Below are 72,089 nucleotides of genomic sequence, written 5' to 3' on the forward strand. Positions count from 1 at the left end.
TCATTGCATAGAAGGTACCTCAGCCTCTCCACCTCCATGGGCTAATCCACAAGCGTGGCCTAAGCAAACCCACTTCCCCAAATCTCTTCCAGTCACCCGGGAACGAAGAAAGCGAAAGCGAGTAAGGCCAACCAAGAACAAAGAAGATGTCGAGAGCCAGCGCATGACCCACATTGCTGTGGAACGCAACCGGAGACGCCAAATGAATGACCATCTCAACGTCCTCAGGTCCCTCATGCCCACATCCTATATTCAAAGGGTAATACGACAATAGCTATAAGCCTTTCTGAGTTACTTTCTTTAAAATTGTTATCTTCCTTAGTTGCATATACGTTGAAGTGCTTTTTCGGAAGATTAAATACTTATTCGTTTTAATTAAAGGGTGACCAAGCGTCCATTATTGGAGGTGCAATAGACTTTCTGAAGGAATTGGAGCAGTTACTTCAGTCGCTCGAGGCAAAAAAGAGAGTGAGAAAAACCCAACAAGGCGCCGAGGCTTTTACACCCAGCGGGTTGCTTACATCGCCGCAAAGTGTTATTGGGTCGGAGGAGGGCCACTGTGGTGAAGAGCTGAAGGAGGAGAACAAGTCTGACGTGGCCGAGATAAAGGTGACTGTGATTCAAACCCATGTGAACTTGAAAATTCAAGGCCAAAAGAGGCCGGGGCAGTTGCTGAAAACCATTGTTGCATTGGAGGATCTTAGGCTAACTGTATTGCACCTTAACATCACTTCCTCAGAGGACTCAGTTTTTTACTCATACAATCTCAAGGTATTATTCTGTCTTGATTTGTCATCTTTTTCTGACTTTCGAACATCAACCAAACTAGCACTCGCCCACTTTCTGCTACATCTTTTTTAATTGTTGGAGTATTTTACATTATTTCTTTGTTGGGAGTGCAGATAGAGGAAGAGTGTAAGTTGGGATCTGCTGAGGAGATTGCATCGGCAGTGCATGGGATACTGAGCTTCATCAACGGTAGCTGATTGTTCAAAGATTCAACGCAAAAACTAAAGGCAGCTGACTACATTACTTGAAAAGTAGTTGAGTAGGACTTTAGGGGGAAAGAAAAAAGAGAGATTAGAAACGAACAGAAGATTTGAATGTGAGAAACTGTTTGAGGGGTTTGTGGAGATGGATTGTATAGGAACAGAGGGATATGCCTCTTTATCCCATTGTCCCCATTCTACTAGGCTGTGAGTTGTACCGCAGAGAGAGAGAGAGAGAGCGCTCGAGAGAGTCTATAGAACAGAACAAATTATGTTTATTGCCTAACTGAAAAACTTCTACTGATTAGTGTTTGATTTCCTGTGGAGCATGGGAGATGGGAAGGAGGAATTAATGGGGACCCAGCTAGCATGCCTCGGGCGCAGAGAAGGCTGAGTTTGAATATTATCCAAATGCTCATCATTACATATTTCGAATGATGTTTCCTTTTTTATATTGACTTTATTTTAGCCAAGCCGTACGCACCCTTTTTTGTGGTAAAAGTACGTTACAGATTTTTCATTTCATCATTATATATGCATGCCCTTCTGGCAAAAAGTATTAACACGTTTAAAGGGATTTACCCTGCTGCGGCTCATCTCTATCCTACTCCTTCCTTAAGTTCCGATCTATAAAAACTATCTTGTGAATAGATAAATAATTTTAAAGGATAGTAAAGGAAAAATGGAGTAAAAAAAAAAAAGACATAAAACAAAAAACAAAGGGGGAGAGATTACACAGTTTTTAAAAAAATTGAATTATTTATTATATTTTATATAAAATTAAAAAAATTATAATAATAAAATGAGATAAAATTATTTATAAAAATAAATGTAATTTTAAGTTTCGTTTAGATGTTGAGTTAAATTTAGTTCTTTATAAATAATATTGAGTTGAGATGTTAGAGTGAGTTTTGTAGGATTAATTTAAAATAAATTTAGATGTATTTAAATGTTAAGATGAGTCTAAATATATTTATAAGAAATTGAAAAAAAGTTCTGATTTTGCATATAAAAAGATATTAAGTTGAAAAAAATTTCGTATTTCACATATAAAGAGGATTTAAATTGAAATGAATTTAATAATTTGAGAGTTGGTTGTTTGGATGTTAGACTCAGTTTAAAATTAGATTAAATTGAATTAATTTTAGTTTAATTTAAGGCGTTAATCAACTAAAATGCCATTTTTTCATTTTTAGCTAACTATTCAAAAGTTAAATTCCATGTTGAATTAGCTATCTTACTCTTTATAATAATAAAGACAAATTATTTAAACTTTCTTTTTATTCTATAATAATTATAAAATTGTTAATGGGTTGTTACACAAAGCAAAACCACAACCTTCGTAATTTTTGCATTCAAATTGTACGCAATAGCAACCAAAGTCATGTTACACATATACTCTCCAAAAACCTAAAATATAATGAAGTTATTTAAAATAAAATTTTTGACAATGCACTTTAAAGGAAATTAAAGTTATTAAAGTGCAACAAGGTTATTTAAAATATAATTTTTATAATGCACTAGCAAGTCATTTTAATTATAATAATGTTATTTTGAAGGAATGGCTAAGCAATACTATCATTGTATAAATGAAAATTCTAAACATAAGACTATGCACCATACTTTTTATTATTATTATTATTATTATTTTCTTTTACTAAATGCTTGGTATATGGATAATGAATAGAAGAATTCAATTAATTTAAAAAGAATAAATTAAAAAGAAATTAAAAATAAAAACAAATATGGTATATGGTATGTATGCTTATATGTATCAAAGCTCTTGTGTAAAAGTGGGACTTCTCATTTTGGAGGATTTAGCCAAATGCCATTGTTAAGGACTTTTTTCGTAATGCTGACCACGCTTTCTTATGCTTGAAACCGAATAGTGGAGTGGATTGGGAGTCTCTCGAGTACTTTCGATAATTAAGTTAGTATAACTCTTAGGGAGAATTAGAAAAAGAATGTATGAGCTAGAGCTTGTAGTTTTACGTGTGTTATAGCCTTATATTCCCCTCTCGAGGTCTTCTCTCATGTTCTTAGGGTGTCTGTCTCCAGTACAAGGGACCATATTTTTGTATTTAATTCAGTTGCTCCTGCCAATACCTCGGGCTGTATTTCCAGGGACAGGTAATGAGGTGTGGCCTCCCTTTGGGATCCCTACCAAGGACAAGGTCTTTGGCTGGGTTGCCTTGCCTATGATCATGTATTAGATCATTTAATGTGGTGTGATCATTTAATGTTGGTGCTCTATCTCTTTCTATTACAATATGAATCTCTGACCTATCTGTCTTGTTGAGGTCAAATAGTTTCTATTGAGCTTCTTCTTTTTTCTTTTTTTTTTTATTGGGCGGGTTCATGGACCCATTTAACGCCTCAAATCACCTTGGCCTCCTCGATTCATAACCTTGAGCTTTTTCCCTTCAATTCAAAGGTTACCATGGGTATGAGCTCGGCTTGCTTGGGCAAGAGTCAATTCCTCCCTCCACCAAAAAAGAGAGACGTGTGATATAACATGATATAATATGAATAATATTATCTAGAGTTTGTAACGAACGGTGTGTTAAAAAGATAGTCTTCCTCGTAAAAACTTTCTAAAACAATGCATAGGTATAAATATATTTTTATAATTAAACTAATGCTCCAATTAAAGCATTGATATTATATTTACCAAATGCATAAATTGCTTGTAGAACGTTACAAACAATTTTTATAATAATTGCTTCATGACTAATAAAATAAATCTTGGTCCGATCAAGTAAATGTCGCATGAATGTTATATCAATCAATCGTTCTATCTATTAAAAATAATATCTCAATGAATCTTAAACAGAAAATTTGATTATAGTTTTGTATCTTATAGAGTCGTAAATGCTGATTTTAAATAATTTCTAAATATATTATATATATTTAACCTGATCTATATTATATTATTATAAATATAGGAATCGTCTCATTCTTTTGCGATGACACCATTTATATTGAACCGTCCTTGTGGCCGTGAGAGACACGCATCAGACCCTCTGGCACAAGTGCACGCAGGGTTTTAGAACTTTTGGTCATAGCCCAAGCTGCTTGGTCAGCCTCAGATAATTATGGCAAGGGCAGATGAGTGACGCGGTACAAAAGAGTTGTTGAGGTGCCAGAGATTTGACGGTAATGGCAAAAGTCAAAATGGTGAGCAAAGGGAAGCAGCGCTGCTGCCAGCCACGTTCCAGAGAGAGAGAGAGAGAGAGAGGGAGAGAGTAGAGTCTCGGAAAGAGAGAGATCGATACAAAAGAGTGCAGGGAGAAGAGCTCATATCCCCATGCATGTGCAAAAGTATCAGAGACGAATCACCCTCCTAGTCATATTTTTGGTTCTTCGCGTTTGCCCTTTTACAGCTTTCTTTTGCTTTCTTTTATTTTTTTCCTTCTTAATTTTTTTTTTGTCTCAAGGGTCAGTCCCAATCGAACATATATAATACACCTTTTTCCCACTCCACAGTTCCACGATAAAGACCTCTTTTTTTCTTTTTTCTTTTTTTTTTTTTTATTATTTTTTGTTATTATTATCTGTGAGCTGATAACAACCTCCGTTGTTTCTACTGCTGGAGGGAACCTTTCTTTAACTTTTTGCTCAATTAGCTCATATAAGTGTCAGCTGGCTGTCAAAACAGATATTTCAATTGAGAGAATTGGTCCATTTAAGTTAGGAAAAATCTATTTGTCATCCTCACACTTCACACACTATATTTATTTTAATTTTTTTTTATTTTTTCTATAATAAATATGTAGTGTGTAGATGATAAATAAAATAATTTAATTAGTTTAATAAGAATAAAATAAAATAAAAAATAAAAATAATAAAAAATAATATTTTAATATATAAAGTGTGTGGTGTAGGATTATGTGTAGCATTTCTCTTTAAGTTATGATCTCTTGTCCTCAATAAAAATTAGGGCTGCCCACTGAGTAGCCGGCGGGGCTCTAACTCGAAATCCTAATGGTTTAAGAAATTTAAAATTTCAGTCTTACCCACATTTTATATGAAGAAAATGCACTTTCGATCACAATTTTTAAGCAGAATGGCAGCACCCTTTATACAAACCCAACTTCAGAAACGAGTGACTTGTCTGTCCGTTTCCCCTGTAGATAGCAGTTTACATAGCTTTCTTAATTTTTATTAAAGGTAGACGTGTTTTGAATCTGACCTTAATCCAAAGTCCTAATCTATTTGCGATTTCTAATTAAAATAATAATTAATTTTGAGTTTCAAATTATTTTATGGTTTAGGTTGTAACTTTGTACTGTGTTTGAATATAGAGTAATACTACTTATCATCTTAATTCTTATCATCTTTATATCATTTTATGATATATTTTAGATAATTGAATATTATTTATTATATTTTACTTATAAATTTGTAATCTAATATCATACATGCGATGATAAAAAATTAGATAATGAATAGATTTTTTTTAAAAATAAAAGTAATTATTAGTTTTTTGTGATGCACTTCTAGACGTGATCCCACTACAACTATTGTCATAGAGGATGGATGTGCCTCACAATCGGCCAAGTCACTGCCCCAAATCCCCCAACTATCATCCTTTCACCTGCTACTACCACCACCTTACTCCTACAGTTGCCCCAACCTCTACCCTGAATACATCATCTCTCCCAAGTCAATTTAAGAAAATAACTGCCTCCATGTGTCACGAAAGTGGAGACTTGTGACCTTTAAAAATGAAAACAGTAGACTTTGTGGGAGAAAAATGAAAGGTAAATATTTGTGAATAATTATCTCATAATTATTAGATATTTTTTTACCCCAATATTTCAAGTATCGTATAATTCTATTTATGGATTTTGATAACATCAAACAAGTTCAAACATAAATGAGTGTCAAGTTGATCGCATGATGAGGAGCTGAAGATAAAAGACATTAACAAAATCAAGCATGAACAATAAATGTACGAGTGTGCTAATTAAACTCTAAGAATATATTTCTTACTAATTTGTAAGAGTTTAAGGCTTAACAATATTTCTTATTAACTCATGAAAAATCAATTTGCATTCTTTTTGTCACATGTGCATGTATGTTTGAAAATTTGAAAAATGATTGATGTCATTTTTTTTCAAAAGTGCGTGATATGTTTGAAATCTTGAAAAATGATCGATGTCTTTTTTCACATGTGTATGATATATTAAAAAATTTTAAAAATGAATGGTTTTATTTTTTAAATATGTATGATATGTTTGAAAATTATAAAAAATGAATATAATATTATTTTTGACATTTGTTAGAAAGAAAAAAGTTTTTAAATTTGAATAGGAAGTATCTCACATGTATGTAAATAGTTAAGGTAAGATCTTCTAAAGATATACAACAATTATATGTTTTCCAACACCCATCCATCAAAAGCTCTTATTCTCTCTAGTTTAATATTGCGTCTTAATACTTGCACATTTTGAAAGAGATAAATTACATTGTATTATTCCATTTAAGTCATTAATGAGTCTATTTTGATAACCTTTTTACTATCAGATTTCATGCAAGTACAAAAGTGTGTGTATTATACTTATGAGTATGGTAGGCATGCTGCACGTGGAAACAGCTGAGTCACTACCCCCAAAGTGATTGTAAGCATATAAGGTGTTTTACATGAATGATTGGAAGCATTATTGCTCAAATACGTAATATGTTTTTGTGACACCTCCAAATTTTGTTTGGGATCGGACGGATATTTGAAGTGTCGAGACATGCAACACAAGGTTACTTGCCCTCGTTCACGACATATAAGATGCAATGTTCCTAACATGTATCTAACATTATGTAATATTCGCAGCGGATAATTTTTTTTTTAGAAATACTATGCACCAAATTGAAAATATCTCAAATGCTTAAAACATATTTCATACATAAAAACCCATTGAACAACTAAGATCACAACACTAGTCCAAAATGGTTATGATCCAAAAAGTATTAGAGATGCAACTCCATCGTACAAGTAGTAATTTATGTTAACTACTATATTAACATTGACGTCGCACCGTCGCTTAGTCAACTGTGTCTAGTTGATCAGCTCCTGATTTTCCTTCAGGTCCTGTAACAAGATCTACCATTCGGGGGAATGATAGTTGGGACTACCAAAATGAGATTTGATTACAAATCTCAGTAAGTTAACAAAAAACTTCCACAGAAGCTAATGATGCATGGATGACAGTAAAAACATAAATGCATAATCAAATTCATAAGTAATTAAAGCATAACTTGACGTACAACATAGCATAATTGACATAACTTAAATTGAAACATGAACTGAACTTGACTTGACATGAACTTAATCTGAAACTTGACTTAGTATGAACTTGCTCTGAAACTTGAATTAACATGAACATGATATGAAACTTAACTTATCATGAACTTGTTCTGAAACTTGACTTAACATGAACGTGATATGAAACTTGACTTATCCTGAACTTGTTCTGAAACTTGACTCAACATGAAAAATACATACTCCACAGTTGTTGTGGCCCCATGTATTCTACGTGTAAATACATACTCCACAGTTGTTGTGGCCCCATGTATTCTACACATCATAATGCAGTTAAATACATACTCCACAGTTGTTGTGACCCCATGTATTCTACACGTCACAATTGCTGTGTCTCACGCAGTGTATGCGTCACAATTGCTGTGACCCCATACTTCGCGTGCCACAGATGTTGTGGACTCCACGAAACTGAATGTACTCAAGATGAAACGTGACTGGAATACGAAAGGACTGAAGTCCTGACGTAACATAACGTGACTTGAACATAACTTAAAATACATGACCAACTTGAGATAGAAACATTTCGTAACATGGCATAACATATAATAGACAACATATTTAACATACATACTTGCAATGTACAGTAATACATGACAGAATATATTATGTAACAGGTAAAAATTGATGATAGAATAAATTCTGTATAATAGACAATTAAGTGATAACTTGGCATGGCATGACATATATGATAACATACATACATACATTGTAGTTCCTTTACTTAGCACACATACACAGTAGACTGCTAGTAAGTTAAAAGCTAACTTACCTCGATCTCCTCGTTTCTTATAAAACTTTAAGCGCGATCATGAGGAACTATAATTAGTGATTCTAAAAGTTAGCACTAAATCACTAATAAATTGAAATATGGAAAATACTAACTTAAAGAGTAAAATTTCCATTTTACTCTCTGCATGTAAGAAAATGATCGTTTTACCCATAACTTAAGGATTTTGCATACTAACTCCAAAAGTTACATGATGCACTTAAGGATTTTGCATACTAACTCCAAAAGTCACCAAAATTTACATGCATCATGTAAATTTTATTCTCAATTCAAATATCAATTTAGAAAAATTTAAAACCAATCACAACTATTAAAACTCCATAGGGCCGAAATTTCCATATGCTATTTCTATTGATTTTTGTTTCCAACTTGTTTTGATCAACCTTTTGATCTATGACTTATAAATATGTGATCTTCAAACCAAACCATCACATAGTTTAAAAAGATATCCTAAAACATATATAAGCTTCTAATTCAAGATCACATGGTTAAAAATTAACCAAAACATAAATTTAGCCAATAACATCCATACTTTGGCTTATCTGAATATCTCTTTACATAAAATTTCATATATTTGAAACTAGTATCAAATATCTTCAAAATAATAATATAACATGTATATAAGATGTTTAGGATGCTCCAATAAAATTATCAAAGTTATTGGAATAGGTTTAGACCACCAAAGAGTTAAACTTTCTCAAAACAGAAACTGTTTTTCTTTTTCTAGTTTCTAAGTTTCTAAATCTAAGAAAATCTTTCATCAAAACCTTTAATCATGCAAAAATCCTCAAGCAATAGTTATATATACATGTTAACAATACTCCATAAAAATTTATCCATATCTATCCATTAGCTTGGTCAAAAACTCCAAACTATAACATATTCTCCAGTTTATCTCCCAGAATGACATTTTTATAGTTTACATAATATTTTACTGATCAAATGATCTTCAAATGGGACAAATAAGATATCCACATAAACTAGACTAAAAAAGGAACAACTTATATGAAGGAGACTTTATGATAAAACACTTATAAAAGCTTCGAAATGGGCGTGCAAAAGAACTCCTAAAAGCTATCCGAGAGAGAGTGTTTGATATTCTTTTAATGGAAAGTGTAAATGAAGATAATTTCGTGGGGAGGGGTGGCTGGAGATACTGATGGATGAGATATGGAAGAGATGAGGCTGGAGTGAGAGTTAAGTGTATGACTCTCTTATTCAGAGTGAGAGTTAAGTGTGAGACTCTCTTACCCGAAGTAAGAGTTAAGTGTAGGACTCTCTTATCCAATAATATCCACGAAATTAGTTTAAAATATTTTTATCCAATAATATCCACAAAATTAGTTTAAAATATTTTTATCCAATAATATCTACAAAAATTAGGTCAAGATATTTTTATCCAATAATATCTACAGTTTTGAGCAGACGTTTCGTCCGAAAATATGAAAAAGTGTTATTGCGCCATAAGACCTTAAATAACCCTCCGAGTCTAATGGCACAAACCATAATACATTTTGACACTTCTAACTATCTCCAATAATCAAAAATACACTTCAAATACCATAGTAAATAATAACACTAACTATGTACTTAGACTAAAACTTATACAATTAATGGATTCGTGAAAACTTATAGGGTCTTCACGAGGTTCTTAAAACTAATAGAAATTTCACAATTAAATTTCTATCGGGCTGTTACAGTTTTTATCTTCACCTCAAAGAAATTTAATGGTAAATTGGAGAATTCTCAAAGTGTAGCTTGAGGTGAGGAAGTAAGCGGTGAGACCTAGCCTTATTAAAAAATTGAGTTTACATCTCTCTTACCCTTATTCCTTATATTTATTATTAATTAGTATCTTGTGTTCACATTTTTTTTTCATATTAAGCATTTGCCTTATATTTTTGAAATTTTTTAAACATACCGATTCACATACTCTCTTGGGTTAGTCATGGGTAGAAAGGTGATCTCAGATATTTTATGAGTAGTAGTAAAAAAATAATGAAAAAGTAATCATAAAATATTAAATAGTAGTGAATAGAAGTAAAAAGTAATGATAAAATAATGAATAGTAGTGTAGTACTCTCAGCAGACTTTGATACCCAAACTATTGAAGTATGGTCCATATTATAATACTCATTGTCATTCTCATTATTTTCTTTATTAATTCAGTGAATCTTGATTTTCTTTGAAAAATTTTTTAACTTTGAGTTTTGCAGTCTTGACCCATGGTGTTAAATATTGTACTTTGTAGAATGTATATATTTGTTATCTCTATTTTATTATATAGAGTATTAACATTGTGTTTTATAAGCCTTTGGGTCGGGCCTTTAACAGATCGAATCTTTAGTCTTGAACCTACAGACATAAAGAAAACATTGCGAGATGGTAGCCGTAGTGGTGGTCGAGAAAATTCCAATGCTAGAGTCAATATCATCTTAGAGAAGTGTGTAAGTGAGTAGAGAGAGCTTAGATAGTCTAGAGAGAATCCTGATACTTGGGGATCGTCTTATATACTTGACTTTTGGTGTCAGATGCCCACTCTTGTGTCAGAGGTACATGCTGCCTCCTTTGCGCCTTTGGTCAGGTGTCATAAATGTGGTGTAGTCCTCTGCCCCGTCTTCTTGTGGCAGGTGCGATACATCAACCTGCCCATTCAAACCTTACGAGACTAGGCGTCACAACGGAAGAACTTAAGTACTCCTGGTTCTTTTTTCTTTAGGGCCTGGAGGCCTCGGATCGAGAGGGTTATTTGGTTAGTTTAAACCTCTTGCGCTTGGTTGCATTCCTGGACTTTAGGGCCAGAGGACCCCTTTACAGATAATGTTTGTGGAGAAAAAAAAAAAAACATAAAAGCAAGCATGGCTAAGAGCATTGGCAATGGGTTATTTATCTTTGTCTTCATCTTTGAATTTGAAGAATATGCCCTTAAAATTATCTGTATTAATTTATTCATATGTAAAATTATAAATAACTATGTACAGTTCTTATTCAAAGATGAAGACCTCCTTTTCATTCTTCAAATAATAATTTTATTATTTTTTCTCTCTCCTCCCCGAACGGCTCTCTCTTTTCTATATTTTTCTATCTTTTTTTTTCTCTTCTCTATCTCTTTTATCTTCATCTTCTCTTCTCTTTTCTTTTCTGTCTTATTTGGCCTGATTTCGTGTTATTTTTTTCTGTGTTATTTTAGTTATTTTTTTCTGTGTTTATGAATTTTAGGAAAAAATAATATTTTATCATTATTTGATCAAAAAATACATAATTTAATGTAGAAATTTTTCTTCTTATTCAAAATTAATCTTTAAAAGATGTAATTTTACATATAAAGATAAAAAATCTATTTTCAATACTTTAAAAATTTCTACAGTGTTTAGCTGAAAATCATGGACGGTGACAGAATAAAAAAAAAAGAAAGAAAAAAAAAAAGAAGGCTTGGTTCCCTCGGTGGGAATTGTATCTTATCGAAATGGTAAAAACTAGATTATAGCAATGGGAACGCAAAGCCATGATTGCCAAATATAATTAATTAATTATGTGGAGCCGCGACCTTTGGAAACTCCCAACCTTGATGGTAATGGACCCAAAAGGAACATTGGTCTCAGATTTTCGAAAGAAGTGTAAATTTTATTGGGGATGGGGAAAGCAAGCCACCAATTAAGACGCCGGCATATATATCGTCTTGCATTTTCATACTTTGTCGTCAACATTGACTTATTCTAATATTGTATTTCCATGCTACTTTATCTCTAGAATTAGGTTATTTCCTTGAAGAACACGAGTTCAGTTTTATATTACTTTTACGACTGGGTAAGTGGAAACATGAAAGTCCCAACGTCTCTGTCTGCTTTGGCTTTTCATGTGTTAATATATGCAAAACATGTTAAAGTATCACATATCTCTTTATGGTATAGATGTAGTGCATAAGTATGCCCTAGGAACAGTGTATATAGAATTGACCGAACTGAGAATTATCTGCTATTCATATTTAAAAAACACTCATTGTTTCAGTATTTCTAATTCCGTTTAAATGATCTTGTTCTTCTCTTCTAGCTATAGTCTTTTAAAATATCATTCGGTGCGCTCTTTCATTAATCTTTTTAACTTCATTTCCATTGAAAAGTCACCATCAGTCAAATAACTCCACACCACTTAATTAACTACGCCAATTAATTTACTCTCACTGCTAATTAACTTCTTAATTAACATTTCTATCAAGAGACACTTAAAAAGAGAGTCTTACATACGTTAGTTTTAAGAGCACTGAAACAGACAGAGAGTAATCATCTGTACTCTTGATCAGAGTAATCATCTGTACTCTTGATCAGAGAAATTGTATTTCTCTGTACAATTTCTTAAGAGTAATCATCTTAGACTCTTGATCAGAGGTGTAAAATTATATGAGAGGTTCTAATAGCCTCACAGGTGGCATAGAGGTGCAATCACAATAATTTAATATGGGTTATAAGACAAGTAAAGTTCCTGCCTGTGAGATGAGATTAAAAGCATATCACATGGTCTCTTACGTAGAGTCTTTGCGTATCCAAATGGGCGGTTGTTTTCATGTTATTTCAGCCAATCTCATATGTGACATATCATATTGGTTCTGACATCTACCCGTTTGCCTCTATCTCCACGCTCATCTGCCCGTCTACGTACCTACCTCCATTGTCTTTTCCAATTGGGCATGTTGTAATTTTGACAATTGTGATATTTTTATTGAAATAAATAATCATTTCCAATATTTAATTTTGAATTGGAGTGGTGCTTTGAATATTGGTAATTCATAAATTTGTGAAATTTGAATTACATAAATTTTGAATAAGTTAATGTTTCCTAATCTTAACATCTAATATTTTCAATCAAAATTGTAATATCTTATATTACCAAGCTTGGACATGTATGTAATTTTTTTTATACAAACAATAATAAAGAGAAAAAAATAATAAGCGATAACTTTTCGTCGTTGTAATACGAATAGAATGCTCGAATATTTGGTGGGACACAATCCAAATTTATAACATTTGAATGAAATAAAGCTAGAAAAAAATAATGTACTGAATTTTGTAAGCTTTAATTGATAATTAGAATGATGTATATTATAATAAAAATTGAGATTTTTGGAAATTATTGAATAATCTAAATTCTGGAAAAAATAATCGTATTAACTTTGTGGTTTAAAAATGCTTATGGGTATTTGATTTATGAATTAGTACTATTAGTTAATAGAAAATATATTTATAAACAATACGCATTTATAACAATCACTTTCCAATAATTGGTGGGACTCACCACTTTATCAAATTCAAAAATAAAAAAATAAAAAATATATTGCATGTCTCATTTTTACGCCCAAATACAAATTTTTATGAATCAACTCATCTCATCTTATTTCAATATCTAAACGAGATCTTAAGAGATGCTTGGGGAATGAGATGTTATTAATTTGATATTTAGGAATGAGTTTAAAGCATGGAATTGATTATATGTCATAATTGATTGAGTTTTGGATTTTTTACTAGAGGCTATGTTAGGACACGTTTAAAACCAAATTTTCTATATGAAATCATTCCTTATAATGTCATAAACATGCTCCTTAAACTTGGAGAAGTTTTGCTACATTTAGAGAAATCCAAAATCCTAAGTTTAAGGTTTATATTTGGACTGACACTTTTAGCCTAGGGGTTGAAATTATGTTAGGAACACGCGGTGGCTTTCCGGGGCCATTTGTATTTGGCAGTTTTGGCATGTGTGATCGAGGTTGAGTTTGTTTATTGAACTCAGACATGATTGTTTAGCTTGAGTCCTGAAAATATTTTTGATAAATTAGATTTTATAAAAGTCTTAAAAAATGATGATAATAAAAATTATTTTTGGAACGTGTGGCGTACTTCCACAAGTCCAGTTATTACGAGGTACATGAATATTTATTTCTATAAAATCTTTGGTTTTTATTAAATATATGGAGGCATGTATCGAATTATTACTGTTAAATGCATGTACATATTAAATATGTGTCCTAAAGTTTGATAACATATTAAACCATTTCATATTAGTTGAGAATGTGGGCTCTCTATCTATTGAACCATCTTACATGCTGCTATGATGGATGATTGGATTCATTGGTATTTTGAAATTAAAAGAATTGACATTGGTAATTTGTTGTGTTCATGTGCAATGTATGCATTTATTATCATTTGGATGGGTAGGGGTAGCTTATATGTATATTGATGACATGACATCCATATTTATTTATTTGTTTTCCTATAAGAATTTCTTTGAAAATATTGAGAATGCAATATTATTATTGACACCATATAAAAGGAATTGGTTTAACCGATTCTATTAGGTCTGATTTTGCACATTTTTTAGAACCGAACAGGTGTATACCAATTTTAAAAATTTAAGAACCAATACCGAACTAATTCACTACTGAAACTTAAACTTCTGGTTTTTATGGTTTCGGTCTAATCTGGTCTGTTTTTATGGCTTTACGGATTATCTATGTTAGTAATAATATGATATTTACATATACTAAACTATTAGTCTATTTATATTATAGTATAAGTACATTATTTTATAATAACTAACACATACTAGTATAATATTGAATTTAACTATAGTCTATATAAGTTCTAGACATTTTATATGAGTGTATATGATCAAATGTGTAAAAATATATTTACAAAAAGAATATATATTTATATTATAATTTATTATGCAAAAAATGTATTTATCCTTATATATATATCAAAAGTAAGTTTATATTAATATTTATGTTTAAGATTAAAATTTTATATTATATTAAAAATTATAAGATTAATTTTATGTTATATCACATGTTATATTAATTTTATATTATAACATTAATTGTTACAACCTACCAGCAATTCAATAAATGAATTTTTTTAGACTTTAGGAACGTCATGAAAATTTCGCAAAGATCTCGTGATTCAAGCAATCACGTAAGTTTAAATTTATCAGCATAGTAAGTTTCTGGCCCATTTAGGTGTAAGAAACATGATTATATTTATTTGAAAGACTTAGGAGTGTGAGAATGAGAAATGATCTGTACCATTAGTCTCAAATGAATATTTAAGATTTAATGACTCAATCAAACAATTTTTGTTTTCCGAACAACAACTACTTGAAAATGTGTTTTGATTTGTTCAAGGCATTTAGGAGTTGAAATTTATGAAATGAAGTGCACCCGTAGTTTTGTAGGATTATTTAGGATTTTATGGCGCAAAGTTATTTTCATCATTTTCAAAGTGAATAGTAACTTTTGTGTTAGCACCATGTGGCACACAATCTAGTCGTTTTTAGATCACAGTGTGGAATGTCTAAATCTATCTAAAGAAGTTTTATTTAAATACTTTACAAGATCTTAGTCACACGTGGTGAATAGTATAGGACACTTGGTATCAAGAGGAACCATGAGATGGAAATGTGGAGGAAAAATTAAGTTTTGTGATCATGCCAGCTAAGCCAAATACTATTCCATTTAACTATTCATTTTTGTGACAAATCAAAGAAGGTTTTAACCCTAGTGAAACCCTAAATATTTGGAAATCCAATTAAAACCCAAAATACCTTGTGGAAACCGACACCCTAAATAGTTTCTCAAATCCTAAATAAAGCCAATTTTAGTTTAGCGTTTAATCATTTGATGAAATCATTTCCACATACTATTAACCATTCAAATACACCCTTATCCATTCTTTTATATCATAGTATTTTTATTAGGTCAAGAGAAATTGGATTTGAGTTTGATAGAAACCAAAACCCTAAACCAAACCCTATTAATCGGTTTAGGCCCATTAAGGCCCATCGAAATACACAACCAATGCAAGGATTATTGGGAAAGTTCCCCCACTGCCATAAGTGTACTTTCACTATCCATGTCAGTGCCGAATAATGGTTGATGGGAGGGCAACTAGCCACCTCACTACCACTCCATCACATGATAGCTTCAAGGCACAAAACTGTGTGCTGTAGCCCATGGTTTTGGCTGACAACCTATCACCAAAATATCACCCTCACATCCTCTCTCAACCCCACCGGCAGTATATGAGTCTTCCATGGCTTGTCCTTTAGGCTTTTGTCACTTTTGAAACACTTTCTTAGAGAGAACTCAAGGAGAAACTTTTGGCCTTTATTGCTCGAATTAAGCGAAGCCTTTGTGAGTAGATTTCATGAAACACACTTCACATAAGTTGTTCCTCTTTCGGTCCAGTTTCCATTGATATTTTTTTGTAATTCTTTAATTTTTTTAAATGAAGTTCTTAACAAGATCTTAGTCCAATACTTTTATGGTTTAAATTTAACTTATGAACATGAAATTTGGATTTAAATTTGTTTCATATCGAGAGTTTTTACTATGAGTTTTGCATGATATAAGAAAGTTGGAAATGTAGGTGTAGAAACAGTTTTTGTTTTGAGTAAGTTTAGATCTTTTGTTATGAAAGCATGCTCCTATGGTCTTGATATTCACATGTGTTATTCTTAGGATTTTGATCTATGTGTTAGGAAGCTATTTTGAAGATTTATGGTTGTGATATTGAGGAAATAAATTGTTTTGCATGCTAAGGTCCGGTTGGAACACAAACTTGAGGCTTACAAATTATGTTGTATTTCTATGCAATTTTTGCTATTTGATTTTGAGTTTAATGCTTGGATTAATTTTAGGACTTGAATATGAAGCCTATAATTCTTTTTATTGATGTTTTACTTCATGGAAAGCTCAGATCTAGCGGTTGATTCAAAACTAAAACATATAGTGCTCTGTTTTGGAGTAAATGTGCAAACCGATTATATTGGTTGATATTTTGAGATTTTTGTTATCTTTGACTTGTTTGTTCAGCATGCTACTTCATAGGATTGATTTATCATCATGTTAAAAATATATTTTTGAACTTTCGGAGTTCTTGAAGTTGATTTGAAGAAAGATAAACCAAGAATATCAAGGACTGTTTTTTGTGATTAAAAAAACTTGATATTTTGGCATGAAGGAAATTGTGATTTTATGACTTGTTTTTTGTTAATATCCTAGCATGATGTTAAAACATAGGATATGATTTTTGTACGTTGCATGATTCGGTTTTAGTGTGAAAGTTGGAGTTTGAAAAAATTGCAACATAAATCTAGGATTTTAGACTTAGTGTGACTCAACCTATGCTTGGTTCTTGTAACTATATTATGTTTTAAAATTTTCTAATTGAATATTTGGATTTAGGACAAAATTTACACGAGAAATATAAATTTTGGTGAGTTTTGGAGTTAGGATGTGAAATCCTTAAATTGGAGATAAATTGGTCATTTTCTCACAAATAGAGGGGTAAAATGGTCATTTTTCTTCGAGTCAGTAATTTTATATTTCTAAGTATACTAGTAAGGAATTTCGAACCCTTAGAAATTTCTTCTTATAATTTCTGTTATTTCACGCTTAAATTCATCACCCTTCAATTATTGTAAGTTAGCCTTTAACTTACTTCCAGGGTATCTATGTGTGTATAGTGGTAACAAACCATAATTCCTGTTGGTTAGGTTATATATATTTTATTTTCAAGCACGAAATTGTTGTTACATGTAATATTACGTCATGTCATGTTTTATGTTCAAGTGCGAAATTATCTGTTTCTTGTCATATTACATCATGCCATATTTAACTGTTGCATGCCATGTTATATCATGCCATGTCATCTGACATTTCATTTCACACCACGTCATGTCATAAGTATGGAATTTGTCATGAAAAACAGTTTTTGTTTTTTTTTTTTGTTTTTTGTCAGTCTATTGAGTCTTTTATGTTTATCATGACCCCAAGTGCTAGGATGAGAAAATATCTTGGTAGAACTTTATTGTTCATGCTGAAGTGTTTAAATTGGTGTTAAATTCTCTAGGTTGATAAAGTACAGTTAACAGGCATCGAATGGGGCCTAAGTAATTGGTGGCTAGAGCAAAATTAGGCACCAACGTCGATGGTGCCAAACCACAATTCAATTTCATATTGTAAGAGCTTGTGTAGGTGTAGATACCTATCACGAGATGTGTACATTACGTACTCACAGTGGATGTAGATACTTGTGGTATGATGCATATGTTAATGTACTAACAGTTTGTGCTGATACCTGTGATGTGATGCATTATTAGCAAGGGCACATGGCTCAAGGGGACCTGTATAGCATCCACAATTCATCTTTAATTAAGCAGCTATTATGGGAACAAGATTCTAGGTACAAGTTCAATTCATGTAATGTTTAGTTTCAAGTTCAGTTTAGTTTCATTTCACTTAACGTCAGTTTTAGTTCATGTCCAATTGCAGTCCATGTCAGTTGAGCTCATGTCAACTCATGTCATGTGAGTTACTAAGTCACATCACGCTCACACATGTTCACGTTAGCATTCATATTTTTACTGTATTGCATGCATCTATGCATTGCTAGTGAAAGTTATTTGTTAACTTGCTAAAATTTATGATTTAGCCTCACCTGGTAATCCTAATTATCATTCAGGAAGGAATAGTAGATCATGTGCCAAGATTAGGAGACGTGACATAGGGTTGACTAGAGGAGGTCGATTAGGTAGTAAAGTTATGACACGGAGCTCATCGCTTTGATGCTTTACTTTTATGATAGTATTTTGGCTTCCATGGCTGAGATGCGTGAGCTACTCGAATGACTAGTCTAGTATATTACGTTAGTACTTGCATGTGCTAAAGGAGTGTTGTCTCCAGTCATGATGTTACAGAATTTTTGGACATAAACTGTAATTTTTGAACATCTGTTATGTGGATTTTATAAAGTATGTCTATGTTTTTGAGATATATTACTTCTAGTACATAGTTTTGCTCAAAGAAAAAGGTATTCGCTACGAATATTGCATATTGTTAGTGCATGCTAGGTGCATTGCATATTTATCTATTGTGAACGGGGGCAGGTAACCTTGTGTTGCATGTCCCGACACTTCAGAGTTTGCCAAATCCCAAATAGAATTTGGGGGTGCCACAATAATAGACTTGAATAATAATATTAGAATTTCATGTTGTTGAACCCAAGATTTCAAGTTTTGTGTAATTATATATTTATACATGGATTTTGATGATAACAAATGAATTCAAAGAATAAAGAAGTCTCAAGTTCAAGTTGTCTACACAATGGAGTCAAGCACATCAAGGAAACAAGCATGAGCAAGAAGGGAACAAGTTCACATTAAAATTATAAAGTAATGTTGTAAATCTCTTCAAAATTCAAAATTAGGATTAATGCTTAAAATTAATATTTTATCAAAAAACATTAAAATACATTTTCCACATGTGCATGAATATTTTTGAAAATTAAATTTGAAAATTTTGAAAGATGATTGATTGTCATCTTTTGCATGTGCATGTCTTGATTAAAGGGTTGAACTTTGAAAATATTAAAAATGATTGATTGTCATCTTTCACATGTGCATGTTTTATTTGAATATTTTTAAAAGTGATTGATGCTTTTTTAGACTTATACAAAAGGTAGATGATTTTGTTTGAAATATTTGAAAAGTAAAGTGTGCTCATTTTATCATATGCAAAAAGTAAAAGATTAGGTTTGAATTTTTTTTGAAAAGGAAAATGTGCTCATTTTGTCATATGCAAAAAGTAAAAGATTAGGTTTGAATTTTTTGAAAAGGAAAATGTGCTCATTTTGTCATATGCCAAAAGTAAAAGATTAGGTTTGATTTTTTTTGAAAAAGTGAATGATGTTGTCTTTGACAATTGAAAAAGAAGAACCTTTTATTTGAATTTTTTGAAAAAGTAAATGATGTTGTCTTTGACAATTGAAAAAGAAGAACCTTTTATTTAAATTTTTTGAAAAAGTGAATGATGTTGTCTTTGACATGTGAATCTTTTTAAATTTGAATATGAAGTCTCATATGCCTATAAATAGATCATTTGAGAGCTTCACATTCACAACACCAAGAGCATACAACATTCATTCAAAGCTTTCATTCTCTCTTCTCTAAGCATTGAGCATTAATCCTTGTTCATTTTGAGAGATATAGTTTGCGCTGTATTGTTCTTATTTCACTCATTGAGGAGTGTTTTCTGATAACCTACCCACTATCAGCTTTTGTATCAGAAAAAGAGTGTGTATAACCCTTGTGCGTGTAGAAAGTATTCTACACGGGGAATAGTTGAATCACCACGTGTAAGGTGATTGCAAGTATAGAGGGTGTTCTACACGGATCCTTTGTAGCGGTGTTGTTCAAAGGTGTAATAGGTTTCTATCTCCACCTGAAGGAGGTTGAATAGTGAATTTGGGAATCCTCACGGGGTAGCTTGAGGCGAGGACATAGGCAGTGGGGCCGAACCTCGTTAACATACTGAGTTTGCTTCTCTCTTACCCTTACTCTTTATATTTATTGTTATTTCATATTTTGTTTATATTTTATATTATATATTTGATTTATAATTGTTATTTTTTTTAATACAACTCAATTCACCCCCCCTCTTGTGTTAGTCATCTGGGCAACAATTGGTATCAGAGCTAAGAGCTCTATTATAAGATTAACTATCTTTTGAGTTAAGATCTTATGGCTAACATTGCAGTTTTATTTGGTGAAGGTCAATCTAGCAGTCGGCCTCCACTCTTTTGTGGAGATAATTACTCATTCTGGAAAGTTAGAATGAAAATATTTCTTCAAGCTCAAGGTAGAGAAATCTGGAAATGTATTGTAAATGGATCTTATATTCCAACAAAAGTGGTTGATGGAGTAAAGGTCAAAAAGGAAGAAGAAGAGTTTGATCGTGAAGACGATAGACTTTATACTTTAAATTTAACTGCTATGAATTTATTATATAATGCTCTTAATGGAAATGAATTTAATAGAATAATGAATTGCGCTACGGCAAAAGAAATTTGGGATAACTTGGAAGTTACTTATGAAGGAACTTCGCAAGTCAAGGAATAAAAAATTTATATTCTTACTCATGAATATGAAATGTTTAAGATGAATGATGATGAATCTATTTCTAGTATGCACACTCGTTTTACTAACATCATAAACAGCTTAACAGCTCTTGGTAAATTTTATTCTAAGGTGGAGATAGTAAGAAAAATTATCAACTCTTTACCAAAACGTTGGGAATCAAAAGTTACAGCGATTCTTGAAGTTAGAGACCTCAAGAAGCTCGAAGTCAATGAACTCATTGGGTCACTTATCACCCATGAGTACACATTGAAAAGAGGAGAAGAAGAAGGAAAGCAAAAGAAGAGCTTAGCACTTAAAGCTGTTCCTCATGAAAGTGAAAGTGATGAAGATGAGGAAAATGACGATAAAGATGAAGAAGTTGCGATGATAACAAGAAGAATTCAGAGGTTCTTGAAGAAAAATAGAACTCCTCCGAGGAAATCCTTCAAAAAGTTTTCCAAGAAAGATTCAGGTAAAAATGACACTTTAATTTGTTATAAATGTAATAAACCTGATCATATCAAGTCAGATTGTCCTCTGCTAAAGAAAGATCGAAACAAGGGCAAGAAAGCAATAAAAGCTACATGGGATGATGATTCAAGTAGCTCAGATAGTGAAGCAAGCAATGAAGAATCATCAAATCTTTGTCTTATGGCTAAAGATGACATTGAGGTAACAAATCTTGATAATATTGAAAATCCTTCATATGAAGAATTGCAAAATGTTTTAGAAGAGATTTATGAGGAATTTGAAAAATTGGGTATCAAGTATACTGCTTTGAAAAAGAAAAATTCTTCTTTAACAAACGAAATTGAAATTTTAAGAAAAGAAAGTATCATTTTGAAAGATGAAAATCTTGAATTGAATAAGAAGAAAACCGATTTAGAAAATATTGTTGAAAACTTTACGAATGGAAAAATAAATTTTGAAAAACTTCTTGGTAGTCAAAGATGTGTTTTTGACAAGGCAGGATTGGGATATGTGCCAAAACAAAAATACAAACCTTATAAAAATTTCTTTGATAATCATTCTACATCAAAAACTAATATTCAAAATTCTTTTCATAAAAATAATTTTGTCAAAAAAGGATATTATTATAATCATTCAAGTTTTTCATATATGTCACATGCTATTTGTAATTTTTGTAATAGAAATGGTCATAATTATCATACTTGTCCTATTAGAAGAAATCATACAATGACTATTAGGGCCATATGGGTACCTAAAAATCTTGTTTCTTCTAATACTAATAAATAAAGGACCCAAAGAACTTGGGTACCAAGAAAAATCATTTTAATTGTTTTTATAGGTATGCATGAAGTCATCCACAAGTAAAAATAAGTGGTTTTTAGATAGTGGATGTTCAAGACACATGACGGGAGACAAGACTAAGTTCTTTGATCTTAGATCTAAAGAAGAAGGACACGTGACATTTGGAGACAACTCGAAAGGGAAGATCGTGGGAATAGGTAAAATTGGTAATGAATCTTCTCTCATAATTGAAGATGTTCTACTTGTTGAAGGTTTAAAACATAATCTTTTGAGCATAAGTCAATTATGTGATAAAGGATTTACAGTTACTTTCAAAATGGATAAATGCATTATTTTGAATGATCATGATTGTAATATTTGTTTTATTGCTTTTAGAAACAATAATGTTTATACAATCGATTTTGAAGAAATTATCTCACAAGATGTTATTTGCTTTTCAGCTCAAAATGAAACTAGTTGGCTATGGCATAGAAGATTAGGTCATGCCAATATGGAACTTATTTCTAAACTTTCAAAAAATGATATTGTGAGAGGTTTACCAAAAACAAATTTTCTTAAAGACAAAATTTGTGATGCATGTCAATTTGGTAGACAAACAAAAACTTCTTTTAAAACTAAGAAACATATTTCCACTACTAGACCATTGTAACTGATACACATGGATCTTTTTGGACCAAATAGAGTTGTAAGTCTAGGAGGAAAATATTATGCATTTGTTATTGTTGATGATTTCTCTAGATATACTTGGGTCATCTTTCTTGCTCATAAAGATGAGGCACATAATGCTTTTACCAAGTTATGCAAGAGAATTCAAAATGAAAAGGGCTATACTATTTCAAGTATCCGAAGTGATAGGAGAAAAGAGTTTGTTAATAAAAATATTGAAACATTTTGTGATGAAAACGGTTTTGTACATAATTTTTCTGCTCCTCGAACTCCTCAACAAAATGGGGTAGTAGAGAGGAAAAATAGATCTATTCAAGAGATGACAAGAACAATGCTCAATGAGAACAACTTGCCTAGTTATTTTTGGGCCGAAGCGGTAAGTATTGCATGTTATGTTATAAATAGAGTTATGTTAAGGTCTAAGTTAGATAAAACCCCTTATGAGCTTTGGAATGAGAAAAAGTCCAACATTGGTTACTTTCATGTATTTGGATGCAAATATTTTATTTTGAATGACAGGAATAATTTAAGCAAGTTTGATGCAAAATCTGATGAAGGTATCTTTCTCGGGTATTCTACTAATAGTAAAGCTTATAGAGTGTTCAGTAAAAAGACTTTGATTGTACAAGAATCTATGCATGTAGTATTTGATGAATCTAATTCTCCACTCTCCAAGAAATCTATTGATGAAGAAACAGAATGTATAAATAACACGGAAAGTCTCAATCTCAACAAAGAGAAAACAATAGAGGAAGTTCAACATGGAGCCATCAGGAAAGATCATCAAAATTTAATACAAGATGCAACCAAACAGTGAAAATTTGTGAAAGATCATCCAGTAGAAAAAATTTTGGGAGAACCTTCACAAGGTGTAAGTACTCGATCATCTCTTAGAAATATTTGCAATCATACTGCTTTTCTATCTCAAATTGAACCCAAAAATATTGATGACGCACTTCTTGATGAATCTTGGATTCTAGCTATGCAAGAAGAGTTGAATCAATTTGAAAGAAATGATGTTTGGACACTTGTTCTTAGACCCAAAAATTATACTATTATTGGAACAAAATGGGTTTTTAGAAACAAGAAAGATGAGTCCGGAGTCATTACTAGAAATAAGGCTCGACTTGTAGCCCAAGGTTTTAATCAAGAAGAAGGAATCGATTATGATGAGATATATGCACCTGTCGCAAGATTAGAAGCTATTCGAATGCTACTTGCATATGCTTGTTATAAAGATTTCAAACTTTTTCAAATGGATGTTAAAAGTACTTTCTTAAATGGTTTTATAAATGAAGAGGTATATGTTGAGCAACCTCCAGGTTTTGAAAATCATATTTCCCCAAATCATGTTTTCAAACTCACAAAAGCATTATATAGACTTAAACAAGCTCCTAGAGCTTGGTACGAGAGACTCAGTGGTTTCTTGATTGAAAAAGGTTTTTCAAGAGGAAAAATCGACACAACTCTTTTCATTAAATATGAAAATGATGATATTCTTTTGATTCAGATTTATGTTGATGATATAATATTCGGTGTTACTGATGAAAATATGTGTCAAGTTTTTGCTAAGACTATGCAGGAAGAATTTGAGATGAGCATGATGGGAGAACTTACATTCTTTCTCGGATTACAAATTAAGCAAGCAAAAAGTGGGACATTCATCAATCAATCAAAATATATTAAGGAATTACTGAAGAAGTTTGGGATGGAAAATGCTAAGGAAATTGGAACACCAATGAGCCCATCAACTAAACTTGATAAAGATGAATCTGGTAAGCCAGTTGACTCGAAAATATATCGAGATATGATTGGTAGCTTATTATATTTAACAGCCAGTAGACCAGATATTATGTTTAGTGTGTGCTTATGTGCACGCTTTCAATCATCTCCAAAAGAATCACATTTTATTGCAGTTAAGCGCATTTTTAGATATCTTAGTGGTACAATTAACCTAGGGTTATGGTACCCTAAACACACATCTTTCGATCTAATCAGTTACACAGATGCAGATTATGCTGGTTGTAAAATAGATCGAAAAAGCACTAGTGGAGCATGTCATTTCTTAAGTCATGCACTAGTTTCCTGGTTTAGTAAAAAACAAAATTATGTTGTACTATCTACTGCTGAGGCAGAATATGTTGCTGCGGGTAGTTGTTGTGCTCAAGTTCTCTACATGAAGCAACAACTTGAAGATTTTAAACTCATGTATAATCACATTCCAATCAAATGTGATAATACAAGTGCTATAAATCTTTCAAAGAACCCAATACAACATTCTAGAACTAAGCATATTGAAATAAGGTATCATTTTCTTCGAGATCATGTGCAAAAAGGCGATATAATATTAGAGTTCACAAACACACACGATCAGTTAGCAAATATTTTCACAAAACCTTTACCAGAAGATAGATTATGTATGATCAGAAGAGAAATAGGTATGATGCATGCTATGAATATATCTTAAAAGATAGACCAGAGTTAATAAAAATAGAGATAGATTTTTTTTAAATACTTTTACATAAACTTGAGATTCTTAGCCTCATGTTTGAGACGCTCATTCTCTTCATACAATATCATGTCATTCTTATTCATGGGAACCGGCAAGCGGAATGAAGAATCTAATAAAGATTTCAACTGTTTATTCTTCTGCCGAATGATTCCTTCCCTTGTGTGAGACTCTTGAACAATTCGTTGAAATACAACAATTTGTTTTTTGAGCTTTTCAACTTCGTGATTTTTGGCTTGTAGCCGCTGAGAAAAGCCACAATAGAGGAAGAGTAGTGAGTCCCAAGACTCACCAAGTCATAAATAGCATCAGAATCTGACTTATTAGTCAGATTATTATTTTCTTGCTGCAACATGGCACCAATGGTAGCTGCAGAAAGAACAGGAGATTGAGATGCAGAATGCCTCATGGATGGATCTAGAGAAATGTTAGAAGAATGAGCCATTGAGAAAAGAATAGAAGGCTTAAAACGAGAATGTTGAAGGAATGCAGATGAGTTATAGAGATGAGAAGAAAAACTTGATGCGGATTGGATGAACTTCATGACTGATTTTATAGAGATAGCATAAAGAATAAGACAAGCTATCATCCAAGTCAAAGAGCAATGTATTTTTTTTCTGATCGGTGAAAATGACATTTTTAGAAACTCGGAGCCTTCAATCTCGTTTGTCAACAACATCAGACGATTTTTTCAAATCTCTAGCCGCACTTGTCGGGTCACGGACGGATGAAATTTATTTATTTATCTACAGTGTCTACTAACGCACCGTTTTCTTCAGGTCCATTTACTTGTTGCGGATCCTTTTTAATGATGTCAAAAGGGAGAGAAGTGTTAGACTAGAACATTAACATTGTTTGAATTGCTAAACTTATTATATATATTTGGAATTATATTTATACTTTTGCTTGAAAAGCTAACGCACATTCTCAGGGGGAGCTTAAGTATTAATTCAGGTTTCAGGTTCTATCAAGTATTTGTCATCATCAAAAAGGGGGAGATTGTTGAACCCAAGATTTCAAGTTTTGTGTAATTATATATTTACACATAGATTTTGATGATAACAAATGAATTCAAAGAATAAAGAAGTCTCAAGCTCAAGTTGTCTACACAATGGAGTCAAGCACATCAAGGAAACAAGCATGAGCAAGAAGGGAACAAGTTCACATTAAAATTATAGAGTAATGTTGTAAATCTCTTCAAAATTCAAAATTAGGATTAATGCTCAAAATTAATATTTTATCAAAAAACATTAAAATATATTTTCCACATGTGCATGAATATTTTTGAAAATTAAATTTGAAAATTTTGAAAGATGATTGATTGTCATCTTTTGCATGTGCATGCCTTGATTAAAGGGTTGAACTTTGAAAATATTAAAGATGATTGATTGTCATCTTTCACATGTGCATGTTTTATTTGAATATTTTCAAAAGTGATTGATGCTTTTTTAGACTTATACAAAATGTAGATGATTTTGTTTGAAATATTTGAAAAGTAAAGTGTACTCATTTTGTCATATGCAAAAAGTAAAAGATTAGGTTTGAATTTTTTTTTGAAAAGGAAAATGTGCTCATTTTGTCATATGCAAAATGTAAAAGATTAGGTTTGAATTTTTTGAAAAGGAAAATCTGCTCATTTTGTCATATGCCAAAAGTAAAAGATTAGGTTTGATTTTTTTTGAAAAAGTGAATGATGTTGTCTTTGACAATTGAAAAAGAAGAACCTTTTATTTGAATTTTTTGAAAAAGTAAATGATGTTGTCTTTGACAATTGAAAAAGAAGAACCTTTTATTTAAATTTTTTGAAAAAGTGAATGATGTTGTCTTTGACATGTGAATCTTTTTAAATTTGAATATGAAGTCTCATATGCCTATAAATAGATCATTTGAGAGCTTCACATTCACAACACCAAGAGCATACAACATTCATTCAAAGCTTTCATTCTCTCTTCTCTAAGCATTGAGCATTAATCCTTGTTCATTTTGAGAGATATAGTTTGCGCTGTATTGTTCTTATTTCACTCATTGAGGAGTGTTTTCTGATAACCTACCCATTATCAGCTTTTGTATCAGAAAAAGGGTGTGTATAACCCTTGTGCGTGTAGAAAGTATTCTACACGGGGAATAATTGAATCACCACGTGTAAGGTGATTGCAAGTGTAGAGGGTGTTCTACATGGATCCTTTGTAGCGGTGTTGTTCAAAGGTGTAATAGGTTTCTATCTCCACCTGAAGGAGGTTGAATAGTGAATTTGAGAATCTTCAAGGGGTAGCTTGAGGCGAGGACGTAGGCAGTGGGGCCGAACCTCGTTAACATACTGAGTTTGTTTCTCTCTTACCCTTACTCTTTATATTTATTGTTATTTCATATTTTGTTTATATTTTATATTATATATTTGATTTATAATTATTATTTTTTTTAATACAACTCAATTCACCCCCCTCTTATGTTAGTCATCTGGGCAACACCTGTTATATTAATTAGCAATTTAACATATAATATAAAAAATTATAAATATATAAAACGGTCTAGTTCGGTTTAAACCGGTTTACAAAATATGAAAACCGACATCACAACGGACTTCTTACAGATTGGACCGAACCCACCGTCCGATCCAATCTAGTTCAATTGGGTTTTTCAGTTTTTTTTACACCCCTAAAAAGAATGTGTTTGACACCTATCAATATACTTTATGGTCATCTTAACCTGATACACCAAATTACCAGTAAGACTTCAGGTAGAGCTTATCTACAATGTGTTTAGCGTAACAATTATGGGTTTTCTATGTATGATGAATGAGTTATATATGCATGAGTTATGAGTTTTTAAGACTTACTTATAAATATTTTTTAAAAATTAATTAGATGTGGTATTTTAACTTATTAGTGGGAGATGATTACTAATTTTTTGTCAAGTTTGTAGTCTAAGAAGGAATTCCATGGTCTAATTAGATTTTGGATAGAATTAAATATGTGCTAACGTTAATTTCTCACAATAAATATAGTAATAATTGCTATGGGAAGGAGAGGGGGCATGCCGCCCGTCCGTTAGGCCCTCGTCTAATCTGGGCAAGGGCACCTGTCTATTAGATGCGGGAGACAGGGCATCTGGGCCGCATATGTATATATATATAATGCATTTATAATGAAGAAAAAAGTCGTTTTGGGTATCCTCAAAACGACGTTGTTTCATTAAGGGGTATTGCCCCCTCTCCCCCCTCCCATGCTCGAATCACTCTCATAAATCTATCAACCTCTCACTCACTCACTCTCTCTCTCTCTCTCTCTCTCTCTCTCTCTCTCTCTCTCTCTCTCTCTCTCGCCACTGCAGACACTGCAAATGCATTCTCCTTCTCTCTCCATCCCTATAAGTATAAATCTGAAACCCCAGTCTCGAATGTCTTTTTTCCAATGGAGTCATGGACTATGGAGGATGGGATGATTCATTGGATTTGGATGGTGAGATTATGTTTTATGTGTTGTGGAGGATTGGATTGTGTGTATGTTGATTGTGATTGATTAGAGTTTCACTTTGAAACCCTAATTTATGTTAGGGTTATGATTGAAACACCTAATCTAATTTTTCTTGGGATTTCAAAATTAAAATCCCATACTATGTTGGGGTTCCAAAATTGAAACTCCAAGTAATTTTGGGTTTTCAAAATTGAAACTCCAATCTGTTTTGAGGTTTCAAATTTAAATTTTGAAATCCTAAACTATTTTGGGGTTTCAATTTTACACCCATGGCCCAACAAAGAAGACGAATGTTTCCACTGTGTGGGAACACTTCACAAAGTTAGTGGGTGGTGACCAAGCCAGTGTAACCATTGTGGTAAGATTTATGAATGTCACTACAAGCGTAATGGTACATCCAAATTGAAAGTCCATTTAATAAAAAAAATGCAAGAAAGGTCAAGTAAAACATTCTTTAGTTGAAAGGAGTCAATATAGATTGGAGATTGGATTTAAAAAGATGGCGAATGAGAGTAGTGGGAGAATGTTGAAGGAGTTTACCAAATATGATTCTTATATGTGTATGAGTCATTTAGCTCGTATGATTATTATAAACGATGTATCTTTTTGGTTTGTTGAGGGTCAAGGGCTTCAAGCATATTCTAATTTCTTGAAACCTAGATTTAACATTCATTATTGTCACATAATGGTGAAGGGTATTATTAAAATATACGGTATACAAAAAGATTTATTAATTGAAGGGACAAAGAGTTTGCCTAACCATTTATTCGTAGACATCGGTCCAGAACTTGAACTACATGTCTATGACTGCCTATTAGTAGATTGTGGTTGGGAATCAAATAGAAAGATTATCAAGTTTGTTTAATTTCCAGTAATAAAGATGAGATCATTGGGAAGCTGTTGGAGGCCGTAATAATGAAGTGAAATTTAGAGTAGGTAGTGGTGTGCTGTTGCAAGCAACCAAAAATAAAACCTATACTCCTAAAAAATTGTATGTAATAGTGCGAGTAAGGATCGTTCCCACGGAGAGTGTCTAGCTTAGTTTTATGTTACGTGAACAAGGATGGAGGGTTTGAGTTTAACGATAACAATTTCAAGAAGAACAACTAAGGAACAATTCAAATTAAATTATCGAAATCAATCAAAAGAACAAACCTTGATCTAAGTCAACATCCACCATCGGAATTTTACAACTGATCATCAATGCAAGTATATATTAATTTATACTTTGAATAGCCACCATTGGAATTATTTTCCTATCTCTCCTTAATCCCAATTAATTAGAAAACAAGCGATCTAATTAACCTTAACTACTAAACAACCTAAGACAAGCGTTAAAGGTTTAATCTAGTAGCAACCTTAAAAATTAGAGAGATTGATTAAGCTAAACAACACAAGCATAAGTGGTTGCATTTAATTTTGTCGAGTGTTCTTCTTAAGATCTAATAATTTTTGACACAGCAAATCATTAAATCTTAGTTACTTTACAAATTAGAGAGATAAAAAAATTACGGATTTGATATCTAACATAGCAGTAGATTACAACGAATATTAAACTAGTAGGCCTCTTAGTAATTAAACGAGATAATCATGAAAATAGGCACAGAAGAACATCTGATACTCAAAGTATAAATTTAACCATAAAAAAATTAGATCTCAAAGTTTTCTTGATTCCGAGACTTCCATTTCCTTCGACCAATTATGAAAATTTAGCCACACAAGGTTATGACAAAAACTCAAAGGAAAAGTTGGAGAAGAGGGGAGAGAGAGGCATCCAGATGTCTCCTAATTTTTCCCCCTCTTAGCCTTACCTAATCTCCTAAAAATATTCTCAATATTATCCTCAAATAACAATATCCAAATCCAACTAATTAATGGAAAATATTGAAAATAAAATAGAGTCTTAATATAATTAGGAAAGTGGTGTTTTGAGCTGGAATTTTTGCACACCAGATCTCAAAACGTCCTCAGATAAATCGCGTATTTGAATTGCATGATACTGAATGTTTTGGAATGTCATCAGTGCAAGTGCGTCAACTTCAAGCCCAATTTCTACCTTGATTCAGCCAGTATCTCTAAAAACTCAAAACATGAAAGTTGTATAGATTTTACTTGGAGTTCCATAGAATTTTGAATCATCTCAATTGAAGCTAGGATGAGAGAGTTATGCTCAGATTATGAAGCAATGTTGAAACTGTCTAGAATCGTCCAATTAGCTTCGTTTTGCATTTAATGACTCTATTTGCATCCTAAATCAAAATATAAGAATAATAAGTACATTTAGGCACCAAATAAGTATAAAATACTAGACATTAAGGGAGAAAAATTAACATTTTGTATTCTTATCAGGTAGTCACAGTGATAATTGACAACGTCATGTCTAATGATACTGCATTTAAGTATCTTAAGAATAAGATTAGGGAGGACAATAAGTCAGTATTGGGTGGTGAGTTTTTGAATGTTCAATGTGCTACACATCCTTAATCTTATTGTGACTGACGACTTGAAAGATGTTTATGAGTCTGTTGCAAGAGTTAAAAGTGTTATGAGGTTTATGAGACCTTCATTGGTTAGGCAGCCAATCAGACTTGGATAGATACTTGTTAGTAGATATATATCCATATACGGTGTAGTTTGAGATCTTAGCTTGGTGGGAGGTTAATGCTATCAAGTATCCCATCCTTGGAGAGATAGCCTACGATATTTTAGCCATCCTTATTTCTACTGTAGCCTTAGAGTCCGCTTTTAGTACTAAGGGACCTATATTGGATCAATTCTGGAGTTCATTGTGTCCTAGTATTGTGGAGGCTTTGATTTGCACTTAGAATTGGATCAAAGGAAAGCTAATTCATATTTCGGATGTGGTAGACTTTGCAGATGCCTATGAGAAGGAGGGTAGTGATCCACTTGGAAGTGGTAATCGCTCTTAATTCATTATTTTTCTTTTGCTTATTAAAGATTTTGTTATATTTATTTGATAAACTTAACTTCCAACTTAATTGCCATATGGACAACATCGAGAAAGGAGGTTACATCTCAATCTACATCAGCCTTAAGTTGACTTTGATCCACCATTGCCATTGGTTTGTTACCTTTGTCTCTTAATTATTTGTAATATGTTACATATGTACAAAATGTTACTAATTCATAATTTCATATTCACATTTTATTTCCAGATTTTATATGATGTCACTTGGAGTATTTCAATTCTTGAAGCCTATGTTCATGTAACATTTTGTTTAATTTTTTTTAAAGATGTGTCTCAATTTCAGAATCATTGTTATTGTGATTCTCTTTTTGTTTTCCTTTTTCTTTTTTTTTTTTTTTTTTTTTTTTTTTTCAGGTTTTATAATCTCACTTGCTAATCACAAAGTAACCATCTCAATGATCTTATCTCGCTAGAAGTCTACAACTACTAGCTTATGATCTCATTTTTGTTTACCTTTTTTTGAAGATGTATTTCAATTCGAGAAACATAGAACTATTTTTGAAACATTGTTATTCATTCAATTTATTTGAAAATTTGTAATATGTTTAGATTAATTTGTAATATTTTTAGATTAATGTGTAATAGTCTATAGTACTTGTAATAACTTAGGATTATTAGTTACAACTTAGAAGCTAGAGCTTAGTAACTTTATTAGATATCATTGAATTTTATGTTTTATACATTTAAGTTTCATTGTTGTATAATGTATTTTATTGTTTTTCAATTATTTTATTATTGAATTAGGGGAAGAAATAGGTTCTAGGCCCAATGGATCGAAAGCAGTAGAGCCTTGGGGGCCCAAAATGCTCCCTACCCATGCAGGGGTGGGGCCAAGGCATCCCCCATTTGGGCGGTGCGAGTAGTAGGCCTACTAATGGCCACTAAGAATGTACCGGGTCACTTTATTAAAGAAGAGAAAATGAATGATTAATTATGACATGTGGCATAGGAAAATCCAATATCTATTTAATGAATAAAAGGTCCCAGGAAATCTATTCCACCTTATGATACAACCTGAGAAAGGGAATACGTCCCAACATTGTTGTGATATGAAAGCCTATGAAGATTAGGAGAAATAAAGATTGGCGTATGCACTTTAGTATGCTTAACATCATGCACAATAATCTTATTAGGATGCTTGACAACTGCCTAAGATATATAGAACCAGTTGAAAATTGCCTATGGGACATCTAATAATAGGCTCCCGCTCTTGCTTTGAGGTTTGAGCAGTGTGTTAGAACTTAGTTTTACTTCTCACTTTGATGGACTCAACTGAACTTTTATTTGGATAAAGCTTTGCACGAACATGGTTCTCTTTCAAATGGTTTGTTTGTTTGTTTGTTTTTATTGGATTGATAATTCCTCATTTTCTTTTTTGGGTTCAATTAATGATGATATTTTTAATTCATTGAAATGGCATGTTAAACTAGGTCATATAAGAAAAGATAGAATGACTCTACTAGCTAGAGAATGTATATTAGGATCTCTTGCTAATGTAAGTCTACCAGTATATGAGCATTGTTTAGTTGGTAAAGCTTGTAGGAAGCCTTTTAGAAAGGCTTGTAAGATATCTTCTCCTCTAGAACTAAATCACTTTGACATTTGCGGACCTATAAATATGAAGAAAGCCTACCAGTATATGAGCATTGTGACCAAATTAAATTAAGCAAGCTAGCTAGCCGCGACGGTCCTTTCTCTCTCTGAGGTGAGGTGTGTCTCCCTGTGAAGTGAGGTGAGTCTCTCTGGTAGGAGAGTTGTGAGGTCTCTATGGTACAAAGGGAAGGGCAGAGCGAAGCAGGAAGTGACACTAGATGATGGAGGAGGCATTGCGGAAACAATGGGAGGGCCTCACTCTTACAAAACAGGAGAATGATACCATGAGGATAGAGGAGACAGTATTGGAATCTCTTGTAGAGAAAGGAAAGAGATGTTTGCTACTACAACTCATTGCAGAGAGGACGGTAAACAAGCAAACCTTCAAAACAACCATGTCCAAGGTGTGGAGACCTGAAGGCTGGATCCAATTCAAGGAGGTGGGAGACAATAGACTACTGGTAGAGTTCCAGTATGAACGGGATAAGACAAAGGTGCTTCAGGGAAGACCTTGGTCCTTCGACAGGAACCTTGTCTACTTGCAGGAGCTAAAGGGGTATGTCTCCTTACAAGAACTGGTATTTAACACAGAATGGTTTTGGGTCTAGGCACATGAAATGCCTGTGGCATGCATGACCAGGGAGATAGGAAGGGAGTTATTCTCAGGGATGGTAAAGGTGGAAGAAGTTGAGATGGATGACTCCAGGTGTGGTTGGGGTAGGTCACTACGTGCTAGAGTGATAGTTGACATCACTAAGCCACTAATCAGAGGGAGATTTCCAGAGGTTGGAGGGGTGCAATACTGGATCCCCTTCAAGTATGAAAGATTACCATTATTCTGCTTCAAGTGTGGAGCAATCATTCACAACAAACACTGCTAGGGTCCCGCCAACTACGCCAAAGGGGAACAAGCTCATCAATACGGGCCCTGGCTTAGAGCCAATCCACCAAGGCCAAGAGGCAATGATCATCAACGTTATGATGGAAAACTGAACCAGTCTTCTCGCCATGAACACCAGGTTGACAGGCAGAGATGAGCACCAACCATGGCAGTGCAGGGGGGGAGGAAGAGCTTAGAGGAGGGGGATGGGAGGGAAGCCATGACAGTGGAGGCATAGCCTGAGGAGAGGGACCACTTGGCTCAGGAGGATCCCACAGCTGGCGTGGCCCAGAGAGAACAAAAGGTGGGGTCAGACTTTCCTATTTTGGATGAGCAGCTTTCACCAAAAAGGGAAGGTCAAACTGTTCCAGAGGAAAGACAAAAAAGTGTAGAGATTAAAAGGGAAAGGAATGCAGTTGAGGAGCCACTCACTCAGGACAGCCCCTTGGCAAGTCACATCAAGTCTATAGACAATTTTTTGAACCAACAGATATAGGAGCTAGCAAAGACTAGGCTGAAAACTACCTGGAAAAGAAGGGCACGTGACAAGCCTAATACCACGGCTTCTCAGGACCATCTTGTGGCCTTGAACCAGGGTAGCTCAAAAAGACAGCTCCACCATGGTAGCTGGACATAAGCTAAGTCCAGTCACAAGAGAAACAAGACAGTGAAGGAGGATGGAGATAAAAAACCAAGGGAAGAGGCTGCTAGGCAGCCCTGCCAGACACCATGAACTTCTTAGCATGGAACTGTCGAGGGCTTGGGAACCCTCGCACAGTTCAAGAACTTCGCCTCATGGTGAAGGAGAAGGTCCTTGAGGCGAAGGAGAAGGTCCCAAGGGTGATATTTTTGTCTGAAACAAAAAGTAGAAGAACCAAGGTTGAAACAATGAGGAATAGTTTGGGGTTTGAATGCAGTTTTGTAGTACACAACATTGGTAGAAGTGGTGGTTTAGTCATGATGTGGAAACAAGAGGTGTGTGCAGAATTACATACCTACTCTAATAATCACATCTCACTAATGATAACAATGGAAGAAGAGGCCATTCCTTGGCAAGTAACTGGCTTCTATGGCAACCCGGTGGTAGAAAAAAGCAGAGAGAGTTGGGAACTTTTAAAATTACTCAAACCTGTGAATAATGGCCCATGGCTATGCATGGGGGATTTCAATGAGATACTTTGTAACGAGGAGAAAGAAGGAGCTGCTCCTAGACCTTTTCTCTCAGATGGACAGATTTAGAGAAGCCTTATATGAGTGTGACTTAGTAGACCTGGGTTACATTGGAGCAAAGTACACATGGAGTAATAAGAGGGAAGACAAAGCCTTTACTAAAGAAAGGTTAGATAGAGGTTTTGGCAACAGCTCATGGAACCAACTTTTTAAGAACTGTTACAACTATGTTCTTCCCACCATAACTTCTGACCATGCACCTCTATTAATCTCTTGTTGTAATTATGAGGAACCAACAACAATCAAAAGGAAGATTTTCAGGTATGAAGCCTCATGGGGGAAAAAACCAGATTGTAAGAAGATTATCCAAATGGTTTGGAACCAAGGCAGGAGAGGTACTAGGAGAATGGACAGGGTCAAGGCCAGTTTGATAAGATGTCGGCAATCCTTATGTTCATGGGCAAAGTTAGCAAAAGGAAATGTCAAACAGCAACTAGACAGTAAAGGGGCAGGTTACAACAACTTCAAGCAGATAACTCTAGGACCAGCAATGAAACAATCAAAGAAATTCAAAAAGAAGTTAATGACATCTTGGAGGAAGAAGAGATCAAATGGAAGCAGAGGGCAAAATAGTTATAGCTCAAGAATGGTGAAAGAAACTCAAGGTTTTTTCACAAATGTGCATCCCAGAGAAAGTAGACAAACACTATCAAAAGAATTTCCGATGAGAGGGGCAATATGGTCAGTAGCAGGGAAGGAATCAATAGCCTTTTTCAAGATTACTTCAAGGACATTTTTTGTACATCCAACCCAATTTGTATAGTAGAAGCCATTGACAACTTACAACCCATCATTACAGAGGAGATGAATGGTACTCTCAGGAAAGTATTCATTGTAGAGGAGATCAAAACTGCAGGCTTTGATATAAATCCTTTAAGCTCACCAAGCCCTAATGGTTTCTCAGCTGGGTTTTATCAAGACAACTGGGAAGTAGTGGGGCAGGACTTAGTCACTGCAGTGCAGGAACTATTAGTTAACAGAACAGGCTTCAGGTCCATTAATGACACTTTCATTGTATTGATCCCCAAGAAGAAGAACCTCATCCTTGTAACTGAATATCGCCCAATCAGCCTATGCAATGTTATCTACAAAGTGGCCTCAAAAGTATTTGCAAATAGACTAAAACAACTACTACCAAACATCATTAGTCCATCTCAAAGTGCTTTTGTCCCAGGTAGATTGATCTCAGACAATATCATAGTGGCCTATGAAGCAATGCACTCCATGAAACATAGGATGAGGGGAAAAAGGAAGGCTACATGGCACTAAAACTGGACATGAGCAAGGCTTATGACAGGATCGAATGGGCTTTTCTAGAAGCAGTTCTTGTGAAAATTGGCTTTGAGAAGGAGTGGATCGAGCTTATCATGCAGTGTGTGACTACTGTCCAATACTCCATCTTGACAAATGAAAGCCCTCAAAAGGCTTTTAACCCCTCTAGAGGCTTAAGACAAGGGGATCCTATCTCCCCTTATCTATTCCTCCTATGCACTGAAGTATTGGGGAACATCCTTGACAAAGCTGAGGGAAGGGTCTAATAACAGGTTTCCCTTTTGCTAAAGGGTCATTACTAATCAACCACCTCTTTCTTGCAGATGATAGTCTATTGTTTTGTAAAGCAAATGTGCTCGAGTGCTGCAGACTATTGACTCTCCTCAAGCTGTATGAGACAGCCTCAGGACAAAGGTTGAATCTGGACAAAACCACACTGTTTTTCAACAGCAACACACCAGAAGATATTAAGGAAGCAATACTTCACTTAGTTGGCCTAAGGGAAGCAAGAAGCTACGAGAAGTATTTGGGGTTACCATTTTATGTGGGCAAGTGAAAAAAGGCAGCCTTTCAACCAATCCTGGAGAGCATAAGACAAAGGATGCAGAACTGGACAGTTAAGTTTCTGTCACAAGCTGGAAAGGAGGTGCTACTAAAGGCAATAGTTCAAGCGATTCCCAACTACTGCATGAGCATTTTCAAACTCCAAAAAATTATCTTGAATGCTATCAATAGACTAATGCAACAATTCTGGTGGGGTACTAGAGGAGACAAAGCAAAAACCCATTGGTTACCTTAGAAACAATTGGGTAAGTCAAAGAAGGAAGGGGGCCTTGGCTATAGAGATTTTGAACTTTTTAATATAGCTTTGTTAGCTAAGCAAGGATGGAGGATTTTGCAGTAGCCCCATAGTTTTGTAGCTCGAGTGCTAAAAGCCAAGTACTTTCACAAATCCAATTTTTTGTAAGGGAAGTTAGGGAGCAACCCCTCATACTTATGGAGAAGTTTTCTGGCAGCTAGACCCATCCTTATGGAAGGTCTTTTTTGGAACATTGGCAATGGAGAGAAAGTGAAGATCTGGCATGACAAATGGATCCCAAAACCCAGCTCCTTTAAAGTACAATCTACATGCAGGGGAATGGAGGATAGTGCTTTGGTGAGTGAACTCATTGACAAGCAAAGCTGCTCATGGAAGACTGGCTTAGTTCATGAGATGTTTGAGACTGAGGAGGCCAAATTGATTTGCAGAATTCCCCTTAGTATCACCAATGCTTCTAACAAATTAGTGTGGAGGGGCTCAAAGGATGGCCTTTTCTCAGTCAAGAGTGCCTTTCACCTCCTGAATGAAGTAGATGGTAGGGAACTGGGACAAACATCCAGAAGCATGCAGGAAGAGTCCTATCACCTGCTGTGGAGGGCCATCCTCGAGTCTCTTCCAACAAAGAGGAATCTATTCAAAAGGAAAATTATAGATTCACCTTTATGCCCTGTGTGCCTGAGTAAGGAAGAACCTGTAACTCATGCCCTTTGGTCCTGCAAATCAACACAAGATGTGTGGGGTGTGGGGTCTAGAAGGCTATAGAAATTTCAAACTCTAGAGTCCCCTTTCTCTAAGGTTGTGTCACTTGTATTTGAGGCCATGGATGAGGAAACTATAAATGAGTTTGCTGCTATTGCTTGTCAAGTCTGGAAAAGGAGGAACCACCTAATCTTTGAGGATAGTTTTGCTACCCCAGAATCAGTGATCAAGGTGGCAAGGTAGTCGGTTGCTGATTTTTAAGAAGCCAACCAGGTCAGACATGGAGTTTCCCTTAGAACCAACCAACCTGTAGCCCAGTGGTCTGCCCCACCACTCAACACATACAAAGCCAATTGGGATGCGGTAGCGGATAAGGTAAATTGCAGGATTGGTATAGGGGTAGTAATTAGAGACTCACGAGGAAGGGTCATTGCAAGTCTAAAATCTCCTAAAGACTCCTTTCCTGATGCTCACTTGGCTGAATCCATGGCAGCACTCAAAGCAGTCACTTTCTGTAAGAGACTTGGATTGGAAAGAGTTATACTGGAAGGGGATGCACAACAGGTGGTGAAAGCAATTCAAGACTGTAGTGAAATTGGGAATAGCGCAGGGATAATAATTAGAGACATCAAGCAGCTACTGACTATGCAGCACAGCTGGTCCTTTAACTTTACCCCTAGAACTTGTAATCTTGCAGCTCATAATCTAGCTAAGGCTGCTTTAAAACTCTCTGAGGAGAGCATTTGTATGGAGAATTCATCTTCATGTATTCATCCTTCATGGTTATTAATTAAACCAGATGGTTTTCTTTTCAAAAAAAAAAACAATATGAGCATTGTTTAGTTGGGAAAGCTTGTAGGAAGCCTTTTAGAAAGGCTTGTAAGATATCTTCTCCTCTAGAACTAAATCACTTTGACATTTGCGGACCTATAAATATGAAGACATGTTATGGTGCATCCTATAAAAAACTATTCATATCTGAGTTATATCTTTATGATCTCCTATTGCTTTGAAGCATTGAATTGCTTCAAATGAGATATGAAGTTACAAATTAATCGGGATTGTGAGGAAAATGAGATATGCATACAATTAATGATACCTGGCACACCACAATTTCTATATGGTATTGTAGAAATGAGTAATCATACCCTGTTAGAAATGGTTCGATTAATGATGATGTAAGTTAACCTACCAATATCATTTTGGGGGTGCACTTTTATCTGCTGCCTATATGTTGAATCATATGCCTTCTAAGTTTGTGCCCTCAACTCCATATGAATTATGGAATGACTTAAAACCAAATTAGAAACATCTGCTGCCTTGAGGTTCTGTGGGTTGTGTTGAAATCAATTCTATAAATATCAAAAACTTGGCTATAGAGCAAATAGACATATCTTCATAAGATATTTAGACAACTTAAAGGGTTATGTAATGTATGGTGAACAATCTAACATAGAAATGATGAAAATAGAGTCATGTGATGTCACATTTATTGACAATGAGTTTGTAATACTCCGTCACCCTAGGATTAAGAACAACATCACTTTTAAAAATCAAGGGACCCAATATGTTGCTAACCTTTAAAATTATTTACGTAGAAGAATGTGTAATACTTCGTCACCCTAGGATTAAGAACAACATCACTTTTAAAAATCAAGGGGACCCAAAATGCTGCTAACCTTTAAAATTATTTACGTAGAAGACCGTATAAAAGATTCCATAAAATAAACAAAATCATTTTTTATTAAAATACTGAAAATATAAAAGAGAGTTTATGGGAGAACTTATTAAAATCAAGTCTAATGTGCTTAACAAAAGTAGCTTATTAAAATTGAAAACCATAAACCTTTGTATGCCCAGTTTCTTCTTGTAGCTCCATGCTCATAAAAATCCTCACCTAGGGGTTGTTGAAATATAATATCATATAAAAATGAGTCGAATATTCAATAAAGAACACGTCATACAATAAATATAACATAATTATAGGATTTTTTTGGAAAACATACATACTCATAATAACATACACAAAAAAACATAAGCATGGGCTTAAAATGTGTATGAAATGTCTTAATTTGTCTTTCACTTTCCTCATTGGCCAATGCCCACCGTTAACCCCATGAGTTAGGATTCTCGAATATTGAAGATTCTAATTCTCCCCGTAGCCATGAGTTGGGATTATAACATTGGGTGCACTACCAGTGTATCCATCCTAGTAATGTAATATGTCCTCATGGGAACGTCTTTACTATAATAACATAGGCCTTTTTGTATCTTGATAGTTATACATCATCGTATCTTAATATCGTCTTTATGATATTATAGGGTTTGTCTATAATTTCCCGGGCAAGTCACTTAACAACCTTAACAAGTCAATTTTTAAATTACAAAATGAGCCCAATTCGTCTAATAAATACTTTTTGCTTTAAATAAATTCTTGGGTGTAATAACAATTAAATAAGGGTACACTTAATCCATAAATATTAAAAGGACTTTAATCTAATTATGGACTCTAATAAAATTTCATAATCCACCTTAATAAGTTTTAAGCTTGTAGCCTATTCAAATTTATTCAATAAACCTCAATTGGGTTTCCCAAAATTATTGGCTCACTAATACCATCGAAGATTATCGACTAAACTTTAACATGTCTTAAAATAAACTTTTGAGCCTATGGATCTAACTAAAACTCGTAGCCAATTTCAATATAAAATAGTTACTAAATTTATCCAATATAACTTATTAAATTTAACTTATTAAAAGTTTAGTGTTTGTTAAATGTGTGGCTCTACAGCCACCGACTCGGCCACACGGGATTCAAATTTGGGTCTAACATATGTGAAAGTTCTTTTTTCATGTATTTTTAAATATTTGAAAAATAAAATAAAATTCACAACATCTATAAACAATACTTACTTATTACTAAGTAAAAAAAAAAAATAGAAATAAGTTATTAGGAGAAGAAAAATACTTTAATCGTAAATAGAATATATAAAAGTAAACTCATAAATTGATATGTCTTGATGTGGTGTGTCAGATCGTAAAATTATTTTATTATAAAGTAGATCTAATAGATTTTATGAAATTATATCAATTTGTAAGTTTAGTTTTTATAATCTTTTTATACTTGTAACAGTTATCGTGAAGAAAAATATTTGAAATCCATTATTGAGATGCTAAATATTTTTTCTTAAATTTATGATAATAAAATTTAAGATAAAAAAAATAATATTTCTATAAAATCTATAATTTTCTGTTCCAAATTTGATCCAACGTATTCTCTCTCGTCTTCTGTCAAAGGTTCGTTGCGTGTTCCAGTAGTCCGAAGAGCATGGCTGGTCATTTCTCTCATTTTCTCATTTCCAAAGACAGAATAAAATATAAAAATAAAAAACTAACAAAAGCAATTCAAGTTCCAAAGAAGGAACGGGTGTCTGATTCAGATGCCTGGTACTTTTTAGGACCAGAGAGAGTCGTTAAAGCTCCAAATTCCAAAGAGAAACTTTGTGTGTGTCTCTCAACAATTTGACTCCCCTTCCCTGTCCAAGTTTCCAATGCAGAGTATTAAAACGTGAGCGGCCCTACTCCCAAACCTAAACAAACGATCCTCTTTTCACCGTATTTGTTTTATGTTGAGGTGGGCATGGAACTGGGTGAGGGGGTTTTGGTTTAATAAAAGTTGACTTGATAAGCGCAATACTCTCTCTTTGTTCAAGGTGTAAGCCAGGATTCCGATGGTAAGGTTACTAAGGTATATCAATACCCTTTTTCTTTATTTCTTTATAATTATCTCGACGATTATTCTTTTAAACTATAGAAACTTATAATATGTCTACTCTTATAATACTTTAAAACATATTTGTAACACAAATTATTCAATATAATTGAAAAAAAATCCAAAAGACTAAAATAAATTAAGTAGGGAAAAAAAACCTACGATGGTTGTGAGTATTTTGACCAATATCAGTAAGGGTGTAAAAACAAAAGGCTCAATTGGTAGGTTTGGTCTCGTTCTTAATTAGTTTGGTCTAATATCGATTCTTAAGAATTGAAACCGGTTTTAAACCGATTTAGTACCAGTTTTCATATTTTGACAATCAGTTTGAATCGAATCGGATCGATATGTATATATATATTTTAATTTTTTTAACTATATATAAAATATTTTTTATATTTTATATTTTTACCTTCTTCTAAATATTTTTTATATTATATAAAAATTATATAAAATATAATTATATATTATATAATTTTTTATATTATATAAAATTTTATGTTATATTAATATATATTAAATACTAAATTTTAATATTAATATAACATAAAATTTTGATCTTATTATTCATGTTTATTAATTTTATAACTGATAAATTAATCTCACTAATAAGTTAGACATTATTTGTACTATATTAGTATAATTAGACACTAATGAATTAGTAATTATTAATAATAAATACTAAATTCTAACAATTATATTTAATGTTGAAAAAATTATAATACTAAATTGATATAGTGCCATACATGTAAAACTGGATCAAGCCAGACTGAAATCTAAAAAATCGAAAATTTCAATTTGATAATGAATCGGTATGTATTGATTCTTAATTGTTAAAATCGATATATACCGATTCAATTATAAAATTTGTCCAAAACCTAAATCTAATCAGACTAGTAACACCTCTTAACATAAGTGATGTGACATGTGAATCTCGTGAACCGCATTAATCTTGGAGTAATTATAACAAATAATTCTACGTAGCATTTCGCACACCATATACTACATATTTTTTAATTGTTTTTTCTGTAATAAGTATATAGTGTGCAAATGATGAGTAGAACAATTCAATTATTTTAATAGGAATAAAATACAAAAATTTAAAAATATTAATTTCTATTTTATTTTAGATAAGATATATAGTATAGAATGATGAGTAGCATCCTTAATTACAAATTATGATATGCACATTTTATTTATTTATTTGAAATATAAGTTTTTTTTCATCTTCTGACTTGCATTGAATATTTTTGTTTGTTTGTTAAACGAAGGAAGAACTAGTAGTCAGTAGACCTACTTTTTATTTAGGAAATTCTTATTTATAATTTATTGTCAATTCAAACTTTTTAAAATTATATGAGATTGAGATTTTGATATTAATTCCATTACATATAATCACTTTTATATATTTTTGTGCACTCTTGTAATATAATTGATTGCATTACCTCTTTTATATTTTAAAAAAATAATACAGTTAATCACATCATTAGAGTGCACAAAAAACATATAAAAATAATTGCAAATAGAATTTTTATTTTGATATAACTTAAAAAGCCATGATAATTTGAGATCATGCAAAACAATAAGAGAATTTCCAAAATGATAAGAAAGTAAGAACCATTTTTTTATAAGATAAATAATACAAAAATTCTATATATAGTCATTTTTACGTACCTTTTTGTGCATTGTACTGATTTGATTAGTTGCATATTAAAAAAATTAATAAAATCAATCACATTAGTGGAGTATGTAAAAATGACTGTATGTAACATTATTCTAAATAATATTTATAATTATAGAGTGGATAAAAGTCGCATTTTTTTAAAGAAAATAATTAAATATAGGATCGATAAGAAAAAATTAATATTTTAATAATAAATTTTACTTTTAAAAAAAAAATGCACTATAATTACAGATCTAGCATTAGTAATCTAAAAGCCAAAAAAATAAAAAATAAAAAAATAAAAGAAGAAGAAGAAGAAGAAGAAGAAGAAGAAGAAGAAGAAGAAGAAGAAGAAGAGAAGAACCAGTCAACCACGCTTTTGATGGTCAGCGCATCTGGAATGCCTCTGTCGCTGCACGGGTTGGGCTGCACCATATATTTTGCATTTTCCCAAAGTAGCCATGCTAGCTTTCGGCGTATCATCTCTCTCCCTTACCGTTGCCATCTCTTTTGGAATGACCGAACTTTGACCCAATGTTCTTTAATTTAATTGTTTTTTTTTTAATTTAAGAATTTAATAAATCATATATTTGAATATGGATTTGTGATATTTGAAGAAAATTGAATTAAGAGAGGAGCACCCAATCAGTCGGGTGCCAAGACTATTTTCACACCTGCTAATCATGAAAAGCCACGTAAGCATCTCAAAAAGTTTCTTCTTGCACCCGCATACAGGTGATCCCCAATTTGTTTCTCTCCCTCTCCTTCTTTCGCTCCCTCTCCCTCCCCCATCCGCACTCGACAGATGACGCCCCAAAAAAGAAGTCCCTGCCCAAGGTCACGGATTGAACGTCCTTGCTCCAATCGATGAATGTCCTTGCTCTCCTGAAGTCAAGCGGGATTTTGTAACACACCCCTAAGGGTTGAATGAACAATCTCACTTCGAGGGTAAGAAACCTCTAGAACAATAGAGAGGAAGAAGAAGATAAACTTGAAAAATGAGAATTCTATTAATTTTCTGGATGATCCCTCTGGTGCACTAAGGCTCGTACATATAGCCAAACGAAAGATTGCTTATCCCTAACTTGGGCTTGGGCTTGGGCTGACTACCAAGCAAACTAGAACATAACAAGATAGACCAAGGACCTACACATACTCTATGGGCTCAGCCCGTTCTACATTTAGGTCCACAAACTATAAGCAAGCTAAGGAAAATAACATAACAAAACAACAATAAGGCCCGCGAGCCCAAGACCCTGTTACATCTCCTTTCACATGTTGGACTATTACAAATCCTCCCCCATCAGAGCACCTTACCCACAAGGTGCGGGTAAGTTTCATTGCTCTTGGGAGAGCATCTTGCCTCTTGCCAGCATTCCATCTCAGATTTAACATCATCGCCACTTGTTCAAACATTGGATACAATCTCAGTTTTAACAACACGTGGATGCAACTCGTCTTTTGGGGTGTCTTAATATCTACATCATTTTCAGTCTTCTCCACTTCCAAATAAAAACATACTCCCTTTGAGAAAAACTGGTCCACGTGCTTCATGGAATTCCCAGCCAGCAAGAAAATTCAATGATGTGTCTCCTATGTCCAGGTGACTCAAAAGCTGAAATTTCAAGATGTGTCCCCTATGTAAAGGTAGCTCAAAAGGTGGCAACCCCAGGCCATCCTTCCAATAGTCTAGTTCCTTTCCTCTATCAAAAGGCCACTGAATTGGTACTAAAGGGAGATGATTTGTCAAATTCTTTTCCCTAAACTTCTCGGCAAGGAGGTAGGTGATAAAAACATTTCTTTTACTAATGTTACCACCCAACTTGTCAATGCCATAAGCAATCGTGGCTGCTGTTGGTTCATTCAAAATCCGTATGGCTTTGAGTCCTGCAGTGCTACATTTGAGAAGGACCACCGATAAGATTTCCATGGCAAAAAATGTCCTCCTTTCCCCCATGCAAGTGACATTGATCATAGGCTGGTCATTGGAACCTTCAATGACCTTGAATGGTGATAAGTTAATATTACTCTGAACCAAGGGATCACTGAATCTCCTACCAATCCACAAGCCAATACAAACAAAAGATGAGAAATGGTCCAAGCAGAATGGAACATGTGGACTTGCCACACTAGTGCCTGATAAACTTTTACTACCAGTACGGATCTTGAAACCCATAATTTCTCGCCCATAGGCAACGACATCTGGCTTCACACGAATTGATTTAACAAGCTGAAGGTGCCTTAGTGGTAGCTCCCCTAACACACGAGCTTGAGTCATCTGCTTCCGAACATCACCCACAAGAGCGATAGTTTCTGCGGAACTAACTTTTACCACATTCGTGTAACTGGCTTTCCTAAGGATCCGTGCAGCAAGTTCCCTTATATTTGGGCCACTGTGATGAGGCTCTTGTATATCCAGATCAGAACCCCCACATTTCCTCATATCATGCACATTATCAATTGGCTTAATGTGTATTAGAAACTCTTGTAGAGCATGTTCACTATTTTCAGTAAGACCATCATAGTTCATATTGGTGGTGCGTTCCTGGAGAGCTAAATCGAAGGAGTATTTCTTTCTTCCTCTATCAAAGGGCTTGAAAATAACTTTAAGAGGCAAAATATCAAGCAGTTGATGGTAAATTTCTGTATCTCCTAAAACTTGCAAATCCATGAATATTTTCCCTCCACCATAGCTTACAATAACCATCAACGGCAATACATCAAGCAAAAAAGGAGCAAAAAACTTCTTACCCCTCAGAATTGGAACAACTTGTTTGGCTTCAACGATTCTTTCTTGCTTCATCAAACAGATCCCAAGATTGCACACTTGTTGTTATTCGAAGCAATCTTGTTGGTCGTTCTATACAGTCCAAGAATCTTTGCGAAGGCTGGTATCACATCAATGAATGACAAGCTACTAGCGACAGTAGCAGTTTGGTTCTCAAAAACCATGTTCATTTTGGTTGCCATGTTCTTGCTAGACTGGATCAGAAGGCGACCATTGCTCCTTAACAGTGTTGCCGACATGATTCTCACCCTCGCGACACTTGGAATCGGCGATGATGGAGGTTGAGAATGGACTGTGTTGAAGATGGAATGAGAAACTAGGATTTTTGATTTTTGGGGATGTTGGGGTCTCTGATATGCGACTGAGTTGATGGGGAAGTGCCAAGCGAAAGTTAGGTAGAATGACTGGGGGAAAATAACAAGAAACAAGGGTGCCGAAAGGAAAATGAGGGGCAAACCAGAAAATGAAAATGATTTTTTGATGATGTTTGAAAATGGAGGGGAAAACTATATTCTTAGGATCGGTTTTTGTGGTGAGGGCAAGAAGTCGACACCCCCACCGGGATCAAACTTCCATCTGATGACTAGGCCTTCTCTTCTTATGGTTAGTGGGTGTTTGTTGCTAGAGACAACCAACATATATGAGTGAAAGGGAAAATAATTTCTGAGAGGAAGATCTGAGAATGGAGGAAATGGTGTCTGGTTTCTAACGAGATTTATGGAAACATGAGAAAGAGTAAGGTGAGCGGGGTTGAGTACCTCTTTTTCTTCCATTGTTGCTGTGTGTTTCTCCTCTTCCTGCAGAGCGTAGAGTTGGTTTTCCAGATTTGTGAACTATTTATTGAAGTTATTCTTGAAGTCTTCAAGGTTGTTCTCCATTTCTTTGAATGTTTGTGAAATAATTTGAAAATGTTGTTGCGATTGCTTGACCATCTCTTTAATTTTGAGTAATACTGAGATAATTTCTTCCATTTTTTGTTTTTTTGTTTTTATTGATGAAGTAGTTGCCAAGGAAATACTGGCTCTAGATACCACTTGTAACACACCCCTAAAGATTGAATGAACAATCTCACTTTGAGGGTGAGAAACCTCCAGAACAATAGAGAGGAAGAAGAAGATAAACTTGAAAATGAGAATTCTATTAATTTTCTGGATGATTCCTCTGGAGCACTAAGGCTCGTACATATAGCCAAACGAAAGATTGCTTATCCCTAACTTGGGCTTGGGCTGACTATCAAGCAAACTAGAACAAAACAAGATAGACCAAGGACCTACACATACTCTATGGGCTCAGCCCGTTCTACATTTAGGTCCACAAACTATAAGCAAGCTAAGGAAAATAACATAACAAAACAACAATAAGGCCCACGAGCCCAAGACCCTGTTACATCTCCTTTCACATGTTGGACTGTTACAGATTTTGCCCAAGGTCTCTGTGAAAACACTACATCATCGTTGCCCAAGGTCACGGATTGAACGCAGAACCATCGTTGCCCAAGCGGAGTCCTTTCTTTTGCCGTCTTCGACGTCGTGGCCATCTGGCTATCTTAAACGCCGAATAACATCTTCCGGTAAGGCCTATCGTCGCCTAATGTAATTTTTTTTCTTTGTCAACTCGTTTGCATCAGGACCCAGATTTGTTAATGTTACTCTTTTTTTTCTTCTCCATTTCGTTGTTTGGTTGCAGCGCTTCAAGTTCCATTCGGCCAGAAAATAAAACGAAAATAGAACCAAGTTGATCTTGCCATCGTGCCCCAAGAACAACATATGGCAAAAACACGAAATTAAAACACCAAAAAAAAAAAAAAAAATCAGAAACCAATTAAGTCAAGAACATCATCATGGAATTCTACCTTCATTTTTGGCACATCCATCAGAAATGCTCTCATTGAGGAGCCTGACAGTGATGTTGTTGGCGAACCAGAAGTCTCTTTTCACGTCATGGATGCACTTTAGCACATACCCAATGTGCTCGCGGCACCCTCCTTTCTTGCAGTATTCTTCTATCTCTTCTTTGCTCACATTCACCACTCCGGTGTCTGTAAGCTGGTCCTTTTCCAAGCAACTTGCTAATTTCTAATTCATCACAGAAAAAAGAAAGAAAAACCTAAACAAGTTTAGAGTCTGAAATCATGAGTATTAATATTCCAAGCTTTTATAAAAATGGTGCCTGCTGTATTTGTAAAGATCATCATGTGCCTTACGTTATACATAATGCAGAAGTAAGCGCTTCTCCACCCTTGGATTGGCCCTAGATTCACATTCGATCTAGGCTCTATTTTATTTGAAAGCAAACAAGCATGCATGCATGGCCATAAATTTCTTGAAGGGGAAGAAGATGGGTTCGAATTGGAGAGGAAGAGGGTTACGGGGAGAGAAGAGGAAAGAGGAAAGAGGGAAGAGGAAAGAGGAAAGAGAGAGGGATTTATCTGGACGTGTGCTTACTGTAATCTCAATAAGTTTCATACGTGTTTAATTTTTACTAGTGGGTGTGAAAACAAAATTTATACCCGACCGGCCTCAAGCTTTTTCCTTGAATTAAAAGGAACAGTAAGGATTTACCCGAAATTTTGTGGGGGGTTTTTTGTAAGCCAAAAAAAGAAGAAGGTAAAACTTGTTAGTGTAAAGTGACATGAACTTTTAAAACTATATTTTGAAATAAGTAACTAAAGTATTGTTAAAGGTTCAATGCTCAGGTGATAAGGAAATTAACTGAAGATAGTAATTAAACATAAGTAATTGGGGTTTGTAATGTTTAATCTTTGAGCCAAGTTCAGTTATATGTTTCGAACAATGATGAGAGTGTGATGCTTGACGTGTATGAAGTTGGTGTTATGAAAATTTGAAGTTGAAATCTGGAGGAGAGAGAGAGTTTTTGGGTACAAAAATAATTAGGGTTTGAAACTATTAATTCATGAGTCATGTAATTAAGTGAATAATAATATCTGAGATTAAAGTTATGCAGCAGACAAAACAAATACTGTAAGACTTTCAAAAATCTCAGTATGCAGAGAATGCTTCTACTATTCCATCAGAAAGTAGCAACTCTAAATGGGAACCTCCACCTACTGGTATCTATAAAGTGAACTGGAATACTGCAGTTAAGCAAAAGAATGGAAGAGTTAGTATTGGTATAGTTATAAGGGACTTTGAAGGGGTAGTGGACTCAAGAAGCTTGCAAAAATATATGCATACTGATTCCTTCGTAGTAGAATTGCAAGGATCTTTTCAAGCAGTTATGTTTGCAAGAGAGCTAGGATTAAGGAAGATAATTCTAGAAAGGGATGCTCTAGAAGTTGTTAATAGCATCAAGAATGACTCATTTCTGTTCCATATACCAGGTGTGTTGTTATGAGATGCTAAGCAGATTTTAAATCAGTTTGATTGTTGGAATATTGCTCATATACGGAGAAATGTTAATGTGGCAGCACACAGGGGTGGAACCAGAAAATCTAGTTTGGGGGGCCAAGTTAAAAAAAAAATAAAAATTATGGGGGTCAAATACTAATTTTCATATAGTCTATTTTATAAAAACACATTTAAAATTTTAATTTTCTTCAAATTTTGAAAATTTTGGGGGGGCCAAAACCACCTCAAGCATCTTAGTAGTTTCGCCCCTGGCAGCACGTGTTGGCTAAGTATTCTTCCATTTGTTTGATGATTTATTGAATAAATATTACAATGTTTTCATTTTTTTTTTAAATATATATATATACACACACATCTGAGATTAATTTTGAAGATAAAATTTGATTAAGGATGAAATTGCAAATATTAAAAAGCTTAGCGTTTACTTAGGGGTTTAAAATTTAGGGTTTTAACGGGTTTTGTAAGATTGAGAAATGTAATATAAATTATAATAAAGTTTAGTGTCATAATGAGATTAAATTAAAGTTGGATCGGAGAGTATTCTCTCTAGGCGGTTACTGAGTAACAACTCTGGAGGAGAAGTGGGGGGAGTCCTTGCCCGTGTGTTGAGCGGGAAGAAGGTGTGAGTCCGTGGCTTCTGGTGGTGGTCCCAAGGGGAGTATGGAGGAGCTGGGAGATTTCTGGGAGAGATTGCAACTGAATGAGGAGGAGAATGCCCCAATTGAACTGGTGTCGGAAGGGAACGAACGGCAATGTGATTTGGGAGAAAGGAGTCTAGTGGGGAAAATATTCATTGATCGGTAGATTGAGAAAGAGGTTGTGAGTAAGACAATGGAAAAAGGTGTGGAAGGTTAGTAGGCCGGTGGCATTCCAGGAGTTCCGCTCGAACTGCTTTATTCTCACTTTCGCAAACCTACGGGATAGGAGCAGAATTTTGGATGGAAGGCCGTGGCAATTTGATGGCCACATTTTTGTCCTCAAGGTGTTCGATGAAAGGATTCAACCACACATGATCCAATTCGATACAGAGTTGTTCTGGGTAAGATTTCACAATCTTCCTTTTGCTAATATGAATCGTCAGACGGGAGAGGCAGTGGGTAGTTCTATTGGGAGAGTAGTTGAGGTGGACATCCGTGAGGATGATGTAGGTTGGGGATCATGTTTGTGTGTGAGGATCGAATGTGAGTTGAAGAAGGTTATTGCTAGGGGAAGGACTGTGAGTTTGGGAGGAAGGAGTATGTGGCTTCCCCTAACATATGAGAACCTTCCTAGGCTCTGTTTTAAATGCGGAAGGTTAGTGCATCAAGATTTAGGGTGTGATGAGAGTGGTGGAGGGCAGTTTGGGCCATGGTTGAGGGCCAAAAGACTGCCTCGAGGGAGTTTTGGAAGGGGTGTGAAAAGGTATGAAGGTGTAGGGACCCGTGAGGGTATTGGAGGAGCAGGGGGGGTTTTTACTAACGAAGATGTAGGGCCAGATCAGGTGGGTAAGGGGAGGGAGAGCCAAAAGGGGAGAAAGGTGGAGGGAGATAGGGTCGATGAGGGAAGGGAAATGGGAGTTATGGTGAATGTAACAGAACTAAACACGAGGGATTTAGGGGTTGGGGAAGTGGGGTCTGGTTTGGTGGTTGATGTAGTCTCGGTTTTTGAGGAAGGGGAAGAGGTGTTAGTTTCACAAAGAGATGGTAAGAAGGGGGAGAGAGGGGGTCAATGGAAGAGGAGAGCTAGAGAAAAACCTTCTAATCCTACTCTGGTGTGTGGATCAATGGGTCACAAGAGGGGCTTAGAGGAGTTAGGGGAAGGGGAGGTTAGAGGAAGGGGAAGGAAGGCGAGGAGAGAAGATATTGCCGTTGAGGAGCTCAATGAACTTAGGAGGGCGGAGGCTATGGGACAGCCCCGCCCTTCATTATGAATCTACTAAGTTGGAACTGCCGGGGGCTTGGGAACCCTCGGACAGTTCAAGACCTCTACCGTATGGTGGAGGAGAAGAGGCCCAAGGTGATTTTCCTTATTGAAACCAAAGCTAATGCAAGTAGGTTGGATGGGGTAAGGAGAAGGTTAGGTTTTGAAGGCTGTTTTGTTGTAGAGGCAGTGGGTAGGAAGGGAGGTTTGGCCCTATTGTGGAGGGAGGAAGTAGGGGTCGAGGTATATAATTTTTCACAATGGCATATTAGTGTTTGGATGGGCAAGGGGGGTGAGAGTGCAAGATGGTTGCTGTTTGGCTTTTATGGCCAGCCTGAAACTGCTAAAAGAAAGGAGTCTTGGAACTTGTTGGCAAGATTATGCCCTGATAGCCATATTGCATGGTGTGTCTTGGGTGATTTCAATGAGATCACTTCCCAATCCGAGAAAGAGGGAGGCCGTCAAAGCAGTGAGTCACAAATGGGGGCTTTCCGAGAAGCTCTAAAGGTGAATGGCTTGTTTGATTTGGGCTATAAAGGGAACGGTTTCACTTGGTGTAACCAACATGCTGATTCCTCTTTCACTAGGGAGAGATTAGATAGAGGAGTGGCAAATGGTGAGTGGATTTCAAAGTTTAATGTGACTGTTGTGGAAAATATGGTAGCGAGAACCTCTGACCACAGCCCTGTGCTGTTAAAATTGTTAGAAGGAAATCTTGGAACCAGGAGGAGAGTGAAACTGTTTAAGTATGAGGCAAAATGGGCTACTATAGAGGGTTGTGATCAGGTTGTAGAAGGGGTGTGGAGGGAGAGGGGGTCTGGCCTGTCTATGCAGAAACTTCAAAGGGCCTTAACAGCTTGTAGTGGTGCTCTAGTTAGGTGGAGTAAAATGAAAGAAAAGGAGGAGGGCAAGAACATTAAGGAAAAAACTGCTCAACTGGAGGAACTGTACAACAGGGAGGTGCCTCAGGATGTAGGAGGGGTTAAATTACTAAGGGAAGAAGTGGGCAGGTTGCTTGAACAAGAGAACATAAAGTGGAAGCAAAGGGCAAAAAGGGATTGGCTTCTACTAGGGGATCAAACACAAAGTTCTTCCACGCTTGTGCTACACAGCGGAGGAGGAAGAATGAGATAAAGCATGTGTGTGATGAAGATGGTAGGGAAAGGGTGGGGCAGGAGGAAGTAGCATTGGTTTTCAGGAAGTACTTTGAGACAGTGTATAAATCAAATAATCCCTCAGATGAGGTAATATCTGGCTGCTTGGATTCTATGGCTAGGAAGGTAACCTCATCAATGAATGATAAGTTGATGAGGGTTTTCTCAAAAGAGGAGGTCGAGGCAGCAGTTTTTCAGATGGGACCTTTGAAGTCTCCAGGACCTGATGGGTTTGGGGCATGTTTCTACCAAAATTTCTGGAGCATTGTAGGGGAGGAGGTGTGCAAGGCAGCCCTTTCCTTCCTAAATGGAGGGGATCTCAACCAGCTTTTGAACCACACTTTCATAGTTCTGATTCCTAAGATCTCAGAACTTGTTTTAGCTACTGATTATAGGCCAATCAGCCTTTGCAATGTCTTTTATAAGATCATTGCAAAGACTTTGGCAAATAGATTGAAGGGGGTTCTGAGTGAGATTATTTCTAGTAATCAAAGTGCTTTCATCCCGGGAAGGCTAATCTCGGATAATATTATGGTTGCTTATGAAGTCCTTCACTCTATGAAAAAGAAGAGACATGGGAGGGAGGGTAGCATGGCTATTAAAGTGGACATGTCAAAGGCATATGATAGGGTGGAATGGAAATATTTGGAGGGTGTGATGAGGAGGTTGGGTTTTGTTGAAGGTTGGATTGCCTTGATAATGAGATGTGTGTCCTCTGTTTCCTATGAAGTTTTGTTGAATGGTCAACCAGGGGGGATGTTCAAACCAACGAGGGGGTTAAGGCAGGGGGACCCACTGTCCCCTTATCTTTTCCTGTTGTGTGCAGAAGGGTTGAGCTGTTTACTCAATATTCTGGAGCAGCAAGGGGATATAAGAGGGGTGAATGTTACTCGGGGAGGTATAAGGATAAATCACCTTCTTTTTGCTGACGATTGTGTCATGTTTTGCAGGGCAAGAATAAAAGATTGGAGGGTTATTAAGGCAATGTTGGAGAAATATGGAAGGGCATCGGGCCAATGCCTTAACCAACAGAAAACTGAAATTTATTTCAGCTCCAACACTAAGGCACGGGACAGGAGGGCTATTCAAGGAGAGGTGGGGGCCAGGGCTTGTGATTGCTATGAGAAGTATTTAGGCTTACCAGCTCTAATTGGCAGATCAAAATATAATACTTTTCGTGGGATCAAAGATAAAATATGGAAGAGAATGCACAACTGGAAGAACCAATTCCTCTCCCCATCAGGAAAAGAAATTCTGTTGAAAGCTGTGATTCAAGCTATTCCTAGCTATCAATGAGTGTCTTTAAGCTGCCAGGGAGGTTGTGTAAGGAAATATCTGGGATGATGGCTAGATTTTGGTGGGGTTTCAAGACAAACGACAGGAAGATTCAATGGTGTAGCTGGGATAAAATGGGGAAGGCCAAGGCAGAGGGTGGTTTTGGTTTTAGGAACCTGGAGAGCTTTAACAATGCCTTATTGGCAAAGCAATGTTGGAGGATTCTGACCAACCCTTCTTCACTGCCAGCTTGTATTTTAAAGGAGAAGTATTTCAAACAAGGGAGCCTGCTGCATGCTAAGTTAGGCTCGGGTCCTTCTTTAATTTGGAGAAGTTTGTGGGGGGCCATTGACCTTCTAAAAGAAGGACTAAGGTGGAGAGTGGGTGATGGGAGGGATATAAACATATGGGGTGACAAGTGGTTTCCGAAGCCTTCAACTTTCTGCTTACAATCTCCAGTGAAAAATTTTGATAGAAATGAGAAGGTGTCTGAGTTGATAGATGCTGAGAGGGGTCTCTGGAGGGTAGAGGTGTTAAAAGAGACTTTAATTGCAGAAGAAGCTGAGCTGGTTTGTAATATCCCAATAAGCCTTTCGGGTTAAAGGGACAAGTTGATTTGGGGGCATACTAAAAATGGGGTCTTCAATGTTAAGAGTGCTTATCACTTGGAGGTGGAGAGGAAAGGAAGGGGAAAGGGGGAGTCTTCTGACAGATTGGGGTGGAGGGATGGGTGGAGGTCAGTTTGGAACCTCAACCTACCGGGGGTGATTAAGTCTTTTGTGTGGAAGGCCCTAAACAATAGTATTCCTACAAAGGAGAATCTAAGGAAGAGAAGAATTATTGAAGATCAACTGTGTCCCATCTGTAAAAGGGAAGCTGAGACCCCGTGCCATGTAATGTGGAATTGTCCTGCAACTCTAGATGTATGGTCTGAATCCGGAAGCCCTGTGCAGAAGTGGTCTAGCTCAACTGAGGATTTGAAGGAGGTGTGGGAACTGATGTTTCGGAAACTAAGTCAGGATGAGTTGGAGATGGTGGCCATTATTATGAGGAGTCTATGGCTTAGGCGAAATAAGTTCATTTTTGAGGGGGCTTTTTCTAGTCCAAAAGAGGTGGTTATGCAAGCAAAAACCATTTTAATGGATGTACAGACAGCTTTAAATAGTCAATTGGAGAGTGCAACAGCAGTAAATCCAATAGAAAAAGTTACAAGATGGCAGCCTCCTTCGGGTAATGCAGTCAAGGTGAACTGGGATGCAGCTTTTGATCCAAAGCTAAAGAGGATGGGGATGGGTATTATAGTGAGGGATGTGAAGGGGGAAGTCCAGTTAACCTTATGCTCAGGCCGAGGAGGGGTGGCTCAACCTGTGATAGCAGAAATAATAGCCCTGTGGAGAGCAATGAAGCTGTGTACTGAGTTGAATATAAGGGAGGCTATTTTTGAAGGGATGCGCTCGAGGTGGTGAGGGCTGTAAACAACAAGGAGGAATGTTGGAGCTGGTATGGTCATTTAATAGAGGATGTTAAAGAAGAAATGTATAGAAAGCAAGGTTGGTCGATTCAATATATAAATAGAAAGGGAAATAGCGCAGCCCATGGTCTGTCAAAATTAGGCATGTCTAGTGAAACAGAAAAAGTTTGGATGGAAGACTGTCCAAGAGAAGTGTATAGCATAGTCATACACGACAGAAGCTGTATAGACAGAAGCATTTGTTAAGTAATGAAAGCACAGGTTTATTTCAAAAAAAAAAAAAAGTTGGATCGTAAAGATTTAGGGATTCAAAAGTGTAACATGGTTATTATGGAGATTTAGGCCAGTAGGATTTTTAAAAACTGTTAGAACTGATTATTAATTGAAAATAAATGTAAGAATAGATAATAAATGTAAAGAAAATGATTTATTAAAAAATGGTCGAAATAGGGATAAAAATGTAATTTGAGTAAAGTTCAGGGGCCAAATTGGAAGTAAACAAAACTAATGGCAAAACCATAATTAAGTAGAAAATTAAGGTTAAAACTGGAACTTGTGTGCTTTATAAGGTTAGAAGAGTATTTTAACTACAAGCTAGTAGTTTTTAAACTAACCACACAAAAATCAGGGAAACCGAGAAACATTATAACATCTAATAACACTCTGTATGAAAGATCTTTAAATTAAACCTGTCAGTTATGTCTGTTAAATTTTTAATTTTTTAATTTATCAAATATCTTTTAAATTTGATTGCTTTTGGCATGTTCTATTGAGATGTGAATTGTTATGTTGTTAAGTATAATTTAAAGTTAGTGAATAGTAATTGATTGATTGAAGAAGGATTATTGGAAAATTTAGGCTTAAACAAATCCTTGAATGAGCACAGTTCATTTCAGTTGGATTCTTTTTAGACCTATTTCAATATTTAAATATATAAATTTCAAATCATTAAACATCACTAAACTCAATACATCTTTATAATGTGAGACTCACAACCTTTTTCGAGTTTCCATAAACTTATCTTAACATTTAAACAAATCTAAACTCATTTTAGGTGAGTTCTACAAAACCCACTCCACCATTTTAATTAACTACTATTAATAAATAACTCAACTAATCTCAATTCAACTCAACATCTAAATATAACCTTAATATAGCGCTTTGTGCAAGAGTCAAATCTTAATGAAACTCCCATACTCACTTTGAACTTTGTAGTGAGTAAAAATTACATGGTGTCCTTCGGATTGATGACGTCCAACCAAAGGACTTGGGGGTGAGGGGTACAACCAACATCCTCAGTCGAGGACTTACTCATTTTGTTAAGGATGGAGTGAACCATATATGAGAACTAAGTTAAATAATGAGTTGACCAGAACCGTAACTACAAATAATGGGTCCGAAATCACAACAAACCAAATTAAAGAGAAAATGGGAAGTTGGGGCATCACACTCGGCAGTAAAAGTTATTAATTCAGCGATTCCTGGAAATGCTGCTGCTACTTGTCCTCTCCACAGGCTCATTTTAATTGAATAGAAAATATCGTTGGACATAAAATGGATGTTTATGGTTCTCCCCGTGAATTTCGGTGCTGTTGAATTAGCAATATGGATCCCCTCCGAGACAAACCAAGCCAAGGACGATGAAGCATCTGATGCACGAGGTATGTGAGAGCAGTGACATTGGATTATGAATTTGCATATGCATATTTGCATAATGAGCCTAAATTCACTTATATTGGATTATCCATCTTTGTATTTTTGCATAGTTATGAACATTGTCTATACAAATTTAGAGATTTATTATTCACTTTTCAAATGTTATTTTATTTATTATTTATCTCTCCTCTCACTTTCTCTCACTCAACAACACAACAAACCTTCACCTTCACCTTTATTTTGTTATTATAATATATTATATTTTTTTTTATAATTTTATTATATTTCTAATAGAATATATAAAAAATAATATATTTTTATTATTATATTTGTATTATTAATGCCAAATTTAAGTAGTGGATGTTAATTGCAAAATATATATATATATATAAGTTAATTTTAGGAAAAAATAATAATAATAATAATAAATAATATTTTATTATTATTTTGACTCAAATATGCATAATCCAATGTGAATTTTTTTTTTTTGAATAACAAAGTCAATCTCTAAAAGAGATTTTTTGTATATGTATATGTATTAACCAATGTCAATGCTATGAGAAGTTATCCTTCGATTCAGGATGAAGTTATTTGGAGAGAGACTCATGGTGGAGATGATTTATAACTTTTTGTTATAGGAAATGGAGCTGTTATCGAAGCAATTGATGAAGATATGCTTCTAGAATAACTGAAGGTTAAAATCGTTTGTCCGCACGTGTGCACGTGCACACCCAACCATTATTTTTGCGAGCACCTTCTTTTTTCATGGGCCTTTTTGGGCTTTTATTATTATTAGTGTTTTGTGAAAGAACATAGAGGTAGACTTTGGTTTTGTCTGCTGGATTGTCAATTGGTTTGGTTTGATCAATTGGTTTGGGTCAAACCCAAACCTGACCAGAATAATTAAATGGGCCGAACGTCCTGACTCGAATCTAACACACCTAGTTTATGGATTGGCATTTGGCACCACACAATCCATTTACTCGTTCATAGGCAGCATTTAATTTCATGAAGTACACTTACAGTAATGATTTATCTTCTAAAAAAGAATTGGGAAAAAGACATGGTAGTGGCACACTTGGTAATTGTACTGCAGGATGTTGGAGATATTTTGGTACTCTGGAGGAAAAAAGACAAGAAGATGAAGGCTTCTGGCGCAACAGAGGTCCAGCTTAGGAGCCCTCTATCCAATCGAACACCATAAAATGCCTATCCTGCAGCGGCCATGTCAGCACACTATCCAGATGAAAAAGCAACGAGTGGTTGTCCAGCTTTAACTTGGGAGAAGAGGGTCCTCAATTTTCGTTACAAATTATCACTTTACCAGTCTAATAAACCCATATATATAAAGAAAAAGAATAAGCCATTACTTTAAAACTCTACACAATTCATTGTTCCTCCATTTTCCACCCTTAGTTGCTCCTGAAACCTCAAAGAACAAAGGCATTATAATCTGTAAGGGCTCACTAATCATGGCCTCAACCTCTTCCTCCACGCTTACAATCTCCTCTTCATCGACCCTTCTTGATGGAAGGGCTCCTCGTTGTTCACCTGCAGCATCATCACAATGCGTGACGTTCCCCACACTGCCCCCACCTCAAGTGCAGTCTCAGAACCGACCTTGGAAGACCACTGCCTATTGTGAGTCAATCACATATGCCTACCCAAATCCCTCGAGTCCATGTCCATTTTATAATGATTTACATAGAGTACAACCTGAGAATTTGAAGCTATAGAAGGGATCCTTTTTTTTAACAGTTTTTGGTGTTCATGCTTTCAGGCAGTAAGATTGCTCGCAATGTCATGGCCATGGCCACCGGAGAGGCACCGGCAGAAGTTGCCGCGTATGAGCTGCCAGAGATGGTCAGAACAGCTCAAGAAGCTGTAAGGATTTCAGATTTTTTTAGAACCCTTATTCTCTTTCACAGTATGGGAATTCGTTGAGTTTAGCTTAAATGAATTCATGAATTGGTTCCATTTGCCACGCAGTGGGACAAAGTGGAAGACAAGTATGCAGTGTCTTCACTTGCAGTTGCTGGTGCGGTTGGATTGTGGGTCTCCACTGGAATGGTGTCGGTGAGGTTCTCCAAATGCTTAATATGTAGAAATTATAATTGTGTTTAAGGGTAATTGTATTTATACTTTACACCACAAGGTGAAAGCATTTCTTAGAGATGGGCATGACTTGTAACAGGCACTTGATAGGCTTCCTCTAATTCCTGGCGCGCTTGAGCTTGTTGGCATTGGCTATACTGGAGTAAGTTGGATATGCTTTACTGCTGCATTGTTTTGTCCGTCTTCGCTTCTCATTAATTTGAACTTATTAACAATGGGGTCGATTACATGATTATTGATTTCGCTTCTTAGTCAAATGATCAATGTTCATCTGCATAAATCTAATGCATGTACTCGAAAGGTATTTTGAGTTAAAAAGGGCCTTGGAAGGAGGACTGTAGTTTATTCATCACACGGAATGCTTAATATATAGAACTTCCGTGCTTCGCTCTGTTTCTCATGCATCAACCTTTCTTGCCTTTTCTTTGCAGTGGTTTGCGTACAAGAACCTGATCTTCAAACCAGACAGGTAATCCTTAATTTGGTAGTTAGAGTCATATAATGGATGGAATTTCTTCCTTTCTAAGAAATTTTTGCTGAGACAGATTTTTACCATAATCAATGAATTTCAGGGAATGTTTGATACAGAAGATAAGAGACACATACAAGGAGATAATCGGGAGCACCTAGAAGGATCAGACACAGAACTACATTCGTGAAGTTGTGAGTCTCGAAGCAAATATCTTGCAGCACTATCAAGTGTGATAAGACGTAATATGTACTTTGTCTTGAAGATGTAACTACTACCTTAACTACATTCCCCTTAAGCACCAATCAATTTCCATGATCACCTTTCATGGGTCACTTGAAAGTGCTTGATGAAACTGGCTTACCAAAACAAAGGGCATATTTAGTCCTTGGATTTTAACGTGTAAAATGCTAATTGGTCAACACGTGGAAATAGCAACTGAGGCGTTAATGGATATAACAGAAGTTGGAATGAGTTAACTGCACAAAGTACTTTCAAACCCGAGGATTTAAATATTAATATCAAACCTCGAGAACTTTTTGCAGACGCTAGTTGAAATTGTCTTTAACCGTGAAATAAACACAAACCTACTGGCCATGAGTTCATGACATGATTTTTTTTTTCCCAGCTGACTTGATTCTTATTTTCTGGCCATTTAAGATCACGAAGGAATCAAATTCCTTTGGAAATAAACAAATGTGCAGGGCCTGAATCGAAAAACCTTGTCTGCCTCGGTCCTCTATGTTTGCCTCCCTTGACGTGAGTGGATCAAACTAGGATTGGGAAAACTGCCTTCGTCCTTGTTGTGGCCTTATCTATTTTTATTGTATTTTCCGCTACAATCCCAGTAGATAATATTGCGCTGTCATTTATGAATTGGCTTGCCTGATCACATAAAAAAATGCTACTGCTATTGACTGGCTCTCTTCTGTATCGACCTTACTGCGTTTAGCGCACTCCACCCTTCGTCTAGTAAGGAATCATCTTTGCCAAGTGTCTCTGCCACAATATAGACTCCCAACTCAGCAATGGTGGTGACATTCATTAAGTCAATATAGTTTCTAGAGTTCGCTTCCTCTTCCATCGTCATGTTACCCTGCATTAATTCATATAGATTCTTGAGTTTTTTTGTTAATCCTTGGGAAAGAAGCAAGTACATAACTTCTTACAACTCTCCTACGAGAGACCACTAGCATATAGCACCCTTTGTTATTGGATGCAGTCAAAAACTGTAATGCCTCGACAAAGATCGTTAGAGAAAAAATCTTGATCCAATGTTGTCGCTAACAGAAGCAAATGCCAATTAATTGCTTCGGTCAGTATGTGAAAATTTTGCTCTTCAAAACGTAGAAATCTGATCACAAGTTGTTGTTCTTAACCAAACACAAGAAACCTTAATTCTTAATTCACTTATTGGACATACACACACACATTTATATACATGAACGATAGAATGAAGAAGAAGAAGAAGAAGAAGAAGAAGAAGAAGGTTGAGAGCGATGGAGCAGATGGACATCTTGGCAATTTTGGGAACGGCGGAGTCTCGAATGTCGGGAACATAACTAACCAAATGCTCGCAAGCAGTTAAAAGTTCGAAAACTGCTATTGAGTAAACACTCTGCAGTATGAGGCTTGCAGATTTAGGGCACTCTACTATTGGTTTGGGATTTTCTATTATGTCTATTCTTGGCTTGGAGCTCCTTATCGGAACCAATCATCTTAGCGAAGAGTAATGCTTGCGGCACTATCCACTTTCCTTATTCCATCAATGTTCTCACTACACTACAAAGTTCGACCTTGATAATCCACTATGTCAATAAATTCACTAATTTGCAGAAATGCCACCTGCTCTATATATAATCCATTAATGCAACCCATATTGAAACTTGCAACTTTCACTTGCTCTTCTGGAACTCAGAAAATCCTGATAATTGAATGAATTTTGCTGCACACTACTACGTACACTAGCATATTGCCATGCAGCAAGTTCACAGATTCTCGGGTCCTTTTCCATTGTTGACCTTAAACCGTCTCTTGCTCTAGAACTAAGTGACTATTCCCAAAATGTTTCCAGCGTATAGAACCTTCTATTCTTCGAGGTGGTCAGAAACTGTTGAAGATAATATCATCCTGAGTTGATTTTCATAATTATCAAATCACTTTGATTTGATAATATCTTAATTTTATTTTCATAATGTTTAAGATATTTACCTTATCTTATCTCAAAGTAATTTTCCTATAAATAGGGATGTATGTCTTGTATTAAGAAACATTTCAGAAAGTAAAAATGCAACTCTCAAAGTCTCTTTTATTCTTTCTCTTTTCTCCATCTTCTTTTATATTATATTTTATTTTTCTATCAAAAACTACCACGCCTTGGCCAAGATCGTTGTAAGGTGTCAACGTCTAAACGGGTCGGTACTAAAGATTTGATAAAATATTCATTTTAGTGACAGATTTTAAACTTTTATACATAAGAAAATAAAAAAAATCAATAATCAACTAAGTCAATGTAATACCCTTAGAGAATAGGGTTGACAACAAATCAAATGGAAACTAAATATTTTATTAAAGTAAAGATAGATTAGTTATAATACTTGACTTTTCATCTTTTACATACGGAGGGTGTTTTACCCTGGAGTTTTTATTAAGTGCTCAAGGGTTTCCTTCCATTTCTTGAATAATGCATATCTTTGAAGACTTGGGCCCACACATAACGGAAGTAATTAAGGACATTATGATGTTTGTGGCCAATTTCCGCGCGCGCGCACGGAACACACCCATCTAAGATTATTTGTGTTAAGATGTCTTTCGTAACCACCAACTTTAAACAACACCCTGAAACTGTAAAAGGAATAAAATGGGGTGGGGGTGTGTCGGATAGCTCCAATGTCAAAGTCAGAAGACGATTTATGCGGGAGAACCGGAGAGAGAAAAGCAGCAAGTATAAACTTTTAAAACGCTAACATGAGAGACCACTGGCTCCAGAACAAAGCAACTACCCCCACCTTGTTTCCAGCATATATCACCTTTTGTTCTTGGATGTAGTTAAAAACTGTAATGCCTTGACAAAGATTGTTAGAGACAATATTATTAGAGATAGAATCTTTGATCTAATTTTATCTCAGAAGCAAACGCCAATTGTGTTGATCAATAGGTGAATTTTTTAGACTGTAGGAAATGTTGTGAAATCCCGAAAGATTTCACAAGTCGATCTAGTCCGTCAGCATAGTTGGATCCCGATCTACAATGTTAACAAAGTTGACTTCTTATTTAACTAAGTCAAAATGAATTATACCATTAGACTCAAATGAATAATTAAGGTTTTACGGTACAATAATATATTTTTCATTTTCTGGATGGCCATAGTAGTCGATAGTGCCTTTTTATTTAACTAAGACACTTAGGAGTATAATTTCACGAAACAAATTGCATCACTAAACAGCTTGTATGATTATTTAAGATTTTATGGTGCAATAAAAAATTTCACAACTTTTTAGGTGAATTGTAACACCCAAGATAGTGCCATGTGGCAACTAGTTCAAACAATTCTCAAATCAGCATGTATAATGTCCAAATCTACTTAGAATTACTAGGATTACTTTTTGGTTGAACACATAGCACAATCCTAAACACTCATTGGAGTAGCAATAAGACGCATGTCATGAAGAGGATGAAGTGTGATGAAATGAAGGGTAAATCAAGTCATGTAATTATGCCACCTATGCACTATTTGAAACCCTAAAGCATTGTGATCCAACACCATGCTATTAACCACTCAATTATATACTCATACACCCTTAACCACTCTTTTACATATTGGTAATGACTTTGGATCAAACAAAGTTTGATTTGGGCATGATCTAACTAGAAGCCTAAATGAAAACCCATCTATACTTCAAATTGAAACCCACTTGATTAGGCCCATCTTCGGGCCATTGAAGACCACCACCTAACCAAGGCTTCTTGAGGAAGTTTCTTCCTCCTCTCAAGGCCAAGGCTATGGCTGACATGCCATGCAAAGGTCACGGTGGTGACAATTTTGATGTTGGTGTGAAACTTTGAAAGTTTTGTGAATTGTTGATGAATTCTTGGGTAGATCTTGCTTTGGTGAAGTGTTAACATATTTAGACGCAAGTTAGGTAAGTTAGACTTGGATTCATAGCATGTTAATATTTTTATAAAAGTGTTTTGCATGATTTTGAAGTGTTAGAACCTGGATGACTCAAAATAGTTTCTATTTTGGTAAAGTTGTGATTTAGGGGACATCACTCAGTTTTATGTGCTCCCAAGTGACTAGAAGAGCTCTACTGAGATAATGTTACATCTAAACTTGGGGTCATGATACGCACGCATCCATAAAATCGATTAACACAAAAACCCAAGAGTTTTACAAATCTCAATTTACATATAAAACTCGAGTCCAATTACAAGAATATCAATGATAGCTATCAAATATAACGCAGCCAAAGAATGCATCAGTCAATATGTGAGGAGTGAATATACAAGTTTCTTTCCTTATTCTCCTATGCACTTACGGCTTTGGGGTGCTGGTGGAAGAGGATCTTGATAAACTTTACGAGCGGCTGTCACTTACTGAGCAAGAGCAAGAAGAGATTCACATGGAAGCTAGTTTGTTGGAAGATGCAATTTCTAGATGTAGTAAGTTTTTTATCATGAAGTTTATGGATAAATTTTAAACAGGCTATGAAGAAAGTATGGAGACCAATAAAAGGAGTGAAGTTTAGAGATTTGGATCCAATCCTCATTCTGGTTGAGTTTGAAGACACGAAGGATAAGCATCGTGTGTTGCTAGAGGCCTGTGGTCTTTTGATAAACAACTCGTGTTGATGCAAGAATTTGATGGCATGCAACAAGTTCATTGTATTCATTTCACATAAGCCGTGTTTTGGGTTAGGATCCACGACCTTCCTCTTATGGCAAGGAACCAATATGTGGGCAATCTGGTTGGGAAGTCTCTGGGTGAGGTGGTGGAAGTTGATCTTGAGAAAGGTGAATTGGCATGGGCTGAGTTCATGCGAATATGAGTCACTATAGATGTGTCTAAACCTTTGTTACAAAGGTAGAAAATTATGATTGGCTCAGATCATTCATGTTTGGTTTGTTTTACTTATGAAAGGTTGCTTGACTTCTGTTACTGTTGCGGTTGTTTGGGACATGGACATAGGGAGTGCGGGAAGTGGCTGGCTCCAAGGATGAATATGCAGTTACAGGTTTCCCTTATGGTCAATGGCTACGTTCTAGTTTTGCAAGAGGTTATGGTATTGCTAATTGTGCTTCAAAGCAGACGTCAGAATAAACATCTTCGGCATACCCTTCATAGCCGATGAATCAAAAAAGGAAAGAATTGAATGAGACGGAATGGAAGGAAGTAACGGAAATTATGGTCAAAACTGTTTTGGCAATTGATGTTAGTTTTAGAGAGAATCGCAAAGATCAATCCGAAATTGCCGCTAAAAATAATGGTGCAATGGCTATGTGAAGCATCAATATCAGGATGGCAAATGTGGACGTCATTACTGAAGATGGGGCACCACAAAAGGAAATATGAATTGATGCTTTGATGGGTGAAGGATCTCATATACTGAGTGTGGGCCAGGAACAATTTGTTGTAAAGCAAGGTATGGGTCCAATGAATGAAAGTCCATTAGCTCAAACAGGTCCAATTGTAGATAGATGTTAGAGACATACTAAAAGGGAGTTAGAACAAAATGTGATTGGAGGAAACAATTTGGAAGGTAAACATAATAGTAGGAAAAGAGCAATGCTAGAGGAGGATGAAGAACACATGATGAGTGTGCGAAAGTGCACACTATATACCCTATTATTGGACTAAAATGCTAAAATGTGAATAGAAATCATAGGAATTAATGTGTATTCTTAAATTGAATTTCTATTTATGTTGGGATACTCCTAAGCAGTTTTTTTATGTCTAATTTCAGAGTTTATAAAAGAGCAAGTCAAGCCTAGTCAAATTCAAAGGAGGACATTCATGGGGTTTGAGAGCAATTTGAAAGAAAAGAAAAAGAAAAAAATCACAAAATGAAACCACAAGAAGTCCAAGTCCGAAATTCGCTAGAAGACAATTTGGACATATTTTAGTCTTTGGATTGTATCTTTTTACTCACATATCGGATTGATGCGATTCTTGATGCATTGGAAAGCTATCTTAAAGGGTTATAAATTTGTCTCTAATAAGGATTTCCAAATTCGAAATCCTAAAGACCGTACGTGGCTGCCAAGATAAGTCCTAAAATTTAGGCAATTTTTTTATGCGGAAATTAAGAGGACATTAGGGTTTCTTTCCTACCCTATATAAGCATATCATTAGCACGAAATGGAGGAGGAGGAAGAGGCACAAGAGGCAGATTTGAAGAGAGGAGAAAATCACTTCCATGGCCACCGTTCGCTTCAGTTTTCTTTGGAGATTTTTGTTGTCCATTATATTTATGGGTAACTAAATTCTCAAGTAGGGTTAGGGATGAACTTGCACATTAGATGGTATTTCTAATTTATTTTTAATTCATGTATTTGATTTTCAATTGCTAAAACTCTTTTGTTTTATCATTCTCAATTCATCGTTGATGTTTTCTTCTCCGAATAATCATAGAATTTATTCTATTTATGGATTCAGTCATGCTTTTTCTATTGAATGGATTAGTTCTTTAATTATGTTTGGATCAATTATTTATCTATATTGATTTAGTTTTTGCTGCAATATCGCTCCCTGAGTATATTGTCGTAATTTGATTTTATCAATAGGGGTAGTAATTTACGTTTTTTAAAAAGTGGTGAATGCTTTTTCAAAAGGTTACATTTGATTTAAGTCTGGTTTATAAATCTATACCTTCCGATTGGGAATTTCGGGAATTGAGTTCCTAATTGAGTTATTCAATGAATTAAGAATAATTAAAATACCAGATTTGTGCAAGAGATTCCCGACGCTCTACTGTTCGTCAAATTTGAGTATTTTTTTTTTCCGTTAATCACTTTACTTCACTTTAATTTACATTTAAAATTAATCTTTGTTCTCCATTACTTATTTAATATTTTTCTTTAGTTTCTTTGTTCCCCTTGCTATTCTTTTAATTTGTCTCCCTGTGGAATCGACACCCCAAAGCTGTGCTACAGCGTTATTCTTTGGGCGTAATCAAATTTTGGCGCTGTTGCCGGGGAGACGGTAGAAGAATTGTGAGATAGTTTTTCTTTTCAACAGTGTGTAAAGGCGGTAACTTCATTCCCTATTTTAGCTTGCTGCCTCTTTTTTTTTTATTTTCTTTTTCTTTTTATAGTTTTTTTTAGTGTTGCGTTTTCTCTACTTTGCATGCACAGGTATAGAGACGCCTTGGGTCGGTTTGCTTGTAGACCTATGTTAGAGTCAGAGTTTAATTTTTCTGATCATTTGTTTGATAATTCTTCTAATTCTGAGAAAATGAGTGAACACGAAGATCAACCCACTAAGACCCTTCAGGATTACCTCCACCCTACATGCACAGCCACACCATCATGTATCATGTTTCCAGCTAATATTCGCCAATTGGATTTTAAAACAGGGATGATACAGTTACTCCCTACTTTTCATGGCTTGGAAAATGAAAATCCATATGTGCACATTAGGGAGTTTGAGAAAGTAGTTGCGACTTTTCATAGTCAAAATGCAACTGATGATATTGTGAGACTTAAGTTCTTTCCTTTCTCTTTGAAGGATAGAGCTAAGAGTTGGCTATACTCATTGAGACCACGATCTATTGGGTCATGGAATGAGATGACTCATGTCTTCTTTAATAAATACTTTCCCCAACATAAGACCAATGCTTTAAAAAGGCAAATCTCCACCTTTGTACAAAAGGACAGTGAGACTTTGTATCAGTCTTGGGAGAGATTTAAGGAGCTATTGAGTATGTGTCCTCACCATGGATATGAGAATTGGCGCTTAGTGAGATATTTTTATGAGGGACTTACACCTAGAGAGCGTCAATTTGTAGAGATGATGTGTAATGGTGAGTTCTTACAGAAAGATCCTGATGAGGCCATAGAATACCTCAATGAGCTTGCTGAAAAAGCTCACACTTGGATTGGACCTAGTGCTACTGAGAGCACAAATAGATCACGACCTACAGGAAACCTAAATGGTGGTGGAATTTACCATCTCAGGGAAGAAGATAACCTAAAGGCTAAGGTTGAGATGCTCACTAGAGAGCTAGAGGCGTTGAAGACGAAGGACTTAAAGCCAACACACATGGCTAATCGTGCAGAATCTTTTGGATCATGTTTTGTGTGTGGCGGGGAAGATCACCTTGCCCAAGAGTGTCCCACATTTGCTGATATGAGAGGGATGTATGAGGAACAATGTAATGCCTTAGGTATGTACATAAAGCCTGTTGCACCTTTCTCTAATACCTACAATCCTGAGTGGCGTAATCACCCCAATTTTAGTTGGAAATCTGAAAACCAACCACCTGCACAACCCCCTAGATCATATCATGCACCATATCATGCACCTTCATCTTCTAGGAGTCCTTTAGAAGACACTTTGCATGCTTTTATTGAGGCACAGAGTAAAACTAATCAAAAGTTTGAATCTTTGATTATGCAGGTTGTTGAAGAAAACAAAGAGATAAAGAGTTATATATCCAAGATAATGAGCTCCTTGAGTGTGAATGAGCGTGGCAAGTTTCCTTCTCAAGCTCAATCCGCACCCCAAGGTCAGCATATGGCACAAAAAAAATTTAAAAGAAGTCAATGCCATTATGACAAGAAGTGGTAAGTCCTTACACCTCCCAACAACTGATAAGCAAGAGGATGTTGAAGAGGAACAAAGCAATGATAGCACCGAGTTCCCCAAGGATGCCGAGGTAATCAAGAGTCCAGTTAAGGTACCATTTCCTCAAGCTTTAAAATCTGGTATGCGAACTTTGGATCCTAGTAATGAAATCTTGGAGAACCTCAGGCAGGTAAAGATTAACCTTCCTCTTTTGCATGTTATTAAACAAGTTCCCACTTATGCAAAAGTTCTTAAAGATTTGTGTACAGTTAAGAGGAAGCACCATGTTAAGAAGACAGCATTTCTGACAGAGCAAGTTAGTGCTCTAATTGAGCAGCGAATTCCTCCTAAGTACAAGGATCCTGGTTGTCCAACCATTGCATGTAATATTGGGAATCATGAGTTTGGGCAAGCCTTGCTAGATCTAGGAGCTAGTGTTAATTTGATGCCTTATTCCATTTATTTGCAGCTTGGTTTGGGTGAAATTAAGCCTACTTCTGTCTTGTTTCAGTTGACTGATCATTCAGTTAAGAAACCGAGAGGGATAGTTGAGGATGTTTTGATCCAAATTGACAAGTTTTATTATCCTGTCGATTTCTTAATTTTGGACACTCAATCAGTTGTTGAGTCTAACTCTAAAGTTCCTCTCATATTAGGTAGACCTTTCCTTGCTACGGCTAATGCACTTATAAATTGCAGGAATGGGTTGATGAAGTTATCTTTTGGAAACATGACTATTGAGGTCAACATTTTCCATATTGAGAAGCAGCCAACAGATGACGAGTGCCACCAAACGTATATGATTGATGCACTCATAGACAAGGGAGTTCACACAACTCATGATTTTGATCCCCTTGAATATTCCCTTGTGAATTCTGAGTTTAATACATCTGTTAGTGATTCATCTGATGTTATTGATATTTGTGCTGTTTTTTATGAAACTCAGGATTATGGCACACAGGTTTGGCAACAGAAATTTGAGGAGTTGCCTAAGAAATGTGGAAAATAGATTCCTGTAAGTATGAAAGCACCAAGAGTTAAATTGAAATCTTTGCCTAAGTCTAAAGTCTATAAGGTTAAAATGAAAACGTTTCATGATAAAAATATTCTTAAGAAGAGGTTTAAACCTAATGACCGAATATGCTTATATGATTTTGGATCTCACAAGCACAAAGGAAAACTTCGGTTTAGGTGGACTGACCAATTTCTAGTGAAAAATATTTTTGTAAATGGGGTAGTAGAAATAGAAGATCCTAAGGATGGTCGGATCTTTAAAGTAAATGGTCAACGCCTTAAAATATTAATTGATAGGCAAGTTCCGGAAGTGGAAGACATTCCACTTGTGGATCCAGTCTATCAACCTTGACCACACCACCAAGGTATGTGTTTCTTTATTTATTTTGTTTTGCTTTGTTTTGTTTTTGTTTTTTCTTATTTTCTTTCTTTTCCTTTTTGTTTGCTGTTGTTTTCTTTTTTTTTTTATTGCAGGATAGTTTCATTTCGTCATTTCAGATTACCATCTTTGGTGTTTAGGGAGCTACCCACGTCACTCATCAGGTGTATTCTACCATTTTCAGTTACTCCCCATTCAATTTTGATTATTAAACATTGAGGACAATGTTTCATTTAAGTTGGGGGGTGGTGGTGCAAATTCAGTATTTAAAATGCTTGTTGGAACTCTGTGGCCTATTTTCATGTGTCAATTTTTTTTTTAATTTGCATCACACGTGCATCATTTTCACATGTGTACTCATTCTCATTCATAGCCATCTTCGTGAATTCACCAAACCCACCATAATCATTTTTGCTGAAGCATTCACAGAACCCTTAATGCACTTATTCAAGTTTTGTGGTAAGATGGTGGTTTGACACATGTAGCTAGAGAACTCTTTTGCTTAAGTATTAATGTGAGTTTGGAGAGGATTGAGAGCATACAAATGCAGTAAATTGTGATAAGCGTTCATTGATCTGTTGAATTGGGCACTTCTTTTGAGAATATCATTACATGGTTTGCGATACAATGGTGGATATACTTGGGATATGACGAAGGTTAACTTAGGATTAACGTTTGAGCCTTTCAATCTATCATTTCCATCATAGACCCCTAGTAGCCAACTTTGAGCCAATAAACACTTGTAGCTTTTTCTTTTCATATGCCTATATCATCCATGCCTCTCCACATTGGAGTATAACCTATACACAGATTTTCTTACCCTTTTTACTTCCAAGTGTATACTAGGTGTGGAATTTGTATTTTCTTTCTTTAATTTTATCATTTTCAATTAAGAAGAAGAAGAAGACGACAGAAAAAAGAGAAGAGTACAAGTTGCAAAGTGTTCAATTGAGTGAGCTCCAAAAAAAAAAAAAAGAGGAAGAAGAAGGAAAAGCATTATTATTTGATGATCTGAAAAGTTGGAGAGTATATCAAGTGAGAAGTGTGGTCTATTGAGATATTTAATAAAATTCCCTTTGTATGTACTTGGAAGTTTTTGAATCCCTTTCATCCTTTTTTTTTTTTTATATAACCCCAAAACCAAGCCACATTACAACCTTTTTTGTTGACCATTCTGATCCTAAGTAAGCTGTTGGAAAGATTGATGGAAGTCTTATTTGTTAGTGTTCATATCATAAGATCAATGTTTGCTTGTTGCTTGTACAAAATTGCCTAATTTTCCATGAGAGTGTGTATACACCCATTGTCAACTCCATAGAGAAAGCCTTTACACGAAACACTATTATACCTGTGAGTTATGGAGTTGAACTTTTTGCTTAAGATGTTCTTGATGTTGCATGTGTCAAGGTTAGTGGTACGATGGTTATGGTTTGGAGAACACACACACACTCTATGGATTGCTATAGGTGGATTGATCTTGATGGGTTATTGGATTCCTTAGATTGTTTTGATATGTGAATCTGGAAAGTGTGACTTGATGGCCTTTATGTGTGATTTTCTTTGGTCTCTTTCGTTGTTTTGACATGAAAATTGCTAGAGACTAGCAAGGAGTAAGTTGGGGGGTGTGATGAGTGTGCGAAAGTGCACTCTATATACCCTATTATTGGACTAAAATGCTAAAATGTGAATAGAAATCATAGGAATTAATGTGTATTCTTAAATTGAATTTCTATTTACGTTGGGATACTCCTAAGCAGTTTTTTTATGTCTAATTTCAAAGTTTATAAAAGAGCAAGTCAAGCCCAGTCAAATTCAAAGGAGGACATTCATGGGGTTTG

The 72,089-nt window shown here is 35.2% G+C and overlaps 4 protein-coding genes, 1 long non-coding RNA gene and 1 other non-coding gene across 6 annotated transcripts in view; 4 read left to right on the forward strand and 2 right to left on the reverse strand.

The window, feature by feature from the left end:
- LOC122312254 (transcription factor bHLH67-like) overlaps window positions 1-1,441 on the forward strand; it is a 2,718-nt gene extending 1,277 nt beyond the window's left edge. Inside the window, exons 2-4 of the mRNA XM_043126853.1 lie at window positions 1-259; window positions 382-771; window positions 903-1,441. The exon at window positions 1-259 is cut by the window's left edge and continues 416 nt beyond it. Of these exons, the coding sequence (XP_042982787.1) occupies window positions 1-259; window positions 382-771; window positions 903-986 (733 nt within the window). The 3' untranslated portion in view covers window positions 987-1,441. The remainder of the gene's footprint in view (window positions 260-381; window positions 772-902) is intronic.
- Window positions 1,442-38,062: 36,621 nt separating this feature from the next.
- LOC122311907 lies at window positions 38,063-39,498 on the forward strand. The gene is made up of 4 exons (XM_043126715.1): window positions 38,063-38,437; window positions 38,540-38,682; window positions 38,830-39,225; window positions 39,459-39,498. The coding sequence occupies exons 1-4, from the start codon at window positions 38,063-38,065 to the stop codon at window positions 39,496-39,498; spliced, it is 954 nt and encodes a 317-aa protein (XP_042982649.1).
- Window positions 39,499-47,778: 8,280 nt separating this feature from the next.
- On the reverse strand, window positions 47,779-49,116 carry LOC122301992. The gene is made up of 2 exons (XR_006240246.1): window positions 48,870-49,116; window positions 47,779-48,741 (listed from the first exon to the last, which is right to left on the reverse strand). It is a non-coding gene; the product is annotated as an uncharacterized LOC122301992 (long non-coding RNA).
- A 2,823-nt stretch (window positions 49,117-51,939) lies between these two features.
- Window positions 51,940-53,067, forward strand: LOC122311987. Its single transcript, XM_043126825.1, has one exon. The coding sequence runs from the start codon at window positions 51,940-51,942 to the stop codon at window positions 53,065-53,067; it is 1,128 nt and encodes a 375-aa protein (XP_042982759.1).
- A 5,782-nt stretch (window positions 53,068-58,849) lies between these two features.
- On the forward strand, window positions 58,850-60,408 carry LOC122312270 (protein CURVATURE THYLAKOID 1B, chloroplastic). Its single transcript, XM_043126854.1, has 6 exons — window positions 58,850-59,130; window positions 59,270-59,373; window positions 59,479-59,565; window positions 59,684-59,746; window positions 60,036-60,073; window positions 60,177-60,408. Exons 1-6 carry the CDS (start codon window positions 58,962-58,964, stop codon window positions 60,232-60,234), a joined length of 519 nt encoding a protein of 172 aa, XP_042982788.1. The 5' UTR covers window positions 58,850-58,961; the 3' UTR covers window positions 60,235-60,408.
- Window positions 60,409-67,906: 7,498 nt separating this feature from the next.
- LOC122293802 lies at window positions 67,907-68,014 on the reverse strand. The gene has a single exon (XR_006237364.1). It is a non-coding gene; the product is annotated as a small nucleolar RNA R71 (small nucleolar RNA).
- Between the last annotated feature and the right edge of the window lie 4,075 nt (window positions 68,015-72,089).

This window comes from Carya illinoinensis, chromosome 1 (assembly GCF_018687715.1).
Source record: "Carya illinoinensis cultivar Pawnee chromosome 1, C.illinoinensisPawnee_v1, whole genome shotgun sequence".
Taxonomy (NCBI): domain Eukaryota; kingdom Viridiplantae; phylum Streptophyta; class Magnoliopsida; order Fagales; family Juglandaceae; genus Carya; species Carya illinoinensis.

Bases quoted from the DNA above. Each gene is read 5' to 3' on its own strand.
- LOC122311987 (XM_043126825.1), top strand. From the start codon at position 51,940: ATGAATCTACTAAGTTGGAACTGCCGGGGGCTTGGGAACCCTCGGACA.
- LOC122311907 (XM_043126715.1), top strand. From the start codon at position 38,063: ATGGAGGATAGTGCTTTGGTGAGTGAACTCATTGACAAGCAAAGCTGC. The intron at 38,438-38,539 runs GTAACTCATGCC...CCTTTCTCTAAG, and splicing joins GCCTGAGTAAGGAAGAACCT to GTTGTGTCACTTGTATTTGA. The intron at 39,226-39,458 runs GTTATTAATTAA...ATTGCTTTGAAG, and splicing joins TCATGTATTCATCCTTCATG to CATTGAATTGCTTCAAATGA.
- LOC122312270 (XM_043126854.1), top strand. From the start codon at position 58,962: ATGGCCTCAACCTCTTCCTCCACGCTTACAATCTCCTCTTCATCGACC. The intron at 59,131-59,269 runs GTGAGTCAATCA...TCATGCTTTCAG, and splicing joins TTGGAAGACCACTGCCTATT to GCAGTAAGATTGCTCGCAAT. The intron at 59,374-59,478 runs GTAAGGATTTCA...TTTGCCACGCAG, and splicing joins TCAGAACAGCTCAAGAAGCT to TGGGACAAAGTGGAAGACAA.